Source organism: Strix aluco, chromosome 7, assembly GCF_031877795.1.
Source record: "Strix aluco isolate bStrAlu1 chromosome 7, bStrAlu1.hap1, whole genome shotgun sequence".
Taxonomy (NCBI): Eukaryota; Metazoa; Chordata; class Aves; order Strigiformes; family Strigidae; genus Strix; species Strix aluco.
In genome coordinates, this window is record NC_133937.1 from 34,105,983 (window position 1) to 34,176,929 (window position 70,947).

The window sequence follows — 70,947 nt, forward strand, 5'->3', positions numbered from 1 at the left end:
ATTTATAGGACCGGAGAATTTATGATAGTTCATTTTTAATTCTGTTTAACCAACGTACACCAGGTGCTGAAGGAACGCAAAAGAACTATATATTTTTTCATCTAGAAATTTTTGGAAGGGACCTAATTTGTCGACAATGCAAATTCATAAAATCTGTTTCATGGGTACGTGGTTAATCAGAGTTCGGGGCTCTGCAATGCAGGAAATCGTGTTGATTCTGACTGAGAAAGGGCCTGTTTTTCTAGTGGGTCTTCTTAGAGCTGGAAGGCAAGTTTGACCTCAGACATGTCCACCATGTGCTCCTGCAGGAAGGAGAGAGATGTGAGAGGCCACATGGCTGAACTGTTGGCGAAGGCCAGAGGATGCTTACCTCCTTTTCAGACAACGGGCCAGAATGTGTCACTTATGTCATCCTGTATTTTTTTCCTTTTTTCTTTCTATTTCAGCAGCACAAAAGCTGTGCAGGAGGTATTTGAGAACCTCAGCACAATAACAGCAGGAAGATGCTGAATATCTTTCAGAGGAAAAGAAGAACATGCATTTCCTCTGCTACCCACTGTCCCCCTAGCTTCCCTTACCTGCATCACTCAAATAAGGATTCAAACCATTAGGAGAAAAGTCTTCATATTACAGAAGATTTTTCTGCTTTCTCCTGAAATGGCCTCTGTGTTATTTTTTGTAGCTTCCTTATTTTCCATCAGTGCATTTCCCTTCTTCACTGATTTCTTGCATCAGTCTATTCATTAGATAGGAGGATGTAAAATAGAATTAAAAAATAAAGCAAAAATAAGGATCTGTTCCCAAAGCCAGTGAAAACAATGGGAGTCAAAGAAACTGGCATTGACAAAACATTTTATTTTCCTCAGGAGAGTAAGAATTGTCCTAGCCAAAGTTTTATAGAACAAAGATTTTAGTAATACGTCCAACACAGCAAAACATAAATTGACATCACATTTAGGTTCTTCCTTCCTTGATAATAGTGACACTCACCTCAGATTATATTTGATGAGTACAGTGACAGTCATCATTATTGTATTAACGGCATACAGCATGGTCTTTAATCTTCCTATGGGATTTTAGGCTGACTACTGTACATATAGTTTCTGACTGCTGAAAGCTGAGGGTAACCCCTAAAAAAGATACAATCTCTTTTTTTTTTTAGCTTTGGAAATTACAAACAGAAGAGCCTGTGATGTAGAGACACACACAGAAGGAAATGATCTGAGAGAGGAGACTTTAATAAGCTAAATAGGTTCAGTGTAATGTACATTCATGTCTTCATTAATTTAGGGGATGATTTTCAGAAGAGAAAGCCTCTTTTCCCCTGGTGTAGGCAAAATGCAGCTAAACTCACCCCCTGCTGATTTGCTGTGGGTAAAATCATCTAGAAATCACTTAATCTGAAAGCAAAAATCCTCTTAGGTATTTTCCCAAAGACTTCCTTGAATAGACTAAGCGTAAGCAATCGTATATGGAAGATAACGGTTTAGCTGAAGATTTTCCTACAGCACAGTCCCTGCATTGCCTCTCTTCCCCTCAGCTGCAAACGATGGCTCTCCCTCCTCTAGCTTTGAGGAGGGAGCACTAGGGGTCTGTGTCCCGAGAGGCTTACAGCTGGAATTCAGATATAATAATAACTCAAGTTAGAGGAAATCTCATGAGAGGGAGCCGTCACATGGGGTCACATCAATGAAAAAGCAGCTCTCAAGAACTGGACACATCTCAGGATATTGGTGCCAAAACACCACACATGAGGAGCTGACTAAATGGCAAGAACATCTCTGCCTCCATCCTGTCTTCTCCATGGCGCTCATTCATCAATAGAGAGCCAGCTTCTCCCACGGCCTGCAGAAAGACAGGCAGGGAGTGAACAAGAGCTCCAGCCTAACACATCACCCTCAGCGTCCTGCGTGCAGTGGAAGATGCACTGAAACTACAGAAGGTGATTCGGAGTTGTATAAAGCTCTTAGGTTAAAAAACCCCACATATTCTAGTATGGGAATAATCCACTTTGACTGAGGAAAATTTAATGCAAAGTAACAGTTTGCTCAGATACTTTTATTTTTTTGGAAACTATTGAAATCTGGGGAAATAGCTGCCTCTCCAGTGTATTAGCTTTAGCATAGCTGTTGGTTTTGTCCAGAGGTTGTGGTCAGGAAGATTTCATTTGCAGGTGCTATACCATAGAACTGGAAGGAATCCTCTAGGTAGGGTGCTTCATTCTCCTTATTGTACTTTGAGCACAGAAAATAGACTAAGCCACATGAAATAACTTAAATAAACAGGGCCCTTTATCTCAATGGTAATCTAAGTGCTATGAACTGTATTGCTTAACACCATCCTAACTGTGACCTACTTTCTTATGGGAAGCCTGGTTTCAGAAATGGATTTCAACTTCCCAAGTACCAAATATTGCTCTTGCAATTAAACACTCCTTTTTTTTTTTTTTTTCCCCTCAAGGCTGTTTAAAAGATCCCCTGATTAAAAGGCATCATATTTCAATATTGATTACCCATGCAGCTTGTAACTGATATTACTATTTTGCTTTCTGGTTTTAATAGTATGCTTAACCTCTGCATTTGGAGGCATTTGTTAATGCTTACAACTTTTTATTTGATTGCCATGATCTTTTTTCTGATTTCTTATTCACTGAATGTGACCAAAAATAATTTAACTGTAGTACTGGCCTACAGTGAGATAAAAATATTTTTCTGTGCAATGCATACCCCCGTGATGGTCTTTACTACATGACAATAAGACAAAGACCTTTGGTGGGATGTGATATGGTAATATGAATGAGCTGATTTCTTTTTTGGTCTTGGTTGATCAGGTTAAACCATACTGGGAAAAACTTTTTACCCTTTACTGGCTCATCTGCCTCTGGAAACTCTGCATCTATTGGCAGCAATGTTGGTGCCATGGACTGAGTAGGGAATTAGTATTAGGCTTCAGTAGTGAAAGATGAGACATTCTTTCTCCTCTCCCAGTCTTTAAGTGGTGTTGCTGGTCCAAATCCATTAATGTTTTTGCTACCATCCTCCAGCAATGTGGGAAAACAAAAGACAAAGACTATTCATGTCAACAAGAAATCTGGAAAAAACAAAAACAAAAAAATCAGGCTTTCATAATCAAAGAAATGTCTCTGTCCTTATATAGTATAAAGCAGGAGTGAAAAATGACACATATTTATGATTCCCCAGTAATAAACATTCCTGTAGTCTGAAAAATAACATCAATATACACAGAGATAATTGACATGCCATTTTAACTGTGCATATTTCAACTGAAAAACAAACAGTTTTGAGAACTCACTGAAAAAAACTCCCAATCTGAGGCATACAGAGCACGTGTTCACACTGCCACATGATGGATGCATAATGGTTTCCTCCAGACAGCCAACCTTAAAATATCTTAGACCTTATTGTGTTATTGGTGTTTATAGTTTCTACTGCAGTCAAACCTAAGAGCCCTAGGGCCCCAATTGCGTTGTGGATGGCATAAACAGAGCAAAAAGACCCTGTCCCCCAGATACTGTAATCTAAATGAAACTTTGTCTGTCACCTGCTCTTCCCTCTAGCCTATGGTTTGTGTTTTCTCTAGCCTAAATCTTCAGTGCACAATCTCTCTGAAGTGGAAACAACATGTTTCTAGCCTGTCTGGATGCCACTGGGTTTTGAAGGGTTGTTGAATGAATAAACAACAATACACCAAGTAGAGCTCTATATGTGCTGCTTTTTTTTTTTTTTTTTGCAAATGGACTCCAATGGCTCTTGGAATGTTTACACTGAGATTGTTTTTTTGGAACCCACAGAAATACAAGCCATAATAACCAACAAATTTTATTTTCTGTGCTGTTGTGTAATTCCATTGTAATTCTCTGGAATTCTATTGAAATTCTTCTCGGAGATGCCTCTGTCCTTTGCTGGATCTGGCCAAGGAATTGAATGTGGGCTAGTGAGGAGCCTTAATAAGGTGGTGGAATATGTCCAATGTCCATCCACACTATTGTGATTACAGGCAGCCAGCTTGTTTTTCAATGCTTTTCTTAAAGGCTGTGGCACTGAGTGAACCAGCACTAGAGTCAAGCAGGGCATTAGAAGCCAATACATTTTCTGTTATCTGACTTGAAAAAAATATTTTCTCTGTTTCCTTCTGCCATTGTTTATTTTTAAGGAAATAAAGGTCTAGGTGAGTAGTGATCTTACTACTATGGATCAGTTAGGGTTTAAACTTACCCAATCAATTCTAAAAACTATTTCATTTCCTAGGCAGATCCACCTGAAAACTAAATGATGCCAGCTGTGTTTTAGCACACACTTTAGATCAAAGTTGTATCCTCCCTGCTTTGCACCTTCTCCAGCACTCTGAGGATAGCGGGTGGTTAGAAATCTCCATCATCCATGACCTTCCCTGAGTCCTTTCACTTTTACCTTTGCTCCTTCTCTTCTTCCAGCCTCTCATAGTCTGTATTGTCACCTGTAACTTCTTCCTAGACTCGCCCTGGAAGAAAGCTTCTTCCAGTGGACATCTTCTCTTTGAGAGTATAATTAGTGATCTGTAATAAAGGTACATCTCCTTCCCTGGACAAGCCTGGATGGCATCACTGTGGCATTGCTGCTCATCTAACACCCGTGCAACTCCACCTGCCTCCACAAAGCCTTCCCTGGCCCCTGGAGTTGCTGTACGAGGAGGAGGTTGAGCCTCACCTGGCAGTGGAGGTGTACACCCTGTTCCTACCACCCCGCTTTCACCTAGCTACTCCAGGCAGTGGCTGCTTAACTCAAAACCTCACCGCTCCTCCCTGAGCAGGGCTGGGAACCCCACCGCCACTGCTCTCCTCTTGGTGTGGCTCGAGCACTCAGGCGCTGCAGTGAGGTACACTCCTTTAAAAATGTGACTCAGGCACGTCTTAACCAAGTACCTGAAAAATCAAGGCACTCTTACTAATTCTAACCTGAGGCTAGTGCTTGCAATTGTTACAGACTGTGAACCGGTTGCAAGTTAGTCCCCTTGGCTAACCTCTTGCATGAAGCCCCAGCCCCACTGCTGGCCTGGCCAGCCCCATATCTCAAGCTCTCCCTTGCCCAATTTGTGTGGCAAACTTCAGCCTAAGTAGCACTGCCCTGATTTTTGCTGCCCAGTTCTGCCCCTGCCCAGTCTGTCTTTTAGTAAAACTGCCTACGAGTCGTGCAAACCCACAAAAGTCTGCTGCGTTTCTTCACCCAACCCTGCCATGATCAATTGTTTCAGCCGCTCTGAGATTTCTGCAGAACGTGTGCCAGTTTTATTTCCAAGAATGCAACATCACCAACATTTTTCAATTATTCAGATAGGTTTTAGCCTGTCATCGTCTCCATCTCACTGGAAGGAATTATGCATGCTTGCCCTACCTCTGATCTCACTGACACTAATGTGATGACATTGACTCTGCAGAGGTTACTTCCAATTTCAGCAGGAAGGAGACAGCAGGATCCGTCCTTAGCATGCTGCCTCTCCTGCCATGTGGAGCAACGCTGAGCTTCTCAGTGCATCTGGTTTCAAAATAAACCCTCTACAACAGACAAATATGTTAAACCTTTGAAAGCCTCATTTCCAGGTTTCAACAACATTCTCTTCAGAAACAAGCGCTTAATGGAGTTCATTTAAGGTTGTTTAAGCCACAACTTGCTGTCAGCACTATTTACCACTTCAGTGGCTCGGCTAGAGCCTCAGCTGTTGTAAGCCAGTTCAGCGCTAATAACGGAGTCCTCCTGATTTACATCAGCTGAAAATCTGACCGAGCTTCTGCCAGGCTGACAGCCTTCCTCTGCTGGGTTCCAGTAGCTGTTTATACACTCACTCAGTGCAGACAGTAGTAAAAGCAGTTTTTCTTCTGACACTCCTGTCTGTGCCCTATTTTTAATGTAAGACCAAACAAGCGTGGCAGATGTTCCAGCGTGGTGTCCTCTATTGACTGGGCACTTCGGCCGGGCAGACGCCAGGATTCGCTTTCACAACCCCAGAGCGCAGCTGGATCAGTTCATCAGCGGTTCCTTATACTCTTCTTTCAGGGGCAGGATTCAGGGTATTTTCTCCTCAGTCCTGGTGTCTCCTTTGGGAACTGATAGAAGCAAATCTCTTCATCTCACTGCAGTCCCCCGCTCCGTCTGCACTCCTCTGAACTCAGAGGAGAGACCTTCCTGTTTTCCAACCATGACTTTTTAATTCTCTCTGCTTTTTTCCAGGCAGAACAGCTCAGCTCCTTTACAGCCATTGGGCTTCTTACCTGTTGCTGCTCTAATTCGTACTCCTGCCCCTTTTTGACTCCTCTAAACAAAACTTCCACAAACCCAACTTAAAGTGCCATAAATCTTCCTAAAGCCACGCACTGACCCATTTCCAGTTATGCAGGTTAAGATTATCAACATTTTTTACTTCAAGCCATTTATCGTCTTCCAGGGCTCTGCACTGGTTAATGCTGTATCTGGAGCCCGTGGAAACCATACCATCAACTCACACAGCCAAAGCCCTGCAAAATGGCAGCCATCTGCTTCATGGTAAACTGGCAACACAACAGTAACTTTCAGTTAGCTGAGAAGTGGATGATTTTAACGAATAAAACCACGATGCCTTCTGTCTTTTATTTCAATAGTAAATTTAATTTTATTATCTTTCCCCCAATTTGCCACAGAATTTTGCTGAGAGCTATCATGACTGCATTGCAACAGAGGAGGTTTTGATCCTCCGAGTTATTAAATTGATAAAATTGCAGTTTTTACCTCCTGCAGAAGCCCAGCCTTTTTAACAGCTGGAAACAACCGATTGCAGTCAGATCCAGACATCCTAGTTTGAACTGTCAATGGAATGCCAACTTCCATAGCCCATCCCCATTAGTTACTAGGTGGAGAATGGTGGCATCACCCAATGAGTCACACTGAGGGACTGGGCTAGAGAAGAGGGCACTGGGAGCTTGGGGACATACATCACACCAGTGGCCCTGGGGACATCGGTGGAGCTGTCGTTTGGGAGAGAGAGATAATAACTTGCTTGGGGGCTCACTCAGCTCTTGGGGTGGAGAAACCAGGATGCAAAGGGGTGCAGGGACTTGTCAATCTACCATGTGGCCCCAAAACAAAATGTTGAGAGGCAATTTTCAAGATTGCCAGCACTGAAGTGTTTTAAAGAGAGAAGAGTCAAGTCACCAAACGCATGGGACTAGCTTAATAATAAAAGCACCATGTTTAGGGATCTGTCTTGATTTCCCTTCTGAACTTGAAAGCTTAGTGTTATTTTTACCATATTTTAAAGATACTTTTCTCAAAAAAATGCTCGAAAAACAAAAATCTGGTATTTTTCTCCTTATTACAGGCTTTCAGCAGCTGGACCATTAAAGGAAAGTGTTATATAGGGCATGAAAAAATTGTGAGAGCTGACAACAAGAAATCTTGCTTAAGAGAGAGCTATTCCTACCAGAACATTTGTAATTTCTGAATTTAATCTTAATGTACAGATTTTACATTTTTGTGTCTTTATGAACTAATTTTAAAGGGCATATCAGGATATTATGCTCCAGCACTGTATGTTAATGGTTTCCTGCCTCCCTCCAGGAAAAATGGAATATTTCTTCTCTGAGCTTTTCACACACTCTTCTGCCAAGTCAAAGCAGAAAGGAAAAACTGTGTACAATATTTTATTAGGCCAAATGTCAATTTGTTTTTCTGAAATCTTTACCAATCTTCCTGGCATTTTATATTCAAACAGAGAAAGAAAGAAAAAAAAAAAAAAAGGAGAAAAACAATAAGGCTTTCATTTCATGCAGCACTGCCTGAGACATCCAACAGCCCATGATACATAGAGCCACATTTCTTTCATATGTAGGAAAGGGAGCAGTTAAACACACTAGAGGAGGTGGATAGTATCTGAGTACAAAGGAAAAGGATGGAATCACTTCGTATTTGTGAGCCTTTTAAATCAGTTTTCATTATTCTCTGCTGAGCCTGGCTAAAGACAGCATACCTCCCATTTTGTTGGACCTTGGTCTTGCCCGCAAAAGACAAGTTTTTTCCACATGTAAAAAAGATTTCTGTTTCCACTCCACTCGGAAAACTTCCCACATTTCCAGCTCAGTTCGCTGTTGTTTCACTAGACAACACAGCACTGATGTAAACTGAACTTTTTTGCATATCATCAGCATCGTTTGGTACTTAATATATGAAACACATCAGCGCAGATGCCCTGGTCAGCCAGGAAAGCCCGACTAGGTCAGGTATGATGTCTAACATAAGAGTTTGCAATCTTTGTTTTCATCCAATGCAGGAGCCACTGAGAGATGCTCTTGAATCCCAGCCTCCCACAGCAACTCTCCTGGCCATGTCCTTGCGTTAAATCTGGGCATCCCAAACATGCGCCTCTGCCCCTCATACATCTTTGCCGCACCCCAGTGAACTCCAGTACACACAAAGCAGGGGCAGAGCCCTGCTTGGATGGCTGGAGGTGCAGAGCCGCTCCATGTGTGCCCGTGTGCCTCTGGGATTCAGCCGTTGGCTCCAAGGAAAATACTTCCTGTCTGTCCAGGGAGTCCCTTCCATAAAGGAGAGACAGAAAGAGTTTTGCTTTTCTGCTTCCTGAGGGCTGTGGAGAGACTCCAATAAGCCATACTCCTAAGCATTTGAAGCAAGAACTAGTTTTTAATCCAGATTTGTTTTTGTCAGGGACAGCTCTGTACCCACAATTACCTGCCAACAAGATTTTTGTGACCTTAAGAGTAGGTCCAGCAGGGCTCAGGGGTATCAACTGCACATTTAAATTACTTCTATGAGTTGGAACTCTTTTATATTTTCAATCCCACAATTTTTAAGCACAAAAAGGAGCCTGGGTTTTACTTAAAAGGTCTTTACTCCAACGGCTCAGTGTGCTAGTAGCCTCTGGGATGACTTCTGTCCCCTGACCTTAGCCCATGACAGGGATGTGTCTGGGAAACAGAATTCATCCTGTTTCACCCTGAGCATGACACAGGTTTTTTGCATTAATGCCACGCCCAGAACAGTGGATTCTCCCCAAAGCCACATTGGCAATGGGCTATTAGCATCAGCTGACCTGAAAATATTTTTCTGTTACTACCAAACCCAACTGCCATCTTCCTGTTGGACTGTGAATTGCTGCTGCTGTAGCAGTTGTTGTTTCCTCCGTCCCCGGAAAACGGAGCCTCGCTGCTTTGACTCTTGGTATTGATTTCCCCTGCTGCTGAGAGGACACTGAGGTATGTCAGGGACAGCACAATAAAACAGGACAGCAGCTGGCATATCTATTCACATGCCCATATGTTATTCCTCCAGATGCATAGGAGCATTTCCTCCATTCAGCTCCAGTGAAATGTCTACAGGGCTCTTGCACTGAAATCCCAAAGAAAACTGCCCTCCTGGATCATCTTCTTAATTTTTTTGCAAGGCTGTACAAACAACTCATCAGAGGGAAGTAAGAGGTACTTGAAAGTAAGAGATTCACCCAAGAGTACAGAGAAAGTCAGTAGCAGAGCCCACATGCTGGCTTGAAAACTCCTTTAACTATTTTACTATTTGCATAATATCATATATTAATGATTACTTAGGAAGAAGTTTATAAGTGTTAATATTCATCCAGTTAATACAAAAATAATCATTCCTTCAAGCAATGCAGTTAGCTTGATAATGTTAAGGGCTTCCTAAGACTGACTGTCAGCATCCATAAATCTATAAAACCCCTAAGTTTACCGAGGCTCACATGCCAGGGCTGCTGCATGGTGTTATCATGTCACTGTAGCAGTCCTCATTCTGCCGTAACATCTATTTCTTCATCACTGCTGCCTCCCCCTTCCCCCTGCCCATCTAAAAGTGACAACCCATGCTAGGTCCCTAAAGACCTTGTCTAAAATCAACCTGGAGGGAGGGCAGAGGCAGACACCCCTGTGCAAGTGCATTTTACTCGATAGCACAGAGGACATTTCACCAGCTTGTCAGGAGAATCCACTGACCCAGAGGACCAAATGTCATTGCAGAAGGAAGTTTTTCAAAGTACTAGAAGGAATATACATCAATGACACCTCAAGTAAGAATTCACAACTTTTCCTTTGAAATATCACAAAAACGTGTCCAAAGGGTGAGATGCTCTACCCTTCTTGAAAGATTTCACTTAAAAGTACAACTTTCAACAAAGAGCTTTTTGCTCAGCTCAGATCTTTTCCATCTGGTGTGGTCTGTGCAGGATCTGTTAATATTTCAACCTTCTTGGCTATTAGCCCACTAAAGTGATCTGGCTAGAATAAAAGAAAATGGTGAGATTACATTTTCCCCTTCTGGCATCCTCACACTCTTCTATTTTTTAGTAATAATCCTGTTTACAGCAGAGAGGTTCCTAAGGAGATACTGTATGTTAGACATAGCTAAGAAATTAGCCATAGGCAAAAAATTGCCTTGAAATGTATTTCAGCAGAAACATACGTTTTACTGAACTCAAGAGCTTCTCAAAAAATACCTGCTTTCCTCTACTTGTTGCGGGGGGGGGAATCACTTTGGGGGAAAAAATTTCAGCTAAAATATTTTTTGTTTTTTGCTAAAAAAATCTGGAATTGGCCAAAAGGAAAATATATTTTCAATGGAATGTCATTGAGCTCTCCTGTACATGGATAAGTAATAAAAGGATGGCACATGGCCCAAACAGTGTGCAATCAAAGTGATCTTTAGGCATTTTTAAAGCCTTAGCTACCACAGAAGTCGGTGTTGATTCAAGCTCCCTTTTATCTTTTCTTTTTTCTCTGCCTTCAGCCCCCAGCTAAAGGATTATCATGGATGATTCAGGGTAGAGGAAGGAAAGGTACAGCTCACTGGGTTTTGGCAGTGGCCTCAATCGTTGCCCCAAGAAGAGCTTTTCTGGAATGTCACATTCCTGCAGGAGATTAAGAACAACCAGGCAGGAGATGAGGTCGAGCCCCTGCCTTCTCCTCGAGACTTCAAGGCTCACATAAAGGCTTGCAGTCTTCATTCTGTCTTCTGCAAAGATACCAGCTTTGGGTCTGAGTTCAGATGTGGACCTCTCCGAGATCTGGAAACGTAAGGATCCTGTGTTTTGATTGGGTGTCCCTCTGTTTAAAACCTGTCACTGCCTTTGGTAAATTGTGAGCAACGTATATTTTATAAACTAGAGGGAATCATGAAGCTATTCAGTACCTTTCACCAGAGGCTCTCAAAGTACTTCACAAATAGCCAAGTTTTACAATAACTTCATATTCCAGGTTTTCCAGATAGTAGGAAAGCTGACATCCAAGTGGCTTTCCTGCAGTCACACAACAGAACTGCACCAATTTATGAACAGAACTTGTAAGTCCCAATTCCAGCTCTAGTGTCATCTCTCAAACAAGATCTGTTATTTTTACACTTCTTATTCATCCAAAGTTCCCATCATTGCTATCCAGAGATAGACATGATCATTTACGCAACTGCACTTTTTTTCCTCAAAACTTCTCCCCCTCTTTAACATGAGTAAATAAAATGCATAAATTTGAATCAGAGGAGAAGCTGTGCCAGGGCAACAAGGAGCAACAGGTTCAAACACCAACTGCACATATCAAATCAGCATTAGCTGCTCCTGAGCTGGAGCATTGACTTTCAGAGTTCCCTTGGAGGCCACTCACCTGCAGGCACTCGCCTCCTTCCTATGCAATATAAATATATAGGTATGTATACCTATATGCATTTGGTTATTTTTATCACTAACTGCCTCAGGGTACTTGCTGAGTGATGGCTACTGCCGTGCTGATGGTAAAGCTGAGAAGAAGAAGAGCAGCAGGAACAGTGGAAAGCAATAAGTTGGAAAAACTGGAGACAAATCCACTCCTGGTCAAAGCAGATGTAATTTGGAGTGAGAGGAGCAAAGCTGAGCCCTTTCACAGCAAAGTCATTTTGTTGTTGTTGTTGTTGTTTGGGTGGTGTCCTGAATTCCTGGCCTGCTGTGGCAAAATGAGGCCCAAGGCCAAATACTTATTAATAATACTTATTAATTAATAATAACAATAGTTCTAGTGGAAAATTTCAGGTCCCATACTCACAATTCACTGCCAAGATAGTCACTTCCCAAACTTGCTTCTAAAACTGGAAACAAACAGGCCCCTTCTAAAGGCAATAAACAGCATTTTAATTGGACTAAAACTTATAAATCTGTCAGCAACTAGTTACTCTGGCTCCCTTGTGTGATCAAGACCCTTCTGGTCTTTCCCAGAAGGTAATGATGTGATCTGATGTCATCACAACAAAGGTGTGATCGAACAAGGTGGCTCAGCACTGGGCTGCTGGGACCAAAATGCCCAACTGGGCATGCTGGAGGGAGTGTGGTCCTCCAGCCTGGGGTGGGCATCATCAACGGGGCAGGAGGGAGAGACTTGTGCTGCAGACCTCTGTCTGTGTGTGGCCCGTGAATACATCAACATGAACTAATACCCTAGGTACCTCTCAAATCAGGGCCACGTGAAATGCATATTACAGTGCATTTTCCTTAGCTAAACCAGCACATTTTCATCTCTATTTTTTGTGTGATGGAAGACTTTTAAAGTAGTTCTCACTTGGCTCAAAGAGGTGCCAAGTATTAACGTCATGATGCAGGAGATCCCATCCAGAGAATGGGTAGTGATGCCCTGGTAGCATCTCCCCTGACATGAACCTGCTTGTAGGAAAAAAGACCAAATAAATAGAGGAGCCAGTATTTCAGATACTCTGATTATTTTGGAGGAAAGAGGTGGATAGCAGCCTTGTGGCAAAGGGCAGGACCTGGACCTTCAGGATTTTATCTGCTTCAAGAGGAAATCATGCCCTGATCCCTAACGGGGAATGTGTGATGGACAGAGATGTGTCCCAGGTGACACAGGGCTGCCTCTGAGATCTTGGGCTTAGATGACCTCCTGGGACCCAAATGGCCTTAATGTGTCATCCAGAAGAAACAAAACTACAACAGAGGCAAAATCAGCCCTGTGGTCAGCAAGTGGGGGAATGAGGATAGGACACACAGGTGACCACATTTCTTCCTGACCTCTCATGTAAGGCTAGATTCAGGGTGAAAAATAAAAATATCTCACTTTGAAAAAGGGCTTGAGGAGAGGGAAAGAGCTATTTTTAGTAGCACCTTGAGAAAAAAAAATCATAAAAGCTTGCAGAAGGTTATTATTAAGTGAAAAATACAAGATGCTCACATTGCAAGAACAGGGAGTGCTTCCCTCATGAGGAGGACATGAACCTCTTATGGACAGAGTTTCTGAAACTGTGAGAATAATCCCCTGGTCCCAGAGGACCTGCAGATGGTCTGCAGATGGTCCACATTGTCACATGCGGCACCTTCATTCACCACGATGGCAATAATCTCCTTGGAGATATCTGCCCAGTTCTCCACCGCAATGGTGGGGGCTTACAGGGAGCATGAGCATCATCACTGCCTTGAGTAGGGAAATCCTAATGGATTTTGGAAACAGGTGAGTGGTGACCAGTATCACCCAGTATCATCCACTATCACCCAGAAGCACCTTCTGGACACCCAAAGTACCAAGACTTGAGGCACAGATGCGGTGGGGCTGAACAGGGCAAGCCTTCCTTGTTCCATTCCCTCTCACAGGTGTCTTGGGTAGGACTTCGGAGGTTTCTTGTCCCCAGTAGCAGAGGGTGTGATCACGTCCCAAATAGGGTGAGCATTTCACATAAACAGGGAACGTGACAAATGAGAGTCGACATAGCAATAGCTGTTCAGTGCCACCTAGCCTTCCCCAAATAAATACCAGGAATCAGCAACAAATACATATTAGAAATATATACACACACACAGCCCCCATACATATACACTCACTAAACATATATAATGCTATCTCCCCTAAGAAGAAATTGCTGGCAGCCTTTCAGCAAGCTATCCTTAACTGCTAGCGATAAGCAGGTACTGCCTTTCTTGAGGAGCGTGGCACTTTGTAAGTATGTCCAAGCTGTTCCTGTAGGGTGATTCCTCTTAAAATCCTTCAGATGCCTTTCTACCTGGACAAAATATCACCACAAACTTCATATGCTGATGGTAGAGAAGGGTAGTCAATGCAACCATTGTAACAGCTGTGGTGATTTTAGCTCTAGAAATCCAGAACTGTCTACTTAAAATCAAAAGTCTGGCTTAAACAATCATGAGATTTTAAAAGAAATCATACATTCAAGACTTTCTTCTTTTTTGTTTTGTTCTGGTTTTGGACTTACTTGCACATCTGCAAGTATTTTTTCTATTTTTTCTGCTACTGTGACCATTAGTGCAGTTTCCAAAAGCTGAGTTTCCTAAATACAAAAAAAGAGGAGCGTAATATTGTCATTCCCTCCCATCCCTCTCAGACCTTTATTAAAAAAAATCTAGTATCCAACCTAGGAGACCTGGGATAAAATCCAAAGCCAGCAACATTGCAGTCTTCCTTTGGATGGCAGTGAGCACCCCAAGAAGCCACTCAGTCCACTGTATGATGGATTAGGACGACACTCCCTGTGGAAAACCTAAAGGAAGAGAAATCAGAGCAGGACATGCTGGGAAAGACCTTCGAGAGGAGACTTCCCCTCCCCGCCAATCCATTAAAGAGTCTTTTTTTTTTTCCTATTCCTATCTGAGGAATGGGAGGAGGCAGGGCAGGGGCAGAGCTTGCTCTGTGGCTGCTCCAGGCCCCACCAAGGTGTCAGGGTTTCCAGGACAGCCCCACTGCTGCTTCCCGGGAGAGGGGCTGCTCCAGAGGTGCAAGAGCTCCTCGTGGGCTGCAAGAGCTCAAGTGGGGGATACATGTGAGGGCTGGTGATTCAGGTGATGGGGAGAAGAATAGCCAGGCCATCTCTGTGCCTGGATCTCAGGAAGGGTGGGTGTGTGTCTGTGGGTGGATGAATTGTTCAGCCTTTAAAACACAGACCTGAAGAGAGGAGAGAATAACCCCTTTCTACTAGAGCAAAACTGGGAAAAATCATCGTAGTCTCCAGAACACTAGAAATAATCAGCAGTAGCTACAAATCCCTGCTACTGTTTGCATTTTACTAACTTTTTATTGCTTGAAAGAAAAAAAATCTCTCAAGGTGCAGGAGGAGACAGCCCTTCTCGTGCTTTCCAGCAGGTATGCAGCATAACCAGTCACAACCCCGGGACGAGCTTTGGGGTGACTGGGTAACCTCCACCAACCTGCAAAGCTGATCCCTAGCTGCAGATGTGCTTAATGCCTGGCTCAGAAGAAAAATCAAAACAAATTTCAGCAGCGTGCCTGTGAAAACAACTGATTCTCTGGAGTGTTAAAATACTCTGTATTTATAAACAAAAGAGAGTTTTAGTTTTTCTTGTCCTAGAAAAACACACTGGAACATTTCACCACTGTTTTCTTTCACTTTAATTAGCAAGGAAAGGGGAAACGTCAAAGAGCAATTATACAAAATATCTACTGTGCTGATTAGGGATTTCTTTTCTGTGGCATGGAGGAGGCAGCTTGAAGTTCACATTGAATGTCTCTTCCCCTCTAATGAGATATGCCTTATCCAATCCAGAAAGGTACAATTGACTCAGAAAAAAATACAGCTGCTTTCTCAGGGGAAAAAAAAAAAGAGGGGAGAAAAGAAGAATTTATGTTAAAAGGTGAAGTATGAAGGGCTGATCCTGCAGACCCTGAGTATGAACTTGATTCAAAAGAAACATCCTGGTCAGCTCCAGAACTTTAAACAAGCCCACAGCCTAACAAAGCCCAATCCTGGCCCCAAACACTTGTGGGATCCAGCCTGAAACCAACTCTCCGTCCCCCTGGAAGGGCTGTGCCCATTTGCCTCCCCTTGCCCAGGTGATGGTTTGTTTGGGGACAGGGAAATCAAAGGATGAGGAGCCTGGGGGTCAGGCGGGGGGGCTTAAAAGCACCCCCAAAGGCCACCACCACTGTGGGGTGTGCTCTCTGGGGGCTGTGGAGCTGGGGTTGGTTCTGGCTGATCAGCCAGCCCCAGCCAGACCTTGGCCACCCCACTGCCCATGGGGATGTTTGTGCTCAGGGGCTGCCTGCTTCGCACCACACCCCGGCCTTACAGCTCATTTATGTTACATCGGGGTGTTTTGGGGGTTTTTTCCACGACATTTGTTATTATTTGCGTTTGAAGAGGCAGGGCACCCCCATCCTTCCCTTGCTCCCCCTCCTCTCCGTGCAACCCGGGGGTGGGCAGAGGGTCCCGCCAGGGCTGGCTGGGCCAGAAACGGGCTGGAGCATGCGCTCCCCCAAATCCCTCCTCAACGTATAGCGGGGTCACTGGGAGAAAAAAAAAAAAAAAAAAAAAAAAAAGAAACAACCCAGGAACATAAATTGGACACAGAAGGGCAGATGCAGACTGAACAGGAAGCGCTGGCCCGAGGCGAAATGAAACAGCTGTTGCCATTGTTCTGCCTTTGCAAACTCCGCACGGCCCGGGCTCCGGGAGCAGATGTTCGCAATTACCGCACATGAAAAGAAGGGCACAGGATTAGGCAAGTGACGAAAAAGCGAGGGGACCGCTAGATTTATCACTGGCGGAGTGAGGCAGCCCCTCTCCGGAGGGCTCCGGCAACCAGCACCGGCCCCGGGACCCACCGGCAAAGTCCTGCCCGGCCCCGGCATCCCCGCCACCCCCCCTCGGGAAGGACCTGGGGATGCTTTTCCCAGGCGGGGTGTTGCAAAGGGGAAGGAGGGGAGCGGCTCCAGTCGCAGGGATCCGCCCCCGGGACCCGGCGGGGAGCCCCCGGGATCCGCTCGAGGCAGGGGCAGCCGGCTCGGTCCCCTCCCGAGGGATCCCACCGGGGCGGGGGGAGCCAGGCTGAGCCTACGGGCACATTTCATCCCCTCCTCTCTTTGCACGAGCAAGAAAAAAAAAAATAAGCAAACGAGACACAAGCTTTACATTCCTCGTGACATTTCTTCGGCTCTTCCATATAATCAGTTGTAAAAAAAAAAAAAAAATCCCTCGCAGATTTCTTTTTGCAAGGAGCAATGAGTATAAGAAAGGTTTGTCAGAAGGTAAAGCATGTGTTTGCCATCTTAGCTCCTGATATGGAAACCATATGCTTAAATACACCACCAAACATACTCAATATAACACTCTTTTTTATTAAAGGTGGTTTTATAAAAGCTATCCACCTTCCATCCACTGGTGACTCCCAAAGAGGTCACATATTCTTCATTGCAACTATCAATACATATTTGGGGTAAATTAAACTCCAAATAGACTGTTTCTGATTATTATTGCAAAGGGAGCAAGAGGCCATCTTATTTTCCCTCACTGATAAATTAAAAGAACTGTAATGGGTGATTTCTGCAACCTGTAAAAGGGCAATACCATCTGTGACTCATTTAGTGTCGCTTTAAAGAAAATTTATTTGATTAATTCGGGCAGAGTATAGAATGAATATAGTTGGGGGGTTTTTTTAACTCTGCTGCTACAGAGAAAGAACCACCAGCAGAAGAAAACCCTGACCTAGAATAAACATTTCAGGAATTAAAAATGTCTGGAGTGTGATTAGGAGTGCAGAGACTGCTGCCTTGCTCTTGAGATAGCTGTGTTTTGCCCTGCCTACAAAAAGACCTCAACATGAGATGGCTGTAACGGGGCCCATGACATAGAAGGAGGAATAGGCCAGAAGCAAGACATGAAAAAATGCAGTACTGAGATTTAGACTGCTCCATCACTCCTCTCTTTTGGAGTCAAAAGGAGCCAACCAGCCATCTCACTGGAGTGACACTTTCAAAGATGCACACAAGATTATTTCCTTCAGGTTGCACAGCCAGGAATAGCACCCTTTTGTCAAATGGGCTGTTAGTTAATGCACCACCTGAAGAAAAAAAAAAACAAAAAAAAAAACACCCAACAAAAGAGGAGGGAGAAAAAAGAGGGAGAAAGGATGGCAATTTCCCATCCTTCAAACCAGGGGTGATGGTAGCAACAGCAATGTTACCACCTTTGTCTGGCCTGAGAAGCAGGAATTGGAGAAAAAGATCAAAAGCAAGCGGAAATCAAAAGGATTAAGATATTGAAATTCTTCTGTTTTGCCACAGGCTGTCACCCTAGCTCCACGTATCGTTCAGCCAGACAGGAATACTCTGTGCAAAGCAAAGAGAAATAGCTCTAGAAGTCCAGAAGTTTGCTCCTCCTGAAATTTAATTGGCCCACAGGTTACCCACAACCTCAACTCCACTGCTTGCAATTCAGAGAATAATATTAAACTGTAATGATAATAAATACTAATAGATTAATCTTTATAAGTGATGCCAAATTCTGCAGGGCCTGGGCTTGGCAGGAATAGTCTGCCTCAGATGTGGAGTATCTAATGACATCTTTACTGTTGCAGGGTTTGCACGTGGCAGACGGAGATGTCGTTTGCGCTTTGACACAGGCTAAGTTACTTACAACTGTTGATATAACCAGAGGCTCACTTTGGGCCAGCCTGGGCCCTGGCCAAACCTTGTTTAAATCAAAGGATGAATTTACCTTAACGTCTCTGGACTGCTTTTCACTCACCCTGGGCAGAGGCAGGAGACAGGCAGTGTTCCAGCCCGCTCAGCTGGGGAGTAAAGCACCAGGGCTGATCTACTGAAATAATGAAGGATCTTTTCCTTGACTTCAGTGAGCCATACAGCAGGACCTTGGCAAGCCTGGTGCTCCGTTTGGTTATTTGTACTTGATGACTCCATACCATTCCTTGTTCCTCTCTTCTGGGTTGTCCTAAAGTCACCTATTTTGTTTTACAGAGGTTGGAGTCAGAGATCTCTGCTCAGTTCTCAAATCTGTAGAGAAGGGTGTTAAAGTGCTTAACCCCTCTGCAATCAATGGGCATTATATACCTGTACTGCTCCAGGGATCTGGGACCAATAGAATTAGGTACCTCTGCGGATCTAGATATTCCTTACAAGCTGTGACTCATCCAATGCATTTTTCTCACCACTAACATCAACCCTGGGACAATCCCATGGTAAGTACTCCATCACCCATGTCTAGCATGTGCCACCTCTTCCTCTGCTGAACTCCTCATGAGTCAGTTGGACTGGATCCCTAAATATACTCAAGTGGCTTACTCCCCTTTGAAGATCTTGGGCAAAGCCACCCTTCCATAAGGAAGGAGGATAAGGATAGTGCCAGTTTCGTAATTTGCTGTGGAAAACATAGACGGACCTTCAAGCTGTAAATGAGGAGAGGAAAGTGTGTGAATTTTTTCAGGGTATTTTGGGAACAAAGCAGTAAGGATTTCTAAAACGTGGTAATGCAATGTTTGCTCTTCTGAGAAAAGGGCAGAAACCTGAAAAAAACTCATCGGGGTATTTTATTGTTGAAATTCTATTTTGTTAAAATACTTCTTATCAAATGTGTTGGTTTTCCTGGTTGATAGTAGCTTAATTTGTGCCTAGTTTACTAACAGCTAGAGACATCCTAACTTATCCAAATATCCTTATTTGACTTAATGGTCAAATCTTCAAAAAACTCTGTCCTTTCTGTAATTAATGCAAAGAAAGATTTGATGATGCCATCGTGCCCTTCAGTTCCTTTTGCCACAGGAAAACTTCAGTGTCAGGCCTGAAGCTGCTCAAACCATTCAGCTATGTTTTTCATACACAGACTGTTCAGGTTTGTTCTCACTGGTTCTTTACTCTGAACTAGTCTAGTTTTGTCAGGTGGATGTTGAGGGATAGGGAGGTGGGATTGTTACTGGACATGTTTCTCTAAACCCAATATTAAAAAAGGGGGTCCACTGGTGCAGGAGAAAACAATACTTTTCATAGTACTCAGCTAATTAGGCTTTTCCAAAGTAGCACTGGAGCTACAGAAAAAAAAAAAAAAAAGGGGGGGGGGGATTAAATTTGACTTTATGGTAAATTACTTTCATTTGGGAACTACGTATAGTTAAGTATGTACATGTTACCAGTACAGGCTTCTGACCTGTAAGACAACTATGATGTGTATTTCTTTGTGCTATTGCATCACACCACACACAGGAAAACCTCCTAATTCTAATTCTTGCCCAGTGCAACCGCCTTTCCCGTGGAAGACTATTGATGACCAAATTTGCAGGTGACATAGCGGCTTGGGGAATTAAGTCTTAGTTTTTCCTTCCTCTTCACCTCTCTCTTCCTTCTTCTATTTGCTTTATTTTGTTTTGTGCTATGTGAGCCTTTAGTCAAATATCCCACATACACACTCATCACTTGGACAGCTTTAAGCACAATACATGGGCATGTCTGGGCACTGCATTAATATATCTTGTTGTTGTCTCTCTGAAGATTATCCTCTGTTACTGGAATTCATAACACCAGCCCTTTGTGTATGTTATGCTTCCATTCTGAAAATGTAATATCACTGCTAATTAAACAGTGTTTTAAGTTGGCTGATAGCTCCTCACAGCATCTAGGAATTAACCTCACCTGGGAGCAAGCTGCTGGTTGAGGCTCAAGTGAAGCTTAGACAAAGGCGGGGAAAGGAAAAGACATCAAAGAACTAGTCACCACCAAAACCTCATCCTCCACAAATTCTAGGTGTGGAAGTGTTTTTCAGCCATAGGGATCCTCCCTCTGCTGGATTTCCAAATAACTATAATCCTCAGAATTCCCTCTTTCACCTCCCCCTGGCCTGATTATCTCATCTTTCTCATTTGAACTTGCTTGTTACGAGCAATATATTCATGTCCTCCATGCTTTATTACCTTGATCCCAAAAAGGTTTAATTTGGTTCAGATGGTGCTAATTTAGCAATGCGGGGCTTAGGGACAGCATTGTCCTGATGATCTGCTTTCACCCGTGAACAAGGTTTTGTTCCCAATCTAAAAGGTCTCCTTGGGATTTGTTTCACGTGTCCTTTCCTGGAGCTCCCTCAGAGACCATGGGTCGATACTGGTGTATGCAGAGGACAGAGTTGTCTTGGTAGCTGACAGTGCTTGAAATTCATGTCAGCTTTGGGAATCTAATGTTCAGCAGCCTCCAGTTATTTTTTTTTCCCACAATTAAATATGTTTCTTAGCAGAAGTCATGGGATAAACAAAGAAATCACAACCCAAATAAGGCTCTCTCTGAGGAGCCTCATGTCAAAATCCAGATACCAAAATCACTAATCATTCTGGCTATAACTTTTAGGATGTTGACAGAGCATATATTCTGTGATAAAGAGTACAGTATGGATATACAGCTGAGATAAGGAGATGATTTAATTCTGAAACAGATAAGAAGGGTAAATTTCAAGGGCTACACAGGGAATTCATCCAACTCTGAGGGTGAAACAATATCACTCCTGAGTATTATTAATGCACCTCAATTCTTTGTTCTCTCTCCTTTTTTCTTTTTTTTTTTTTCCCCACAATTCTTAATAATATGTTTGGAAACTTATTAAAATTACAAATCAAGACTTGGGGTTAAAGGCAACCCTGTCTAACTATCTTATTATTTATAAAAAGATTATCATTAAACATCTTGCAGAGAAATTCTGAACCAGTGCAGAATCTGAAAAAAAAAAAAAAAAAAGTGCAGAAAAAATGGCTAATGTGTCTACTTTTTAATTAAATGTAAATATAATTTGTAAGGCTTATGGGTTTTAAACAGAGAAAATTTACTCTGTGTAATTTCCTTTCTGGTTAACCTTATAGACAGAAGTATAAGTAGGGTTATTCCGAAGAATTTTGTAGCTATTAAGCCAGTTACCACCTCCAGATCCATTGTTGCAGATGACTTCAACGCATCCAAGGTTTCACCTGAAGTTCCTAATTTACAATGACAACACAGTGATTTTAAGCATTAGAAAGAACTTTGTTAAACAGCCTAGTTTACAGCTTGTTTGGAATGTCAGCAGATTTTTCATCTTTATTACTGCAGACAGATAGCAAGGCTCTTATCCGTACATAGCTCATCAGAACGGCTCAAACACGCAAAAGTGAATTCTTGGTTATTTTAATGTGACAAGTAAATATAAACCATTTACAAATACAAAGTCAGAATAAATATGCCTGTCAATACAGCAATGCCTAAATTACTGCCAGCTTAGTATTAAAAGTTCTATCGTGGTTTCTGGTTCAAAGAGTCCCATAAAAATCAGAGTTAATTTAAAACTTAGCCATCCATGGGAATATTTCTCATTCACACAATACAGTCTGTCGAGTGCAGGTCTGTTTATATGTTTCAGCTATGGAGCAATTTTCAATCTCAGTTCAAGAAAGTACCCATATTCAGCCCAGAAAAGTAATTAAGTATGTGCTTAGCTGTGTGCTTTAGTTAGGGATGTGCCCATAACTTGTCATGATTTCACCTGTCACAGCTTTTTGAGCCAGTTACTTCATTATTTGCATTTTTTTTAAAGGCAACTAGTTCCTAACAAGATTGTAATACCAGCTTACAGTAGATCAAATGTTGTGAAACACTACTGATTTACATACCAGATCATGATCCAGCCAATATGAAGGGTCCACTAAGCATCGGAGAGACTTTAATGTTCTGACCCACCTATGGAAATCCATAGAAATCTTTCCCTAATTTCATCAGGAGAGTGACCCACCGGTCCTTAACAGGTGAGAGTAAGGCAGGAGGGTATGCTACCAGCAGGCTGATGGTCCCCAACCCTACAGAGGCACTGTAGGAGATCAGATGCAAAGCATTACCAAGTTGATCTACGGTTTTGCAGGCTGGTTGTCTGATGAGCATGGAGACCACCTCCAGCACAGGCAGGTTTCTCTGAACACTGCACAGTTCCAGTAATGGAAGAGATTTTTCCATCAGTGCTGTCAACAATAAAAGATGCTTTCACCAAATGGAGAGAACAAAGTAGCTGTTCCCAACCCATATTCAGTCATACAATTACTACTAAAAGGGACCTCCAGAAATCTCCAGTCTAAGCTCCTGCTCAAAGCAGGGTCAATACTGAGTTCAGACCAGGTTTCTTCATCTGAGTCTTGAGAACCTCCAAGGATGGGGATTTCAAAACCTTTCTGGGCCCTGCTCCACTGCCCAATTAGTCCAACACCTTTGTGCCATGGGTACCAGCTGCTCCTCTGAGAGCAGCAGGACAGATCCTGGCCCAGCTTTCAGACAGTTTGGTCCCAGCTTTCAGTACCTGCTATTCTATAGCTGCCTGCTGTTGACATCTACTTCCCCAGCTTTTCCCCAAAACCCTTCTGCTGCTGCTTACGTGTAGCTCCTAGCTCACCATCCAGAGCCCTGCAGAAGCCAAATAGTTCCCAAGTAGGAACTGCTGGCCCTTCTATTCCCCACACCAGAGAGACCTTTCCTGGCGTACCATCATACGGCTAACACATGCTGTGTCTACAGTGCCAGGAAGCTGTGATCCAGAGCGCTGCTCCCAGCTCGATCCCAGTGGTGGGGAAATGGCTGGAGTATGTCTTGGGTCCCCACAGCCCACCTGATGGGTTTCCTTCCCACCCGCAGTGGCGTGGGAAGGGGCAGAAGTTGCAGGCTTGTGTCTGGGCCCAGCGCAGAGCAGGGTGTGACGGAGGTAGTCAGAAAGAAGAGCAGGAAAACATTCTTACATTGCACATTCTGCTGTGGCCTCTGTGCTCAGAAGCAGGAAAGGGCTGGCACCAGATTAGTCGGAGAAGGAGGAGGGAGGCCTGGCAGAGATTAATGCTTGTGGCCTCCTCTCTTCTTACCAAATATCTTGTGCTGCTCCTTCTCTTAACCTAACAAGCTGAGACTCCAGGCAACAGTTTTGGATACTTTTCCCTGAAACCAGTGCCTTTTGCAGCGGGATGTTTCCTCATCAGCCCGCACCCAGTTGTAAGCCAGGTACTCTGGACTGGGTGCACCCTTGCTCAACTGGATCTTAACTCATGGTGGGAAACCAGGACTCACCAGCCTGGTTGAGCTCTCCAAGGGCTGTGCTCTGGCCCTCCCCATGGAGAAAGGGACTCCATGGTGGGTGCTCTTTCTCTGGACCTCCTTCTGCCAGGGGAGGAAAGGAAAATCTCTGTCCCAGGTTACAGCAAAGTCTTGAAAAAGTCCTTTCCCGTATCTTTCCCTCTGAAGGAGGCAAGCAGGAGCCCACTGTGAGGAGTCATCGATAGCCTCTGTCAGGCTCATGGAAGCTCTGCTGCAAAAGAAAACACCTTTTCTCTGCAAGGAGAAGGGAGCCAGGACACAGAAAGGCATGTTCCCAGCTGCTCGTCTGGAGAGACTGCAGGGCTGTTAGGAGGAGGAGGAGGAGAGTGTGGGAGAGACGGAGGCTAGCCTGTGATCTGGGTGTGAAAGAATCCACAGTTGAGCAGGATCAATAAAACAGTGCCGAGGCTTGCGACGAAGGGAGCAGAGAATAGGATGGTGGAGAGTAAAAGGGAAGGAGCCCCCCTACAGCTCCTGAGAAGAGAGGGGTAGGTAAAAAGGGAGCTCCGATAGCACCAGGCCCACAGGAGACTCAATGGGTTGTCTCATTATTATGGTGAACAGAGAGAGCTCATGAGCTGGGAAAGATAGGAAGCTTTTATTTATTTTTTCTTTTTAAAGAGCGCAGCCTCTAGGAGGGTTTTTGCAGCTCAAACGCTTTTATTTTGTGCCAATTACTTATACAGGGTCTGCATTATTCCCGTAATCAGTCTAAATGAAAGTCAAACATGAAAGATTCCTAACAATGAGCTAATTGGAATGCCATTACCATTTAGATTTAATAAGGTATTTGTAATAATAAACTTGCCTCAGTCTATAGAGTTGTCTTATTCCTGCTCAGATCTTGCAAGAGTGTAAGAGTTGACATTTGTCATTCGTTCCGCAGGACATTGGATATAACCTTCAAAATGTTTTAGTCTTGCAGTGCTTAGTAAATGTCAGGGACGGAAACAAAATCTATAGCCTGCTATTGTTCTGGCTGTGTTGAGCTCAGAGTTAACAGGAATTGTGTTAAAACTCAACAGCAGATTATATCCCGCATATCTTTCTTTATTTGCAGTCCAAACATCTTGTGGTTTAGAATGAGTCACTCAATGTCCTCTTATGTAGCTGCACTCATTATTTGCATTGAGGTCTTGCTGAGGAACTTCAGTCTGGTTCCAGTACTGCTAGGTACTACACAAGCACAGAGGGCCTTTGCCTTGCATACCTTAGAATCTAAGCAATTAAGACAACGCAAGCTCTATCTTGAAGCCAAGATGTCCCATCTACAGAGATAAAAGCCAATTAGAGCTCCATGTGTACCTACTTTCGAGAACAGTTCACCAAAAAAAAATTTCTTGCTTTACCTTTATGGGCAAGTTGTTTTCACATAAAGCATACGTGTACTCAAAGACCTGATCTCACTGTGCAGCCGGGAAGTTTTATTCAACTGTAGTTCATGCCACAAAAGCAAGGCATAATCTTGGTGGGTATTTCTTCTGTTATGAGGGAAAACAGCTTGGTATGAGCACTTTGTGCAGTCTGAGGGAATTCCCCTAGGAATAGACTGAAAAGGCAGAGGTAGAGCAGGTGTGTGTGTACATGTAGGAAGCAGAAAGATAAAGCTAAATCAGCCAAAAAGTCAACAAAGACTCAAGGTAGCATGGACAACACAGAAAACAGGGTGCTGGGGGCATTCTTTAAAATCAATATATTGCTTCTCCCTTTCCCTTCTCAACCCAGAAAGATGCTGCAGAAATTTCTCCTCCTAAAGAGATCCAGTGAGCAACCAAAGGGGCCACAGAATGCTTAATTCCTGTTTTAGCAGAAAAAAAAAACCCACTAAATTTCCCAGTGGCATATCTCGGCATGAAGAAGCATTACCTATCCGATAAACTGTGCTGCCTTTAGCCACAAATGAATTATGTTCTGCTGACACTCTGTGGTCCCAGCAGCTAGTTCTGAATGATCTGACTCAACAGAAAACTTTGCACAATAGCTCAAATAAACGTCAAATCGTTGGAAACTGGCAAAGATCATGGAAATTTGGAATGTTCCTTTTTGAGGACAGTCTTTTAATGCAATCTGACACTGGGGATTCAGCTGAACATTCATAACGTCCAGGAAATTCTAGGCACAGTTGGTAAAATGACCAATGCTCTTATAAACCTACTTTTTTGCTCAAAACTGTATGTACCTCATGCCAAAAGGTTTTTCAGAAACACGGGCCAACAATCAATGGCCTTAAATTAACCATATGCCTGAGCACTGTGCTGAATTGCTGGAGAAGGGCAAGGAAGCATGAAAATCAATAGCTTCCCGGGATGTTTTCATAGAAGACAGTTTGTCTAAGAGTTAAAATGTGAGCCTAAAATTCAGACATTCTTGCTCTTGATGGTCTGGTTAAATTACCTGGTCTTTTCCTGATTCACTTAGCACATTAGAAAGAAACGATGCTTGTTACTTGGATCACAGCAATGTTGTGAAGCTTAATTTTTTGGGAGGTGTTTTGGGATCTTTGTATGAAAAGTGCTATAAATATATACATTCTTAGTAGTATTTAATTTACTTCCTTTACAATTCCTTTGAGCCAACACATGTTGCAAAAAATGCAATATTCTCTAAGATGTCTTTTATTCTTATATCTGTCTGGAGTCCAGGACATATCCCAGCCTTATAAAGCATCCGATATTGATGTATCCGCATGCAGTGTATATATATAGCTAATACGATCAGACGCTTTTTTTTTTTTCCCCCGCAGGAACCCAGACTTGCTCAATGTACAAGATGGACGTGCTTAGCAAATGAGGCAGCTGTTCAGTTTTTATTTTTATGCTCATTGTTTGCTGTGCGGCCACATGTCTCATAGAGTGCATACCATCCAACCTTTGTAGTGAATCAGACAAGGCTCCACCATAACTCACTCGCTTGGAGCATCCAACTCCGCCTCGCTCCCTGTTAAGCATACATATGTGATCACGTAATCAGGGACTGGATCATAAGAAAGCTTTAACTTTGTCATTTCCAAACTTCACTATCCAGCCTCAGATTTTCTTTCCATGGAAGTTTTAACTGAGAATACCTAGGCATGTAAAACTTTTTAATAGCAAAATAATTCCCCGAAGAATCGCATCACATTGGGCAATGAAACAGCACCACTGTCCCCCAGAAACAAGGACATCTGTACCTGAGTGCCAGCCAGTCCCTTTTCTTGCGTTACTGAAAGAACCAACACACCTCCAGGGCTGCTCTTGTTTTTCTCTTTTGCATTGTGTCATCGAGCACATGCCAAATGTACTTTCATTAATTCTCCTAATGACGTTTGCAGCAGATCTGCCTGTGCAATAGGAGATCAACTTTTCAATGTTTGATAATAACAAGGTAAGCCTATTATCACTTGTGCTTCCCCCTGTTTGGGGGAGTTGGGGGGAGATGTATAAAGCATCATCATTTTTTTATTCCCCAGTTTTTGAAGTAATGGATTTTCACCCATTTTGCAAAAGGACTTTTTTCCTTGTTTCTGTCACTTGAGCTAGTATAGACACTTTAAAAGTTCATTAAGTTAGACTGGCTCACAACACATTAGTTGAATCGGCCCTGTAGTCTCTAAATAAAATAATCCCAATAGCTTTTCCTGGCTAACCAAGAAACTTGGGACTAGACTAGAAGACCTGAGAAATTTCAGTTTAAGAGCAGACTGGAGAAGAACAGAGAAAATGCAGCACTGGATGCAGAGCTCCCTACCTTTTGCATCTTCAAAGCCAAACACGTACAAGGAGGTGGCAAGAAAGCAGCAATTTACGTTTAGGCAGAACAAAAGGCCAAGGGCTTAATCTTGCAAAGGCTTACACACACTTATCTTTACATTTATGATTAGGCCCAGTAATTTTGGTAGTACCTGGGCTTCAGAAGGCTTCTGAGTATGCAATATTAGACTATTGCATTAGCATGCACTGTGTTAAACTGCTACAGAGAGCAAACTCCAGGAGTGAACAAAGTGTACTACGCAGGGTCACAGGCTCAGCAATTACTGCAGGCAGTGCCTAGGCAGACAAGACAAACTGTTGTCCCCTGCTTGGCAGAAGTTATGGTATAATGTGATGTAATGAACATTTACACAAGTATGGGTGGTATTGTTACATCTCAAAGTCCCAAGTTTAAATCACGTGGATGATGGGGAGGCAGTGGTGGGGAAGAGGGGGGAGAAGGGAGTAAGTCCGTCACAAGTCAAGGCAGGAAAACACCTAGAGAAGTACATCTACATGAGCTGACTAGGCGAAAATAGCCTGATGAGTTGGAAACCACTGAAGTTAGGCAGTGCTAGTCACAGTACCCCATCTCACCCAAGCACAAGGTTGTCACAAAGTGGAGGACCAGGAGATGCATAGAAGCAGGCTGTTTTTGCAAACACTGCAGCCACAGGTCCCTTCTCTAAGCTGTAACTATCGCTTTGTGTTTTCCCAGTCACTGTCCCATTGCCATTCCCTGGAGTATCATCTGCCTTCTGACACCCCACTCCTGAGAACACTGCACATCCCCATCCACACCCCGCGTGGTGCCCCACCGCAGTGTGCCTATTGCGTGAAGCAAACGCAGTGCTCAGATCTGAAGGATCCGGGTCCTTGACCACAGTCCCCATGTCATTAGGGTGCCCCTAATCATCCGTCCTTACCATATGAAGCACAATGAGGCCCACTATTCTGACTGGGGCCTCTAGGATCTCTTCTAATAGAAATAGTAATGACTATAATTATTAATCATTACTGTGATTATATGATTATAATTAATAATCATAATAATGAATCATTATAATTACTATAGTAAATGACAAGCCCTGCTTCCTCCAGCGAGCTTTGGAAGCACAAAGAATGAGCTGTTGTGTATATTTAGTGAATCTCAAACACTTCTGTACTTAAAAGTCCAAGCATCTCTGTTTATTTTAAGGACTTCCACATTGTATTTCATTTAGAAAACTGCAGCTGCCTTGAATTGTGACCAGTGGAGTGCTGCTACCATATGCAAGGTCCTTTGCTTAAAATCTAGCAGAATCATGAGCAAACAGAGATTGGCAAGGGGAAGGAATGTGCATATGGATATTACTTGAGGGATGGTGAGCCAGATATGCCTAATATTGCATTTTTCCATCTTAGATTTACAACTGAAAGTAATTCAGTTCATTGAAGATCATTTTCAGAAAGTCCAAATAAAACAGCAAATGTAGAGACTGCAGACACTTGGAAAGGAGATGGTTCATCATGCCCCTTCAGTTGACCCTCAGAGTCATTGGGCATGACTGCTTTGGTGCTGTTACCTCAGAACAAGGGAGGGGAGTGTTTAAAAAAGCATTAATCTAATTTTTAAATTGCACTTAAGGTGCAGGAATTTTCTCCCTCGATGATGTGCGTGCCCCAAGCCCAGGTGGCTAAGACATGCTAACTGTGAGTCTCAGTCTTTTATATGAAATATCTGAAATCTGGTCAGCAGCACATGGCTGCTTTGAGACTCGTGGCAGAGGGTGTGGAACAAGTGCCCTTGGGGAATCTGCTGGAGTCACTGTATATATTGCATAGTTACCTCTGGTTACTGGGCTGGTGTGAGTCACCAAACTCCTTCTCAGGCGTAAAGAAACTGATCTTGCAGAATGTAAAATCCACCCAGGAGATGTCATTGGTTAGGATTAACATTTCATTCTGTCATGCTCAGAAGGGGGACCACACAGGCATAACGACAAAGTAGAGGAACCCTGTCAGGTTTTTAAGACAAAATGTTTGCTAAGAGTTAGTTGGTATGATTAGATTCAGTACTGGTGTCTTTAAAATCTTATTATCTATTGTTATAGCCAGGCATGTGTATTTGAGATGGTATATTTCTGAGTTATTGTAGCAATTACTATAATAAGAAGGGTGCAGTTGCCAAAAAAGCTGCTGTTACCATTTCCACATTACTAAGTACAATGATAGTACAGGAAAACTTTTGCATTGCCTTCTAAGTTCTTGACCTCTTCATATTTTTGATATTTTTAGAAAGAAAGGAGTAGGAAAAGGGCCTATCTCTGTTTCTGTGTCAGGACTGATTCTGCATACAGCTGTCCATATTTATTCCACTAACAGAAAGTGAGAACATCCATGTATCAGCTCCTCTGTAAGTAAAGTAAAGAAAGAAAATTAAGCTGATATAGTTAAGAACATTGAAGAGTGATTATCTGGGCCACTCATAATCAATGAAGTCTACTTTAGGTGTGTACTGTTTTAAACTTAATATGCGGGTCTAGAATGAGGTAAGCGGAAAGATAAAGGATTGATTTTATTTAAAATATCTTTGCTATGTAAATATTGGCAGGTTAGACTTTCCAGAAAGTGTATGTGCAGGATACCACCATGCTGCTGAGCAATCTGATGCTTGCTGTAATGTCCTTCCAGTGATAACCTGTCCAGTGGCAGGGGGACACTTGAGGGGCAGAGTGCAAGTGCATCCTCAGCCACTTTGTGCAGTGGTACCAGCCGTTACCCCATGTGAGGCAGGGCCATTCCTGCTGTTTTTCATGCCTCTTTTAAGAGAAGATAAAAACTTGTGAGCTCAGAAAAAGAAACTAAAAAGATAAGTAACTAATATGGCTTAATTATAATGACTGCTTTCAGGTCTGAACTTGGAGCAGAATTTAGCCATTACGTACCATATTCCTATTTGCAATGAATGATAGGCACTAGATACTGTATGTGAGGAATAAAAAGATGAAGGCATAAATTCTGACTGTTTTTTAGTGTCTAATTCCATCAGCTGCTGGCTAGAGTTGGGCACCAAAATAACTGCGTGGGTCTGGGCTCAGGAGTCTCCACTGAGAAAGCAGTATTCCTTCAGGGAGAGGTCCTGAGAAATCCCAAATGAACAGCTGATAGCAGGACTGACACCCAGTGTCTTCAGGCAGGACTGTTTTTTTCTATCTCATACTCTGAGGTGGTGGGAGCACAGAGGAGATGGGGCCTAGGGCAGTCAGAGCTTCTTCAACCAAATATGTGGATGGATAGATGATTTAATTACCAGACTGTTTAGGAGAATTTCTAATCTCTCTTCAACCACTCATACTGACATCTCTGATGTGTGATACTATTTAGATTGAAAAGAGAATCCATTTAAAGCCTAAATACTCCAATTACTTTTTTAGATGCCTGGGAGCAGCTCAGAGTTCAAGCACATGATGCTCTTAAAACCCTACTAAATTAGAGGCCATGGGGCAGGGGGGAGCGAAAGAATGTTAAAGTACATTATGTTTTGAAGGATGTGGTTTTCAAACTGACATGAACGATTTTTTAACTAGAAGTGTAACCTAATATGGGTCAAGGTTTCCAAACTGAGGTGCGCATTGTGCCAGATACACGCAAGCAAAAAAAAAAATTTAAAAATGGGGCAGTTCAGCTCCTACCCCGACCATGTGACAACCTCCTGTGAACATCTGGCAGTCCCTTGCAGGAACCAGGAGCTCCCAAATGCTGCTCCCAGCCTCCCTTCAAAAATCAGGCTTGCAGAGCTCTGTGTGGGCTGCTAATCAACGCAAAGTGACTTAGCCTGCAATTGCAGCTTGAATAGATTGGGGAGGAGGGGAAAGACTTTCAAACTGATTCTTCCAAATCACTTGAGGCTGCCAGTTAGGTTTTGTGATTCACAAATTTGCTCTCTTGTTATAAATAAACATTTCTTTTCATGATAGTGTCACAGGGACTGGGCTTGAGAGCCTTGCTAATTTTTTTTCTTTATTCTTGGCATATCAGTACACTTGAAAGACACACACTCTTGCCTCCTTATAATTTTTGCCAAGCCACAACCACAAACCATCCTTACAACCCCAAAGCGCTTTTGGCAGTTGTGACACAGAACGTATGGCTCATGTGGTAAAATGTGCTGGCAAGTTCCCTATAGGCCCCATCCAGCCATCGCTTACACGAAGAATTTGATGCCAGATAACAGCTGTTGTGTTGAGGCCGCTCAGTATCACACTAATCAGTCCTGTCTCATCCTTTCTTTTCCCTTCCCTGTCTCCACCTGCTGTTTTCTTTCCCTTTTTATTTTTTTTTCCCCCTCTCTTTTTTACATCTTAGATTAAGACTGGAAGTGCTCTGGGGCAGGGACCATCCTTTTGTTTTGTGTTTCTGTCTCCTGCTGCAGAGTCTGCTTGCCTGGCACAACAGTAATGCAAACAGTAATGCCAAGTAATACAGCTGGCGCCCAACAATCTCTGGCAGGTTGCGTGGCGAGTGACCTGAAAACTGACTGCTGTGGGTAAAAAACACAGCTCCAGGGGACCTTTTAATGAACTTTTTGAAGGTAATGTAGCACTGCTTTACCTAACTGAAAGTATTTGCATAGCAGAGGCCTGACCAGTTATTTATTCTATTTTGGCTGTCTGCGTGTGTTTTATGTTTTTGTTTGGTAGTTGCTAATGTTTCTGATCTAAATTGCAGAACATGTTTATGGCTCAGGAAAGTTGCTCGACAGACAGCCTTAAGGGAATAGTTTGCTCAGAAACAATGACAGTCTGCATCTTCTCTAGAACATGTCTGACAGCAAGAAACGTGCTTGGAGCTGAAGGTGGAGTTCATCGTTGGTTAAGGTGCAGTCTCCAGTCTGATGCGGCTGAAGAGGAAGGATAGGTCTGAGTGGATATGTATCTGCAAGCATTTTACCTTTCCCATTCGTTTCAGTGAGCTTCCCTGGCTACTGGCAAGTTTTGATTAAGGTGAAGTAGGAGGCTGTGGCTGGAGCTATAGTTCCTTAGCCCTTGTCTGAGACTTAATTGAAGAATAACAGATGAGGATTCAGAGTCTGTTGAAAAAGTTGGGAAAATCAGGAAAAATACAAAACTAAATAAATCTGATGTGATTGATTCCCTCTGAGGCCTCAGTTTTCTTCCTTTGTTTTGACCACAAGTATGGGTTATACAGCATCATTTTCAGAAAGGGAATTTGGTAGTAAGCTCCCTCCTCTGAGCTCACATGGCCATTTTTTGATGACTTGCTAACTATTTCATTGTTCTAAGTATGAAAGGAGATTTTCTATAGGAAGTATTAACGAAGCATTGTTCATAGTGACGCAGTAGCTCAGAGAGTAAGTGTTGCAATGTAAGTCTTAAATTGTGTACGCAAGACACCTTCACCATGGCTGCATGTCCTGCTTCTACAGCTTGTCCTGTGATTTGCTTTTTGGCATCCCTGATGGTTCTGTCTCTGTACCAAATAATGTATAAGACTGTAGAGAAAAGCAAGATGAGAAACACTATTTGAGAGCTAAATGTGATCATTAAATCATCGTGCAATAAGGTTTCATCTTGTGCTCTGAGAATCAAGAGACATTTTTACCACTGACTTTAGCAGAGCAGAAAAGAGTTCATAATCAGTACGCTGGAGTTAGGAGTGTGCTTTTGTCCTCAGCTTCACCGTTTCTCATCTGTTGCTTACTGTACTTTTGACACGTTCCCTTCTTGCTTTGTTCAAGACACAGACACTTACTTTGCCCTCTTAGACCCCTGTGCCAGGAACTGTCATCTATGCATTTAAGAGGAGCCTGTCATAATGGAGTCCTATTGCAAGGCAAACAAATAATCCATAACCAAACGCTCCTCCAGGAAGGCTTTTAGATGCCAGAGTATCAAAGTGCCATTGAGCTGTACATGACTCCAGTGAACAGTGCGGCCATGGGATTCATGAGCACTGGGGCTCCTGCGGGATCCTTCACATGCAGGTCTAATGCAGAGTGGATACGCAGATGCCTGTAATTCCCTTCTTCCTCCCTCGCTCTCCATTTTGGGGTGTCCAAAGCAAGCAAGAATCAGCTTTGGACAAGCCAAGCACTGCATTTTCCAAGAGTCTTCTGGCTGACCTCTCCCTGCAGGGCCTTTTTTGCATCTTCTGCTTCAAACAAGGTCAGCCACAAGTGGGCACTGTCCAACTGCGGCATCCCCGCAGGCCCGGGGTGAGCACAGCCGGGAGCAGGCCAGGGAACTCGGGCCTGAGGGATTTGCTCCCAGCCTCAGGAGCAGAGCTCTCCACAAGAACTAAGCCAAGGCTCTGGGGGCCATTCGAGGGTGGTCAGCTCTGCTCATGCTTGACGAAGCGTATTTTTATATGAAATGTTCTGCCCACGGTGGCGGCGACAACGAAAAGGTATTTAAACATAAATGACGCTCATTTCTTTGTCAGCGTCAATTTGAAAAGCAGCTGTTTGTGGATGTGCTTCTCTCAAGCACACACCCTGCGTGCGGCGCTGGACGGCTCTGCTTTTATCCTGACTCCCTTCCAAGTGCTCATTCCTCTGCGCTTCCAAGTGTGCCACTTGAAGCTAATGCTTCTCTTGGTTTCTGTCCATACAGGCTATACCATTTACCATTCATGGGAAGTCTCCCATTTACCAAAACCGTAGTATTTTAGCCATTACTAACATTTCTAGCAATTAAAGCTGCCACATAGTTCAGTCAAAGACAGGATTGTGCTGTTTGCTGCTGTCTCCCATTAGGAATTTAGTTGCCTAAAACTTTCCGTGCTGCCCAGCAGAGCGGAATGGGCTGTTGACGGCTATGTGCTATTTTTTCAACTGTACTGGGATAGAAATGGGTTTGGTAGAATATTTTCACACTGAATTGCAAATGATCCCATGCAGCTATTCTTTTCTTCTCGGCAAATATTTTCCATCTCTGGTCTCCAAACAGTTAAATGAAAGACAGCCAGTAAAATGGAGATCTCTTTAATCCTGGGATAGGCAATTGCAAACAGAATAGAGGACACCAACCTCTTTTTATTTCCCATTTAGGACCTGGAGGTGAAAAGCCAATATTCCTCTGTGAGATGCATCTAGCTAAACAGATGCTGAACCACATGTGTTCATTTTAGTCCACTCTGCCAGTTTATGGAGAGCAGAAATATTTACACACCAGAATAAGTCTCTCACCCGCTCCAAACCCACAAACTTGACTTCCAAACCAGGCAGCTCCGGTGCAAAGTGTCTGTAGCACTGGTTTTAAAGCGGGTTTACCTGTCCTGCCAGAGGTCCCTGTGCCTCTCCATAAAGCAGAGTGTGACCCACTGCAAGGGACCTCGGCCCCCGCTCTGTGGCTCTAGGGGCTGCATGGGGGAGCAGTGGCCCAGTCCTGGGGGATGCTGAGGCCGGAGGGGGTACAAATCCTACTGCTCGGGGAAAAGGGGGGAAAGACAGCGGGGTGCAGAGAGGGGAGATGGGGAGGGCTGGGGGCGGCGGGGTGGGGGGAAAGAAGGCTCCATTTTGCAGAATGGCCTCCTCAGATGGGGGAAGACTGCTGGGAGGGGGGGGGGGCGCAAAACCTCCGTTTGAAGTTTTTACAAACAGGCTCGGCCGAAAAGAAAGCAGCAGTGGTGTTTCTATATAAGGAGCAGAGCTGAGGGTGCTGGGGGGGGCTGGATCAGCCCCTTGCACAGAGCACCCTCGGACCCGAGCCGAAGGGGGACACCCCCCCCTCCACATGTGCAGTAAATCACGGCCGGGGCGCGCCCCCCCCCCACCCCAGCCCCGCAGCCGGGGCTGAGCTCCGAGCTCGGCCGCCCACGAAGCCCCTCAAGGGCCGGAGGCGCCTGCAGCGACCCTGCCACCAGATCCCTGTCGCGGGGGGACGGGAGGTGCGGTTGGCCGCGGGGACCTCGTGGGGCAGCTCGTCCATCCCCGTGGGGCTGGCGGCTACGTTTAGTACCGAAGGGTTTATTCATCATCACTAGTCCTCGTTCCCGAGTTTCTTCGCTCTCTGGCTTTTCCTCTCCTGCTCCCACCCGTGCTCCGCGGCTGAGTTTCGTCTCAGCCGCCCCCCCTCCACACACACCCCGCGCAGCCCCGGCGCGGAGCGGTGCGGGTTCAGAGCCGGGCTCACCGCGGGCGCCCTCTCCGCGCCCGCGGGGCGTGTGAAGCCCCGGGCCCGACGGGGCTCGGCGGCCTCGGTGAGGGGCACGGAGGACAATGGTGAACACGTCAAGCGCCGTCTGCTAAAGAAACATAGCTGGGCGCTCGTACAATGGGCTATTTTCCATCAGTCGTGGAAAGAACAGTTAGACGATGGCTCGAAAATTCAGTTGAATACCTGCACGCACCGAAGTATAAATATTATTTTTAAAAAGAACAATATGTAATTAAAAACTAATATTTAACAACTTAAACGCCTATCCGCTAGGAAATAACAGCCTTTCTTCGCAAAACCTCCGAGATTGACTTCGCTTCCTCCTGTAAAATGAGGCCAGATTTAATTCTCCAAAGATCAGTGAGATCAAGTATTTCAGCGCTCACTTTACAGCTCCGGGGTATGTGGGACCCTTTCCCAGCTATCTGGGTAGGCTAGGAAATAACTCCGGGACGGAGGAGGGGGGAGAAGGAAGGAGAATTAATTCCCAAACACCGCAGTAACACCTGTAGTATTTCCTCAACTCAGCGTCACTGCGGCGGTCGCCGGGAGCGGACTTGCCTGCAGCAGCGCGCAGTGAGAGCGCAAGCGGGCAAACGGCACAACTCTTGCAAACAAACAAATAAACAGACAAATGAACACATCGGGTTTGCTCGTTTGTAAGGAACCTCCCTAAATCTGGAAGATCACTTCGTGGAGCAGTTGGGTCCCGTCGTGATACGAGTGGGGAACTAGGCGAGGTACCATCTGCCACCTCCGTAAAACATCCTCGCCTCTTGGTGCGTGGACTTGTTCGCTGGGCTGGAAAGAGCGAACTGCAAATAAATCTGTTAGTTTCACTGATACCTTAAAAAAATGAAAAATACATTATATCGACTGCGGGGGTCCCCCCGGAGGGTCACGTACTGCGCCCCGCTCCGCTGCCCGCGCAGCGGCTCCGCTCCTCTCCGCCATGTCACACCGCGGCCCGGCTGGAGCCTTCCCCAAACCCTCCGCACGCTTCTCCTCTTCCTCCCCCCTCTCTCTTCTTCTGAAATAACAGCAAAAGGGGGGAAAAACTCTCCCGCGCTCACCTCCCGGGGAGGTGGGACGGGGAGACCGGGTGGTCCTTCTCCCTGTTGCCGGTCTCCCCCTCGGCGGCCCGGGGCGCGCTGCCTGCCTGCCTGTCTGCCTGCCTGCCTGCCTGCCACGGTGCCTCCGTTGCCCGTTTTTTGCTCTACCCATGCGGGGAGCTGCGGGCAGCGCTACCCGGGGCTTGGCTGCGCTGCCCTGGGCGCGGGGAGGCTGCGGAGCAGATTTTCGGCAGCGAAGCTCCGCTGCGGCGCTGCGTGCGGAGCAGACCCCTCGCAGCCTCACGCAGTCCTTCCTACAAGGAGGTCCAGGCTCCTGCTCTGCCTTGCCGATCCCTTGCCTTCGTCTGTGGGGAGCAATCCCTCCCCGGGACCCCCGCGGCCCCTGGCCGGAGCCCTCGGCGCGGCGCGGAGCGCGGTGCGGCTCTCCCGCTCCGCCCGCAGCTCCGGCTGCCTTCCGCGACCTGCGATTAAAAAAAACCCAACCACTTTCTTTACCCTATCATCTTTTTGTTATCATTATTATTTTTTGTCCTCCCCCTGTAACTGTCTGTGGAAAGTGAAAAGCAATTGGAGGTGGGCGATTTCGGGAGATAGCCGCCGTGTGCGCGCTCGCTTGCCCCATATGGAGAAAATTACCCCTCGAGTTCAGACTCTCGCTGGATCGCAGCACCAAACGGCCCGGCCCTGGCAGGAGTGGGGAGAGGGGGGGGTCACTGTCCATTCCCGGCTGCTATTCCGCCGCCTGAACGGCCGGAGAGGGGAGGTAGGAGGAGCCGCGGCAGCCCCCGAGGCGCCCTGCCTGCCGCCGGCAGCCCCGCACCGAGCCCGGCCGAGCTCACCGGTCCCGGGGGCAAAGCGCGGCCCGGGCAGGCGCGGCCGGGGCCCGGGGCCGCCGTCCTGCTGACTGCCCGCAGCCCTGCTCCCCGGCACCGGCTGCTGGGCCTCGGTGCTCCGGAGAGAGGGGCTGGCGGCTGCCAACGGCTCCGCCGAGCACCGCGGTCCATGTCCGCTCGCAGCCCGGTGCGCGCCCGCGGAGCAGTGTGCGCGGAGACGGGCGCCGCACGTCTGCGGTGACTCCCCGCAGCGGCCTGACCTTCCGCGTTGTTCCCGCGGCGAAAAGAGCCGGACGAGGGGCGGGCGAGCTGCGGCCCCCCGAGGGGAACGGCCCCCGAAGTGAGCCGGGGAAAGGCCGGCACCCCTGCCCCAGGTATCCCCTCCTTTCCGCGCTGCACCCAGCTGAAGTTTTCTAAGACTCCGAAACGAGCTTTTCCTTATTTTTTTTTCCCCTTCCAGGAAAGAAAAAAAAAATAATTAGACTGTAAAAGCGCCTTTAGTTCGGAACTACTCTAAGGCTGAACGCAGTTGTTGGATGGGAGCATCCAACACAACGTAACGGAGCGGTAGCCCGATGGAATCACACACACAGTTTAAGCAAAAGCCCCCACGTATCTGTTTGACATACATTAAGCGCGTAGAAAAAGCCACCTCGGGCCTCGGGGGCCTGAAACATCCACGGAAGCCGCCGCTTTTGCTTTAGGAGCTCTGTTTTATTACACTCTGTATGATTTCCACAGCGCGCACATCCCTGCGAGCTGGAATATTTGGGAACACACATCAGCTAGGGAAGGCATTCCGCGGGGTTATGCGTGTCAGAGAGGGATACTAATGTTTCTATTCCAAGATGCCACTGCAAGCAATTACGTACTTCAAGTCCTCGAAAAAAATGCATGATTTAAAATGAAATACTTATTAATTGGTATCCTAAATGTCACTTAATGTGCTAATAATGAATCGCTATACTGTAGAAGCTTGGAGAATTATTTGAGAGTGGTTCCGTCTCTTTCACTGCAAACTCCTTCTGCCTCATGCAGAGATAGATGTCTGGGGTGGATGGAGGGGCTGGTGGGGGGTGCAGAGCGAATCGCCCCGGAAAACTCTCTGCTCTTTGCAAGCTCGAATTTCCCCAAACGATGGGCGAGAGTGAACACAAAAAACCCCCAACGATCCGACCGCTGAGCAGAGGGAGGAGAGGGAGCTGACTCCCAGCAGAGCTAACTTTCCTGCAGACTGGCCCCAAGCTGCCAGGTGAGGCGGCACCGGTCGCCCCGTTTGCGGTTTCCCGGGGACTCCCCCCGGCGGGGCCAGGCAGGGGCGTCCCGCTGCGGGAGGCCAGCACGGGAATTCTGCACATGGCACCGCCGGTTGCATTAAAAAGTCCTCGATCCGATAGAAAATAGCGGCGACCCTCCCTGTTGCCCAGCAAAACGCTTCGTGAAATGGAAAGCAAACGTGCGTCGGCGGGACCGCAGGATCGGGCCCTCTAGGAGCACGTTAAAAAAGAATAATTAACAAAATGTAATGTCTGAATGAGAAACTAAAAGTACTGCAGTAACGACAAAAACTGCCAAACGGAACTAGAGCTAAATAATAGTGTGATTTTCTATTTTTCCTTAGAAAGAAAGCTTTTGAAGAAATGTTTTAGTTTGCTTTTTTTTACCCCCCTCCCTGTACCGACAGCGGTGCGCTCAGTCCGGAGGAAAGTTTAGGAAAGTTTGTAACTACAGCCCCCTCTTGGGGGTGAACCTCCCCTCCCGGGAGTCCCCCCGCCACCTCGGGCCGCTCCGGCCCCGGCCGCTGCCGGGGGCTCCGGTGTGGGAACTGCGGGGGCTCCGGTGTGGGACCTGTGGGGGCACCCGGACAGGGCGGCAGCTCCGCGCCCTCTTGCCGGCTGCAGAAGAAAAACCCAGCTGCGCTGCACAGGAGCGGCACTGATGGGGAACACTAACTGGGGAGTCGAGGAGCCGGGGGAAAGAGCGAGGAGACCAGAGGCGGTGAGATCAGGCAGCTCGGCGCCTCACCGCGCAGGGCAGCGGATGCTGCGCACCCCCGGGGTCCACCCGTGTCCCCCCTCCGCCCCGCTCGGGGCAATTAACGTCCCGCCCAGGTGGAGAGCGGGGTTTTATGTGACGGACGGTGAGTTTCGGGTTCGGGATGCATCGTCTTCCACCAAGAAAAATAAACACCAGGTGCAAGAGCTTCCCCCCCACGCTCTTCCCACGCAAACGCAACCTCGGCCCCATCGGTGGAGGCTCGGGCACCTTTTCGCTCCCATACGAGACGACCAGCGCTTTCCCGTGGGATGTCCGGAGACCGGACACCTGCAGCCTCTGCCTGGCCTGCAGCTCTGCCTCTGTTTTAGTTTATTTTTTTGGGTCTGGCGAGTTTTCATCCAGGGAGAGCCCTCGTGGCAGACACGGGTTTTTACAGAGGAGGTATGGTCAGAACCCCGCAATTTCAGGGGCTCCCCGGGTAGCTGGTACTGGGCAAAGCCTGTTTTATCTGCAAGTTCAGCACCCGGGTGCGGGAAACGGGCAGTAACACCCCGGTGTGCGGTACCGCCGACACCCCGAGCTTTTCCCAAGCCAGGGGAGCCCCAACGGGACGGTCCCTTTCGGGATGGAGCCGGCAGGTCAACCCGCCAGCCGCGCAGGGAAGGCAGGCGCGGTTCAAAATCGCCTCTCGTCTATAGCGCACCGCGCACGACGGCGAGAAGTTGACACACGTGGCGTGGAGCAAGCCACGGTTTTGAATGAGGTGTGAAAATAAACGGCAGGGGCTGGAGCCATCGTTTGGCAGCTGTCGCGGCGGCTTCCCGGCAGTTGCAGTTTTGAGAGGTGCAACTGGTCTGTTTGGGGGGTATTTAAATCCCGGGGCTTAGAATGAGCGCTGTGCCAACGGGTATCGCACCGGGGAGGATTTAAAGTGCGTGGACGCGTGTGCATACACACGTGGAGGTGCGTGTAGGTGTGTGCGTGCACTCTGTGTCCTTCAAAAAAAACCCCAAAAAACAACAAAGAAAGAAAAAACAAACCCGAAAACCCTTATGTGCTTAATAAATATATCTATATGAAGCGTCCCAAAGGCGCCCCGTGGCTTTTTTTCCCCGCGGTGGGCCAGCGCAGGCCTCCCACGGGCCGCTTGCCCGCACCCCGGGGCCACCGCCGGGCCCTGCCCGACCCCGTTGCCGACGGGGGCCGGGGGGGGGGGGCGGGGGCTGCCCGGCGGCCGGCAGGGGGCGCTGCCGCCCCGCGGATGCGCAGCGGGACCCGCGCCCGCGGCTGCCGCCACCGCGCCCCGCGCAGCGGGCGGGGACCGGGCAAGGACAGGCAGGGACCGGGCAGGGAGAGATGCGTGCAGGGATGAGCGTCGGGGCCGATGGGTCCGTCCCGGCGGGACGCGCTGCCGTTCCCGCACGCAGCTCCGGTATTTTCTCCCGCTCCCTCCTCACATGTTGACGTTTCAGATGAGCCGGAGTCTGGCACTGATGGGTGCGGATTACGGCGTCGTGTGTAAACCCGGGGATTCGCCCTTTTTCTTGGTGTCCCGCGTTACTAACGTCATTTGGGAACCGCAAATCCGACCTCCCCGAGACGAAAACAGACGTGCGAAACAAAGCGGCTGGCGAGGACCGGGCCGGGCTTGTGCAGCGCCGAGCGCAGACAGGCAGCCCCCGGCCGCCGGCTGGGGGTGCGCGGCCAGGTGGGGGGTGGGGGGGACGAGGGGGGGTCAGGAGCCAGAGGAGAGGATGCTCTGAATTAGAGTCGAAAATTAAAAACTAAAGCGGCGGTCCCGGATTGCTGTTCCCCGGGGCCGGCGGGAGGGAACCGGGGCAGCGAGGCCGTTTCCCAGTTCCCCGCAGCCCTCTCCCGCCGGCGAGATGGGCCCCCCCGGTGGCACCAGCGCAGGGCCGAAATAGGGGCGTGAGGATTTCAGGGCTGGTCTCCTCCGTGGTGAGGCCCGTGGAAATCACCCCGTGTGCGCACCCCACTCGGGGAGCCTTGGCTGCGTGGAGAGCCAGGCCCTGTTCATGAGGGGCTCTGGGGGCTCGGGGGGAGCCGGGCCGGGCAGCGACACCCCCTCGGACGAAATCCACCTGCTTGGCGGAGGCCCCAGGGGTGCCCCGGCGGGGCAGGAGCCCGGGGCTCTCCCGGAGCCCCGCAGCCCAGCCCGGCTCCGGGCTGCGCTTGGTGGCCCCGGCTCCCGTCTCTCCCGCCACGTATTGCGCTTTTGTGGAGGGCTCGCAGCACGCTTAGACATACTGACTGGGATTTAGGACGTCCAGAAACGGATTAAATTAGGCATTTCACCCTCTCCTTTAACTCACGCAGCCCCCCCGTCCGGACACAACCTGCCTGGGCCACCTCTCCTCCCCGCTGTGGGCACGGGTCCCTGGCACCGGCGAGAGAAGGGGGAGACGGGTACCCCCTGGAAAAAAGAAAGTTAAGGGGAGGCTGAAACTTCCCTCACCGCCACCCCCCGCCCCCCCCCACCCGCGGAAGTTCAGCTTGGATTAGCCCGTAAACAACCGTCTTACCCCGAGGTCTCCCGCATCTGAGGCCTTCCTCGCATTTTCTTCTTGGCTCGGCTTTTAAAAGATGAGTATTAGTTTGGAAATCCGAAGCTAGTGCCTTTGAGGCCAGCCATGTAATTTGACTGCGAATGTAGCGCACCCCTCCCTCCGAAAGAGGCTGCCGCTAAGTGCGCTTGGAGCAGATCGGGGATTGCTGGGAAGGGAGCCCCTGCCAGATTTTCTCCTTGTAGACGCCAAGAGGACAGCGAGAGCAGCCTGTCAAGTCGCTGGGTAGGAAAAGTTCAAGAGAGGAGCTTCGGGAGATGCTCCCGGGGCAGCCCGGGCCGGAGCGCAGCGGCCCCGGCCACCGGGTCCGCACGGGCCGGGGGCTGCGTGGGAGGCGCCCACGAGAAACGGCCGCGGCGAGGAGTGGGAGAGTGATACAGAAATTTAGGGGGAAGCGGAAAATCCTGGGAAATCTCATCCCGAGTCCCCTATGGTTTTTGTTCTGACTGTCCCCGGCCTGTTTTCTCTCTGACAAAACCCAGAGCGAGCTGGTGCTCCCCAGGCTCTACTTGCGGTTTCTCTGCCTGTATGTATCCAGACACACACACACACACACATATATATATACACAGAGATATGTACATGTATACATGTAGGCACGGAGAGCGAGCAGGGCTCGGAGCGGCGCGGGGACCTCCAGGTTGCTGTGGCCGGGATCATCCGGGCGAAATCGGACATGGCCGGGGAGAGCTCCCGCTGCAGCTGCAGCCTCCTCCGCCGGGCTCCAGAGCGACGGGACCCCCCCTTCGGGAAGGGGTTTTAGGCTAAAGGATATTTCCCCGACTGTAAAGAGGGTAGAGGGAAATCTATCGAGCGTTTTGGAAGGTTATCCTCGTTCTGCGCGTGTGAGGGTTTGTTTGTTTGTTTGTTTGTTTCACACGGTTATAATTCCTCCCTCCCCGACTGCTGAATTACTTGATGCAGTTTTCAAAGGAGCCCCGTGATTATGTCAGGATGTCTGGAAACACACACACAAAAAAAAAAAAAAAAAAAAAGAAAAAAAAAAAGAGTTGAAGTTTTTCCAATTCAGATTCATTCTACAGTCCCGGAGAAGTGTAAATACGCAGATGCAGAACACGGCTCTTCCTAGGAGAAGTTTCTCTTTTTTTCCTCTTCAGTGCTCAGGAACCAAGACCCCAGTGGAAAGCAGCACATCGAACACCCGTCGTATTCAGGGCACTTTCCCAGCCTCGCTCATGTCAGTACCCCCAGATCTCTGCGAGAAGAGCGTTACCGCCGGTTGAGGGGGAAAAAAGTTACACGGAAAAGGGGCGAGGTGACTTCAAAAGTGGAAATACTAGCGATTCACGAGGGGCACGAGTGGGGCTGGAGGCGAACCCCTCTCTCCCCTCCGCAGCAAGCTCAGCCCAGCGGGGCCGCAGCCCTGCGCCCGTGTCTGCCCGGGTGTCTGCGGGCGGGAGAGGTTTTCCCGAACGTGTGAGACCTGGGAGAACGGCACCTCGCTGCAAAATCTGTCAGAGGACTTGAGTTACGCCGTACAAACATCTCTCTCACTTTGTCTCTGCAATCGTATGCACGTGTGGGTATAGATGTCTATACGTACAGCCGCCCAACGCCTGGAGAACAGATTTACATCTCATACGGAAAGTGAACTTCTCCCTCCACAAAGTGCACACAGCGCGGGGTACACAAAGGAAAACCCGTCCCCTAACAAAGGCGCACAGACCCCGGCATCCCTGCGTGCCCAACACTGCTTTGTCACTTATATTTAGTCCGTCGTCTCGGTATTGTGTTAAAAATATCGGCTAGCTGCAAACAGGCGCTTTTAGGGGAGAGGGGGGAAGGCGAAGAGAGTTCAGCTCGCCCATCGCTGGAAAGAAGCGAGGACCGTTTAGACAGCGATTTTTTAGCACATTTTAATGCAGCGGAGTAACGGATTCTTTGTGTATAAAGTGGAAAGAAAATAGAAAACAAAGTCCGGGAACGAAGGCAAGAAACGCTAGACTGGTTTTAAGACTCCCCCCATCCCTTGGTTCAACAGAAACATTAATTTACATTAGCAATTCCGCATCTTCAAGATAAATTACACAGAGGCGTAATAGATTTAAAGTACGCCAGATTTTTTATCATTAATTGTAAATGTGCAAAATACCTGCTGGTACTTCACTTTAGAAGAATGTAATTGGCAAAAATGGGAGGCTGATGAATAGATAATAGATCCTTAACTACCAATAAACAGTAAGCACCAGCCAAGAGTATTAGGATGTGATCATAATTATTCTGCAGCCCCAGCCAATGGGAGGAGGAGAACTCAGCCCTAAAATCATCCCCGGACCCAAAGGTAATCGCGAAAATACGGACAAGGCTGGAACCGGAGACCTGCTCCCCTGTCCCGTCTGCGAGAGCCCGGCGTGTCTCAGCTTTGCATAATGCGACTGCCCTCCGCTTTGTTTTCCGCACCGCGCGGTGCGGAGAGTGCGGAGAGGCGAAGGGGGGAATAAATAAGTTCGGAGGAGGAGGAGGAGGGCGACCCGCTCTCTCACCGGGCCGAAACCTTTCCCGAGCGGGGCATCTCTCCGGGACGCCCCGGGGCTGATCAAGGTAACCCCGCCGGGCTGAGAGCACCCGAGAGGTGGCAGGGAGAGGGGTGTCACGCTGGCGGAGCAGCCCTAAACCCCCCCCCCCGCCCCCCCCAGAGGAGATGCGGCGCCCTCCGCCCCGCGCACCCTCGCTGCGCCCCCCCCCCCCCCCGCCGTCCCGTCCCCCCCCCCCGCCGTCCCCCTACCTTAGTCGCCGGGCGGCGGCAGGGGAGGGAGGGAGGAGGGAAGGAGGGAGGGCATCGCGGCGGCGGAACGGCGCGGAGCGGGGCCGGGCGCGGCGCTGCGCTGCGCGGGGGCGAGGCTGCGCGGGGCGGTGCGCTCCCCCCGCGCTGGCGGGCGCGCTCCCGCCGCACTCCGATCCGCGCCGCGCCGCGGCTCCATCCCTCCCGATGGCGCTGCCCGGCGCTCGCCTCCCCTCTGACGCACTTTAAAGAGTCTCCCCCTTCAACCTCAAGGCGAGTAATAGCGACCAATCATCAAGCCATTTACCAGGCTTCAGAGGAAGCTGTTTATGTGATCCCAGCACTAATTAGGCTCATGAACTAACAAATCGTTTGCACAACTTGTGAAGGGGCCGATCACATCCATGGATTGTCTTTGGACTTAGGGAGGGAGGGCGGGGGGGGGCGACCGCCTTTTCCTTGCAGGAGGGAAACTTCTCCCAGCAACTTTTGTGTGTGTGTGTGTGTGTGTGTGTGTGTGTGGTGCGTGTGTGTGTGTGTGTCTCCCTTTTGGGTACCGCTGGCTGCCGCTGCCTCCTTTTCCTCCAGCCCCTGTCTATTTATGTGTGTATCTATCCCTCCTCAAGTCACTCCCTGCTGCAAACTTCCCCGGATCGTCTCCCGCGCACCAGAGAGAGCCAGGCAGAGATTTGGTCGGGGACTCTCGCCGCGGCAGCATGTTTCAGCCCACACCCAAGCGGTGTTTCACCATCGAGTCGCTGGTGGCCAAAGACAGCCCCTTGCCCGCGTCTCGCTCCGAGGATCCTATCCGGCCGGCGGCGCTCAGCTATGCCAATTCCAGTCCGATGAACCCTTTTCTCAACGGCTTCCACTCCACTGGCAGGGGGGTCTACTCCAACCCGGACTTGGTCTTTGCAGAGGCCGTCTCCCACCCGCCTAACCCGGCCGTGCCGGTCCATCCCGTGCCCCCTCCCCACGCCCTGGCCGCCCACCCGCTGCCCGCTTCGCACTCCACGCACCCGCTCTTCGCCTCGCAGCAAAGGGATCCCTCCACCTTCTACCCCTGGCTAATACACCGCTACCGGTATCTGGGCCACAGGTTCCAAGGTACGTGCAACTTTTCTTCTCCCTCCGATCCACCCCTCCATCCCCCGGCTGCTCCCGGCCGGTCCCCGCGGCGCGGGTGCGGGGGGACGGCGGGCGGGCGCTGCCCGGAGCCGCGGGCTCGGCTTGGCCGGGCCGAGGGTCTTTTGTGCCTGCCCGCCCCCCCCGCCTCCAGACTCGAGGAGCTGTCAGAGCCGAGGGGCTTGGGCTTGGCTTGGCTTTGCTTCTTTTCCCGGTTTGTTTTGGTTTCCCCGGGAGGAAGGGGGCAGGCGGGAAGGCAAGGCCGGCTGGGACTTCGGCGGCTTTCCTGTCCCGATTAAAAACAGGGAGGCAGGGAGGGAAAAAGTGGGATATTTTTTTTTTTTGTTCCGGTGGGTTTAAAGCTACGGAGGAGCCCCCGAAGGAAGCCGCCCTGCCAAGGGAGAACGGAGGGGTCGCCAGGTTTCGGTTCCCCCGGGAAGGCGGCGGTGCCCGCCGGGCGGCCGGGGCCGGGCTGCCGGGGCCGCGGGGAGCAGCCGCCTCCCCAAACCCGGCCGCTCCCCTTGTTTGCGGGGACGGGGGAAACATGAAACGAACCCCAGAGAAAGGAGAAGGGGGAAAAAACAACCAACCAACAAAAAAAAAAAAAAAAAAAAAAAGAAACCCAGGGCCGGAGCAGCGCGGGGAGATGGGGCTGAGCCGGGGCAGAGGGAGCGATTCCCTCCGTGCGGGCAGGCAAGGACTCCCAGCTGCCAAGCGATTAATAACCGGCTGAAGGAAAATAACCAAATCCAATGGCGCACAATCAATAAAATCCCCCTTGTTTAACCCTTTGCAGCCGGCAGCGTCTCCTCCGAAGGGTGAGCCGATTTCTCCCGTAATGGGTCCAGCTCCTGCTTCTTTCGTTATACACACACACACACACACAAATCAACCTCCGCTCGGAGGGATCCATCTGCTTTTTTGGGTGGGGTTTTTTGTATTTTTATTTGTTATTTCCGAACGAAAACAAACCACCTGCAATATCCAGTTCCCCGGCCTTCTGCAGCCGAGCCGTTGCACTCGGGTTGGAAAAGGAGCCACTCTCTCCGAAGCCAGGCGGACAGAGATACAAAATGGATTATTACCCTCTCAGAATAAAATTACAGGTTTCGCTCACCAAATTATTTGTCGCAGTCATCAGGCGATTGGTAAAGAGCGGTAGATGAAAGGCGGAAATGTCCTGGTGTTGAGCCACAGCCTGATTTCAAACACACCCTCCTCCTGCAACGATTTTTAAAGCACTTACGGTGGCTTTCCCACCTTGGAAGGACCGACCCGGAGAAGCGGCACAGGGCCAACCCGGAGGGAGAGACCCACCAAAAAGCCCCGGCTGAGACCCCCCCGCCCCCCCGCCCCGCAGCAGGCCGCCTGCGATGGCTGCCCCGGGGCCTGCCCGAAGTTTGTTTCTTTATTTCCCCGCTGGTTCCCGCAGCGGGCAGCGGGCAGGGGCACGGCGGAGGCGGGAACCCCCGCTCCGGGGAGCAGACCGGCAAAACGAAGGGGAAGGGGGGCGGAGAAAGGCCTCAGCCGGAGTTTTGGGCGAAGGAAGCGGGGAGAGGCCCGGGGAGCGGGCTGGCGGCTCCCGGAGCGCGGCAGCCGGCCGGGACCGGGGAAGGGACGGGGGGTGGCTCGGCCGGGGCCGCACCGACCGCCGGGAGGATGTAAATAACAAACAAACAAGGAAAGATGTGAGGCTGCCGGTGGGCGAGGGGAAGGGGGGCAGCTGCGGGGTGAAGCCGCAGACACCGCAGCCGGGCTCTGGCCAATTCTTTTGCTTTTTTTTTTTTTTTTTTCCTTCCGTAGTGCTCTCCTAGTTGTGTTTTAGCATTTGAATTTCACCCAGTCCTCTCCTTCCCCTGCTCATTCCCTCCACATATTTATCTAAGGAAATTTTAACACAAAAAGGCGCTGAAAATGAAAAAGAAACTATAGCCAGGTTTCTCCTGCGGATAATAGTGGGAGACAAAAATTCTTGCCCTAAAAAGTCCTCTCGAGTGCGTTTGGGGAAGGTGTTTTGCTAATCTCTATTCTACCCTGTTGCCCAGGGAATGAAACCAGCCCGGAGAGCTTCCTATTGCACAATGCACTGGCCAGGAAACCCAAACGGATCCGTACAGCTTTCTCCCCATCCCAATTACTGAGACTGGAACATGCCTTTGAGAAGAACCATTATGTAGTAGGAGCAGAGAGAAAACAGCTGGCACACAGCCTCAGCCTCACGGAAACTCAGGTAAGGGGGAAGCAGGGAGCGGGCAGCTGGGAAAGAGAAAGTACTGGGATTTCCTTGGGAAAACACACCCGGCCGGCCCGGAGATGCGGGCAAAAATACAGGCAAATTCTGGGGGTGTTTAGGCCTCCAGCCCCGAGCCGGTGGAGCGGAGTGAGGCGTCCCCCCCTCGACTGGGTGTTCTAAAACCCTCTCCCGTTCGTGAGAGCCTTCCACCGCCTGTGCCGGGGGTGGCGGGGCCTCGGCCGGGCGCGGGCGGCGGCGGGGCTGGGGCAGGGTCGGGGTGTCCCCGGGGGGAGACGGCCGGAGCCCCGGCCCGAGCCAGGAGGGGAGCGGCGAGATCTGCGATCGGCAAATGAAAGGCGGTTCCTGGTCATTTATTTCTCCGTGCGACTAGTGTGACCCTCAAATAGTGGTTGAATGTTAGGGAAAAGGCCTCCAAAAAACCCAGAAGGCGGAGGGGAGAACCCCCACTTTGGACCCTATGGCAGAAATACAGTTTCTCGGATGATTTTTTCAGTCGTTTCTTGTCCCGAGTCCGACAGCGGGGCTGTGAGGGGCCGGTTCAGGAGGACATAAAGATGAAAAATAAAAGCAAAGAAATTATTAACTACAAGGAATTCCCCCCCCCCCCGCCCCCCCCGCTGGCTGGCTGCGGGCCAGAACCGCATCGGAGACCATTTCGGTCAGTCTATCTGAAGGGACGATTAGCGGCGTTTCTGCTCCGGTTATCCCGGGGCGAGGGTCTCGGCGGCGGGTACCGAGGCCGGACACGCGTGGGACGGCGGGGAGCGGGGCTGGGCGCGGGGTCCCCCCCGACGGCGGGGACCCACGGCTGGTGGGCCCGCTGCGAGGGCGTTTTTCACGCGGTTTTCTCCTCGCTGGAAGAAAGGCTGGGGTTTGGGGGGCTCGTTGTTGTTGTTGTTGTTGTTGTGTCGGGCTTTTGTTTTGTGCCCTTCCAGGAGACTCGTGGAGAGAGGGCTCCAGATGGGGATTGTCTCTGCTACAGTATGTGGCACTGTACTTTAAAAAAAAAAAAAAAAAAAAAAGCCAAAATACCCAGCCGCAGCCTAGTTCAAAGTTCCCAGTAAACACAGCGTTCTCTGGGCGGATTAAGTTGTAACACTTTTTTTCTTTTTTTTTTTTTTTTAACTCCTTTTCGTGGGGGAAGCAATAAAGAGGTTGGAGCTTTTGTTTTAAAATGTCTCCCTAACAAAACAATAAAAAGGGATCGCCACTTTTATGAGGTTCTCCGAACAAGGGACCGGTCACAGGCTTATTTCCACTGGAAAGCTGTATTTAAGGTGGTCTTTGTGCTGCTTGATTCCGAAGCTGGTTGGGGTCTTTTGTCCGGATGTCAAACCCCCAGTCCCCTACAAATGAGCTCCCTTTTGGGAGATCAGCGTGCAGAAATGAACCGTCCTCCCCTTCAATTAGCAAACTAAAAGCAAATTAAACTCACCCCTTGTTCCCCGCTCAGCTTTTTAATGGGGGACTTTTGGAGAATATGAAAATGCGGCAGAGATGTGTGTCCGGCCAGGCAGGTCTCTGTTCTGAAGAGGCAGCGAAGCGGGTTAAACCAGCTTATTAAAATGCTCCAGTTCCCTTTCCCCCCCTTGCTGGGGCCTTTATCAGGCACTTTCAGACAGAACCAGAGTTTAAACTGCTTTAAAAAAAAAAAAAAAAAATGTTTACCTTTGGCCGCTACAAGGAGTGTGGCCAGCCCTGGAGATAGCTCCCAGATCAATACTATCTGTAATTAAAGCACTGAAGTCAGCTGCCGGATGGTTAAGTCTGATTTATTCGGCGCAGAACAAATTCAGAGGGATATTTACGACGGCACTTACAGGTTTCGCCTCACTATGATCGCTCCTGGACGGCGCGTCCCGGGGAGACGCTGCGGGGAGCGCCAGGCGTTTTTCTTTTCGGGGCTTTTTCTTTAATTTTATCCGCTTTTCCAAGAGGAAAAGCTCTCCTCCCGCCGCCCCCCTGACCCCCTCCCGCCGCCCCGATAGGAGGGACGAGGCCCTCGCTCTGCTTTCCCCCCCGGCCGGGCCGGGCCGGGCCCTAGGGTGCCGCTCGGGGGGGGTGGTGTGTGTGTGTGTCCCCCTCTCCCCGCCGCCGCCCCGGCTCGGTTTCCCGCTGTCGGCGGCCGCGGGACACCCCGGCGGGCGCGGGTAACAAGAGCCGCCCCGGCGGCTGCCCCGACGGCGGGGCCGGCGTGCTGACCGCCCACCGCCGCGCAGCCACGCTTTGTTTCCCCCGCGTGGGGTGTCAGGCGCCACGCGCGGGCATTGCGCGAGGCCATACTCGTGCGCGGAAGGTCCGCGCCCCCACGCCAGATGCGCCCGCGGTGCCTCCCGCCCGCCTGCGGCGCTGCCCGCTCCGCGGCTGCGGGGAGTGGAGCCGCGCACACTCAGCGGTGCGGCTGCACGCGTGGGTCCTCTGGAGGGGCCCGGTGGGCGTGGGTCAGCGTGACTGCGCCTTTTCCGGAGAGGTTTAGGCGGCACACGGGCCGCGGCTCCGCTCGCCCCGCTCCCGGCTGGGCAGCGGTGCAGGCAGGGCACGGAGCAGGCAGGACATGGTTTGGGCAATGCACGGGGCAGGCAGAGCCCCTGGCAGGGCAGCGGGCGGCGGACAGCCCCGGCGTCCGGGCAGGCGTCGGACTAACGCCCGGTGCCTTTCCTCCCGCAGGTAAAAGTATGGTTTCAGAACAGACGGACAAAGTTCAAGCGGCAAAAGTTGGAAGAGGAAGGTTCAGACTCACAGCAGAAGAAAAAAGGGACTCATCACATTAACCGGTGGAGAATCGCCACCAAACAAGCCAGTCCAGAAGAAATCGACGTCACGTCGGACGATTAAAAACTGGCACTTTGGGACTTTTCAAAGCCAGGCACCCCACCAACAGAAAGTGTTAAAGGCTCACCCCACCCCCCCCACCCCGGCGTGGCGGTGCGGGGAAGGGACACGAAGGGGGATCTCCATCAAAATCGCGATTCCCGCCTGGGAGGGCAGCTGGGAGCGAGCGAGGGCGAGACCGCGAGGGGCCCGAACTGTGGCACTGCCGGCACCGCTCTGGCAAGGGGGCATCTGTCAATCAAAGCCAAAACACCGGGACGAGGTGATTGACAGGTATTCCGTTTCTCGCAGTCCACTTTTAAAAGCATAACGTCAAAAAATTAAAAAAAAAAAAATCGAAAAAAATTCTAAAAAGAAAAAAAAAGAAACAACACCCCCCCGTCCCCAACCAAACCAGAAAAATTACCATCTTACAGGACATTTTGCACTTCACAGTTTTTTCCGTCTTTGAAAGAGAAATTTCCATAAGCAGCCAAAACCCACACCTGTTTCAGAAACTTGAATTGCATGTGTAAAGCCGTCTGGGCAAAAAAAAAAAAAAAAAAAGGAAAAAAAAAAGAAAAAAACAGAAAAAAAATTACCCCGGTTCCTAAAGACAGAAATGAATTGTGATTTTTTTCCCTTTAAGACAGGTTCTGTGTGCTTTTTAATTTTATTTTACGAGAAATGTGCAGTCTGTAAACATTTTATGATAACTTCTGGCGTCAAAGTGTTTGTGAAAGCTAAATGAAGTAGCAGTAACAAAGCATAGTGTTCCTTCCGGATGGACAAACACGGTGGGGCAGGGGAGGGACGGGAGGGAAAGGGTGGGGGGGGAGGTTGGGGCTGGTCATAACTGTTGCTGCCAAAAAAAAAAAAAAATTAAATCAAATTATTCCCCCCCCCCCCCCCCCCCCCGCAATTGTATCCGCATTGCAAAACCGGATGCTGATTATTTTTTAAGATTAATAAGGTGCAAACCCAGCGACCAGGTTTGGCGGTGGGTACACCTCCCAAGCTGGGAGGATCCAGAGAAAAGGGACTTAAAATCGCGGATTGATTTTTTTTTTCTATTATTTTTTTTTCTAATGGCCATTTTCATTGGGGCAATTTTCAAGCACTGACCTTATAATATTCCGAGATCATAGAGCTACTAAAAAAAAAGTGACAAATGTTTCCTTCATGTCTTCTATACCAGAATGTAAATATTTTTGTGTTTTGTGTTTAATTTGTTAGAATTCTAACACACTATATACTTCCAAGAAGTATGTCATTGTCAATATTTTGTCAATAAAGATTTATCAATATGCCCTAAATTTTTAAGCAATATATTTTCCCCTTCCCCCCAAATTTCTCGGAAACCGGTAGGTTTCCCCCCCCCCCCGCCTCTTGTTTTTAGCTGCTGAACCCCTGCGGTCGGAGCCTGCGCTCCCGCGGCCGCGCCGCGCATTCCTGCGGCCATAGGCGCGTTTTCTTAATGAATTCACTGGCTGGTATATAGACCTCTAAAAATAAGCCGCAGAGACCCACTTGCTGTAAATAAATACCTTTTTAAAAAAAAAAAAAAAGGCAACTAACAACAAACCCAACCCCTTCCATGGTTAGAAACTGAAGTGCGAACCGGCTCGTAACGGGAGGGTGAAACTGCTCCGCAGCAGCCCCGCTCCGCTGAGAGAGGCTTGTCTTGGCAAAAATATGTATTTTATTTAGCGGGACGGGATTTTTTTTCTTTTTTTTTTTTTTTTTCCCCCCCGTCTTTTAAATTCCCTCGCCAGGTCGTTGCGGTGAGGAGCAGGTCCTGGGAGGCAGGGACTGCGCCCCAGCTGCTGCTGTCCCCGCCGCTCTAAGGGAGCGATCCTGGGCACACGGTAAAACTCTGATATTAAAGACGTGGAGGGAAAAAAAAAAAAAAAAAAAAAAGTTGCTCTGGGTCCTTGAGGAAAGTAGCTGGTTTTCTGGGGGTACACAGTTGTTTTTGCATGCTTCATTTGCTCCTTAGCCTGATAGACTGCATTAATCAGTTTTATTTCCATTGATAGAGAAACCTCGTCTGCTCTGTTCGAGCTACAAAGAATCCTGCAAGCTTTTGTGAAAGTGCAAATCAGTTTAGGCAATTATCATACCAGGAATATGAAGGGGAAAGAGGAGGCATTGCCCAGTGGTCTCCTTTAATCTCTTAATCCGTGGATCCAGGGGGGCTAGTTGGACATAATTTAGGACAATCTGACTACCCTTTACACTGTGATAAGGCGAAGTTACAATGCATCGCGAAAATACGAGCTTTGTTAAACATCCTGCCTTGAAAAGTTAAGATTAGACATTCTGTGCACGTGTTGGCTCTATCGGGTACTATGTAAATTTTTTTTTTTTAAAAAAAATCCGATTTTATTTTTATTTAACATTGCTCCTTATACAATCTCGGTGACTTTCCATTCAGTAGTGCTACAAATATGAGAGAGGCCCAGGCAGGGTTAGGACGCATGTCGCAATGCAGTCCCTTCCATTTAAACCTAGGCTAATTATTTAGTAGAGCTATTCCCAAGGTAAACTTCTCGTTGCGTTTCCCCCCTCCTCGAACAGCTGATGGTGCAGATCTTGAAACCAAGCAGGGCACAGATTTCACCTTAACTCGCCCAAGTTGGCTTGTGCTCCACTTCAAACCCATGCAAATGGGCAAACATTAAATGGATCGCGGCTGAACAGCAGACTTGGGCCTTTCTAGAAATTGTTTCCCATCTTGATAAAAGGCTTGTTTCTGCAGGAACCATATACTTTTTTTTTTTTTTAAAAAAAAAAAAAAGTGAGGGAAGAGAGGGAGAAAGGGAAAAAAATTAAGCGTCCTATGTAGCGTAACAGCAATAAAATCTTCAGAGAATGCCATTAGCTTTGAAAAAAAACCCTAAAAGCTTTATTACAAACCAAGCTTTGAAAATAGGGGGGATTAGGAGTCTGAAAGGGTCCCACAATGGTTAGAAGAAAAGGTTTCATGCTAATGAGGTTAATGCCCTTTGTATCTCAGGACTCCACAACTTCATTACTCCCTATCTCCGGCTGCACCAAGCGGCTCAGAACACTGCAATCCACTCCAGCTCTCCCCTGCCTTGCCTAGAGAAGGATTTGATAGCAGCTCTGTTCAAACTAGATAATTATATCTTTTCAAGTCGGAATTAAGATAAAGAAAGTGAAGCAAAGGCGGCTAGCCTTGATCCACTGCAAACAAATTTGGCGCACTTTCTAGTCTCTCTCCCCCTGCCTCAATAGGCAGGACAGTCAGCTTATTAGACCCTCATTTGCTTTATTAATTCATCTATTTAAAGTGGCAGGATTAGAGAGAGGGAGAGAGAGGCAGAGTCTAATGTGGGACAGTGGATGCCAGGCAACGTGGAAATATAAATATTGGCGAGATGCTATCCGAGCGGGTGTTTAAAAATACATTTTATATTAAATAACTGAGAGGGGTGGGGGAGGGAGGGTGTATTTCGGGTGGCGAATTGCAGACCCGGGTGGATTTTTACCGCTCTTTCGAAGGAAGTCTCGGGGCCAGCTGCCGGAGGACTGCTGCACACCCCCCCCCCCCCGCGGAGGGCGGACGGGCCCCGCGGAAAATCCGCTGCTCTCCGCCCCTCGCCGGGGATTTGGCTAGGCGGACCCCCGGGCTGGGCAGGGGCCTGCGGGCCGAGCGGAGACCCCCACACCCCGCCCCTCTCCGTCCGGGGCCGCCCCCCGGCTCTGCCCGCCGGCAGCGCTGCGCGGGGGCAGCCCGCGGGCGCGGAGCGGTGCGCGCTGCCCCGCGCACGGGCGCTGGCAGGTGACCGCAAATCGGAGCGGCTGGTTTTGCGCCGTCTCCCGTCTCCATCCCTTTACTCTGTCTATCGACCAAGGGCGGCGCAACCCGCCCCACCCCTCCCCGGCCCCCCTCGCCCCCCCCGGCCCCCCTCAGGCGTGTCACCGCCAAGCAGCGGGGCCGGGGGGCTCCCCGCGGTGTCGCCCCCTCCCCGGCCCGGCCCGGTCCCCACCGACGGCGAGGTCAGAGGCGGAGGGGCCGGATCCTGACCTCGCCGCAGCTCTGCCGGCTCCGAGCAGCGTCTTCCCGGCTCGGCTCCGCGTCCAGGATCTGGCCCCTCCGGCCTTGGATTTTTAACCCCTTCCCTTCGGACAGAGCCGGCGGCTCCCGGCTCCTCCGTGGCCGTTTCCCACCGATCGCCACGCCGTGTGATTTGCACCCCCACGCCGGCGCACCCGCCAACCCCTCTCTTTGCCGCTCGACCAGGGTGAGGCCAGAGGCCTTTGGAGTCCTCGCTTTGTTGTGTTTGGAAACGCTGTTTATTTACCTCCCCCCCCCTTTGATGGATCGCGCTGTTACTTATGAGGGCTCAGCGGAAATTAACGGTCCCCCCTAATTAACGCCCAGCCTATCTGCCTGCCTCGTCGGAAACAGGCAAAGAGCGGATTCCTGGATAACCAGGATTGTCCCAGCCTCTGCTCCCGTGTCCATCAGCGGTTGGTAACTGCTCGGAGCTAATACAGCAACTGATTTACTCCTCCAAAGGGTCCCGCTGCGGGGGGGACGCGGGAGTTTAGAGGACCTCCTGACCCCGAGCCCTAACCTCTCTCCTCCCATCCCTTCTCCTGGGGGGACACTCTGGGCCGGGGAAGCCCAGGCCGCGGTCCACGCTTGAAAGCGAAAGGGCCATTAATCACCTTCCCTAGCTCGCTTTTAATTGGCCCTTTGCAATTAGCGCCTGTTGCAGGGAAGGCGACCCGCCAGCTGTGAGCGAACCCCGCCGGTTGCCCCCTCGGTTTCCTTTTCCCCGTGGGGGTGGGGGGAACGGGACACCCGTGGCCGCCCCATCTCCGTGGGTCCCCCCGGGGTTCAGCCCGTCTCCCAGGTGGCATCCCCGGCCCGGGAGCGGGCAACGCGGGCTCTGCCTCCCTCTTTCTCCTCCTTTTCTTCTTCCTCCTCCTCCCCGTCGTGGGGCCGCTCGGCCCTGCTGCCTCGGGAGCCCCCCGCTCCCCTACACGGCCCGGCTGGAGCCCTGGATGCTTCGGGGGCTCTGGGCGAGCATTTATAGACCCGCTCTCCGTCGCCCACGGCTGGACCTGACGTCAGGAGGAACTTGATCTCGCCCGCTTTGCTCCTGCTGCTGAAACTGATCCCTGAAATGAGAGAACAGACTCTACACAATTCCCATGGCCTTGACATAAGGTACAGCGATAAATATACACCACTAATGAGCAATTACCATATAATCACCTTCCAATTAGCTCGCATAATGATGAATTAAACATTCTAGCCTGCTGGATTAGGTTTCTTACTTTGTATATTATTTACGAAGGCTAGCTTCTGCTGAGCACCAAATATCAAATTAGATAGGGAATTTTCAGTTGGGGGTAATTATGCATTCAGTGCATGCCCGGAGTTTTTGTCACCAGCTAACTAAAGTGTATTGGAAGGTAGTGTCCATCCTTTTCTGTCTTTCCTTTTCGATGTCTTAAAACAAAGTCCACGCTTTTCCACCAATGCTCTACACGTCGCCTCCCCTGTATTAATCTTTCTTCCTTCCCTAAGGCTGGACAGACAGAAAAACTGAGCGATTTTTTCCCTGGGACAGTTAATTAATGAGAAGCAGGCAGAGGTAGGAGCTGGGGGAAGCCAAGGAGGCGCACGGTCCTCTCGCTCGTGGTTGCACCATCCCTGGGAGATGGGAAGAAACTCGGCCCGTTAACCCGGACAGGTAGAAACGCCTGGTCCTCCGCTCGGGTGGGGGGGGAACGGCCGGGCAGAGGCGAGGACACCCCCCACGCCCCCCTCGGCGATGCTCTCCACACCGCTCCGGTGACACCCTCCCGCGGGGTGCCTGTTTCCTTTGCCATTCTGGGGTGGGTGCTCTAAAAAAAAGTCGAGTCCCGGCTGAGTTTGAGCCGGGAGGGGGGTGAGGGGCAGAGCGGGGAAGGATTTGGACACCGGGTGCCGATTCCTCTTGGAAGGAGAGGAGAAGCAGTAGCTCCCTAAGAGGAGGGGAGGGCACTCTGCCGGTCCCGGCTGCAGGCGGAGATGGAGGGACGGCGGCTCCGAGCGGGGAGCGGGGCTCGCAATCGCCGGGTGGCAAGTAGTCACCCGGCTCGGAGCTGCCTGGCTTTTGTTGGTTTAAGCTGGACCCTTAATGTTTTCTTAATTAGCCGTCGGAGTGTGAGTGAACCTCACACTCGAGGCGTTTACAACCTGGCTATAAAGTGGGAGCGGAGGATCTCCCTGCCTCCTGCATTGCCTGAAAATATTCGTTGGGGGCTTGAAAGGGGGCAGAAAGCCGCCCCACAGCCCCGCCAGGAAACTACGATCTTAGCCAGCCTCTTGTCTGGTCTTAAATAACCTTTTTACAAATAGAGGTCTTTCCCTGGAAAGGAGAGGATACACTGGTGGCCCCATCTTTCCCAGCTCCGCTCTCCCCCGCCTGACACACGGAGCTCTGGAAAGTCTCAGCGATTCCCAGGCAGGAAAGCAACAGCCCAAGAGAGCAGCGATGCTCGGCTTCACTGGCTTTTTTTTTTTTTTTTTTTTTTTTTCCCTATATAATCGTGGTTTTTATTTTAAAAGTAAAAAACAAAAAACAACAACCACAAAACCAGGAGGAATTCAAAACAATTTCACTCCCCGAGTGAAAGTGTTGACTGAATGAGTGTTGGTGACCTGGCCCCAAACAAACTCAGATAAGATGTGGAAACTCATCTGTCAAGTCCCGAACGTCTGGAAGCAGCAGCTGATCCAAGCCTCTGCGTAGTAAGAAGTTGCTGAATTCCCGTGTTTCTGCGGGTTTCACTCAGGGCTCTATCAGTATTTGAACAACCTTTTTGTGGTTTTGCTGTGCTCACAGAAAGCGTGAAGTCCCGACTTTCTCCATCAGGCCGGAGAATACAGCCACGGCTGTTATTTTATCTTTAGATCAGCAAGTTGGTATCAGAGGCAGGGAAGAAAGTGCATTCTTGTGGGTTGTGAGAGTGAGATCTTCCCAGATAAACTCTTCTGTGAACTCATTTATAATCCACACGATCACTGCTATTTTATTTGGCATATGTATGTCGAGAGGAGACGTCGTTTGCCGTGATGGGATGTTTAGGATCCAAATATGATGATACAGCCTCTTTCAGAGAGTTATCTCCTGTGTCACCCTCCTTGTCCCGGCAAACGTTGCCTTTGGGGTCTGTAAGCCCGAACCGTACCTGCTTCCCCGTGGGCTGCCAAATATCACGGCTCAGAGTCGTGAAAAGGGAGGAAAAAAGAAGACGGGATTTGGAAGAGTAACGACTGTTCAAATAAAACGCGAAAAGGTCTTTTCATAAGAATAGCGTTATTTTATTTTAATTCCCGGAGAATGAAAAATAATAGGAAATCAGATCCTCGCTAAAGCACGGACTAAGATCTGTAAGGAGGAAAGGGAGAGAAAAAGAAACAGAAAAAAATATGAAGAAAGAATGAGAAAGCGAGAAGGGAAAAATAGAGGAAAAAAGCGAAAGAGAGAAAGAAAGAGAAAGAAAGAAAGAGAAAGAAAGCAAGAAGGACAGAAAGGAATAAAGAAGGAAAAAGAGAAGTAGAATAGAGAAAAAGAAGAAAGAAAGAAAAAGATGAAAAACGGAAGGAGGGAAGGAAGGAAGGAAGGAAGGAAGGAAGGAAGGAAGGAAGGAAGGAAGGAAGGAAGGAAGGAAGGAAGGAAGGAAGGAAAATGTCATGTGTGGAAGGAGAAGTCAAGGTCGCAGTGTGGGACTGAATGAAAGTGTCGCAGGGACATTGTCGGAGTGTGGGGAAGGGTCGTGAGTTCAGCGTCGGACCGGCTGGGAAATTCACGCCGATTTGCCTTTGGGAGAGTCAAGGGCTTTCGGAAATCCGCTTTCATTCCACCATTGTGGCAAAGTCCTGAGAGGTTGGGGTCGGTCTGTTCTGTCGGTTTGACCCGGCAAGTCAAGGCGAGCCCCCAAGACCCCCGTCCGGCAAAGCGGAGAGTCCGGGCCGGGCGGCAGGAGCGGTTCCGCCTGTGCAGCGCCGAGCACCGGCGGCGGTCAGGGCGGTCAGGGCAGGCAGCATGGGCAGCACGGGCAAGGCGGGCAGGGCAGCCCCACGGCGGGGGGGCCTCTTTCCTCTCCTACCCAGGGGCCCGATCCTGGGCTCGGGAGGGCAGGCGGGAAGGAGAGGGGCTGCCCGGGCTGGGCAGCCCTGTCCTCCGTGGCGGGGCCCACCTCCCCGCTGCCACCCCGCGCATTGCCATGGAAACCGCTGCAGCTGCAGATCAAAGTTTCCCGGCGGTTCAGCCCCGGGTGCCCCGCCAGGGACCCGCCAACCGCCCCGCAGCTGCCGGGAGAAGGGCGCAGCCCTCCCGAAACGACCTTCCCCGGCTTCGGCCGTCGGTGGGCAGGAGCGCAGCTTGGGGGCAGTTCTGCCGGGAGGAGCCATTCCGGTGCCTTTTCAGCCTTGGGCACGGGGGTAAAAGATGGGCAGGGGGTTGCCCCGGGCTGGGCGGCAGCAAACGGGGAGGGACGCCGGCCTCCAGCCCTCCTGTCTCGTCCCCCCACCTTGCTGGGGGGACCGTGGGGAAAGGATGGAGATGCGCGGCGGCAGGACGCGGGGCCGGCAGATGCCGGGGTAGAGCTGGTCCCTGCCCTCCTCTGCCCTCCCGGGAGCTTCGCCCGTCCCGGCCCCAGGCCCCCGCGTCCCCCCGGGCTCCCTGTCCCCGCGCCCAGCCCCGCGGGTGCGGCCAGAGCTGTGGGACCCGCAGCCCGGCTGGTCCCCCCTCCCGTGGGACGGGGCCGCTTCTTCTTTTTCGGGTATAAGAGCAAAACTCGGGCAGTCTCCCCGCTCGTCCCCGTGACTTAAATGAAAAAGGAGTAAAAGGCAACGTTTACACCCGTTTAATTAAGGAGGGCTCTTGTACCTTCGGGGCGGGGGGGGGGGGGGGGGATATCGCATCATTTCACATGAAATATTCATACAGGAGGTTTCCCGAGCTGCTCCGTTTAATCATTCCTGCTGCCAGGGAAGGTCTCTGTCTTTATAGATGTATATAATTTGATTTTAATGTCCCCGCTTTTCCATCTGCACATGTCCGGAAGGTAAGTCCCCGTGAGGAAGCCGGGGCTAGGAAACACTGCCCATCCCGGCCGCAACCGGACCCGGGACCCCACCGCCCCCCCCGGCCCTCCCGCGGCCAGCCTTCGCCCGGGGGATGTGTCCCGGTGGAGGCCGGCACCATCCGCACCTGCGGAGCCCTCCGCAGCCTCCCGCGGAAGGTGGGGAGCGCTGGGCTCCGGCTCGCCCGCGGGTGCACACCTCCCTCGCTCGGCCCCTCCAGCCCTGCCCTCGGCTCTTTTCTCTCCCCCCGCTCCCCCACTGGGCTGTTTCGCATTCAGCTGGGTGAATTACTGCAATTATATATTCCTATTTAAAAGAAAGAAAGAAAAAAAAAAGGCAGAAAACAAAACACACAGGAGGAAAAGAATGTGGCGTCGACTAATTTAAACCAGTTCAAGTGGAAGGGCTGTCAATTCTTTAAGTAAATGATGCTGTGTTGATTCAGATGTTTCTCGCCGTAATTGCTGTCTGAGGGGGAAGAGCAGCGGCTCAAACTCCGCGGCTGGCAGCCGGTGCGGGAGGGAGGCGCCGGGTCGGGGCCGGTTTCCCCGGGCGGGCTCGGCCCCGCTTGTCCCCATGTCCCCGGCCAGCCGGCTGAGCAGGCTGGATGGCCCGAGGGCTTGGCCCCCCCCGCAGCAGAGTCTTTGCAGGCTCCTGGACACGCTGTCTGGATGGGGAAGAAGCTGAAAGGAAGGGGAAAGGGCATTTGCCCCTGAAATGATGAGCCCCGGTCCCCCCCTGGGTATACGCAGGCAGACTTATCTATCAATCACACTTTTTATTGGGTGTCACCAGCTGGGGTGTTGGGAGAGAAGCGCATGTTAAATGATGCCATTAGACTGTAGTGCAACAAGCAGAGACGAGGTAATTGGCAGCAATTCTCAGACCCAGTCCGGTGACCTGTTAATCTGTTGCCACCAGCACTCAGCCAGGAGAGAAAAAAAAAAAAAAAGCTGCAGAATGGAGAAAAAGTCTTTGACTTATCTCAGACCTGGTCAGCTTGTTAATGTTCAGCTCGTCAAGAAAGAAGAGTTTCTGGGGGAACCCTATCTCCGTTCAGTCAGACTCTTAGTCCATTTGCCGAGTGTAATATATCGTCCGTGGTTTAATTTGTTCTACCAGGTTTCTTGGATTTTTTCCTTCCCTTCCTTCATTTGGATCACACAAGGTTTGGCACCAGACTGTTGGAAGGACGAACCAGAGGGGCTCTGCAGAGCAGGGAGCACCGTTCAGCAGCTCTGCCTTTGCACTTCCCAGCCAGAAAGCAGCTGTGTGATCAGAAAGTTTGGGAGGTACATGCAGGCCTTCGCCCCTCCAGAAACTTGGCTCGCATAAACCTCCCTCCTTCATTCATAATAAATGTGGAAGGAGTTGCTGTCCTGCTCTTGCAGGCGGGACTGTTTGGGTGGAAGGTTTTGTACAACCCTTGGATCCCCGACCAAACATCCACAGTGGCTGGAGGTGTAAAAAAGAAACTTAAACAGGCTGAAACCAACTGTTTAAAAACAATTCCTTCACAAGGTTACTTTGCGTCTGAAAGAAGAGATAGGCCTTTGGGTAGTTTAAAGGAAAACAGATTTTTAACAGGTCACCTGGAACCTGGTGTTTTGAAGAGCTCAGGGTAGAAACCATGACTCCCCCAGATTAAAATTGTTTTATAGAAAGTGGCAATCAGATGGGACCCATGGAACTACCAGCACGATGTATTTTTTCGGCGCTAAGCAGGACACATAAAGTGTTTGAGTTTACTTTATTTTATTGCAGCTTTCCAGCCTTCCTTGATTTTTTTTTTTTTTTTTTTAAAGTGAACGGATTATCAGGAGACCTCCCTAAAAAATGATCTTGTGATCTTACCACAAATATAGGGCTGAGACCAGTGGCCCTTACTCAACAGTAAACCATTTCTGAAATGGCTGCTGGGTCACACACAAGGAGATTCAGGTTTTTTTTCATTATTCATAAATATTTCAAGCAGGTAAGTTTAAGACTTTTTCATTGCTGATGAGCTTGTCTCTCTCTCTCTTACACACATGCACACAGACAAGAGCTACCTAGAACACACTTGGATTCGAGTTCAAATGAATGAATAAATTACACAAATGGGTTTAATTGCGTCTGTATTTGCTACATATAACAAATCAGCAAAAATGTTCAGCTCAGTAGGAACAATACAATGTTGGAGGGGTCAAAGAAAGAGAATGAAAGAAGTGTTCATTTTTTCCTGCAATGTGACTGATGGCTGGCTGAATAACTGTGATTTATATTAGATGTTTCCCTTAATATAACATACTTCTGTGAATCTTGTGAGAAGATTAATACATGACAGAATTAAAAATAACTTCCTTAAAAAACCTAAATAACATGTTTTGGAAAGTTCCATCTATGTGCATCTCATGACACTATTTTAATGCTGAAGAACTGTCTTTTTTTACAAGAAATAACTTCAATCAAGTAGCAGCAAAACCATTTGGGTGGGTTTATGTAGCATATTTGGGCTGTACATTAAGGACCAGTAAATCTACATGCTCTAAAATAAAGGTTTTACATTTTACCTTACAAATGAAGATCAGTAATTGTGAGAGCTGTGCACATATTTATAGCCCTTGTTCCACACTGGCACTTTTTCTTAGGGTGTCACAAAACACCTGCCTATCCATTGTCACCACAGAGTTATTAATTCAAGATAAGATTTCTCTTCTGAATGGAGCCATCAGGTCAAATGCTGGAAACCTTTCCGCTTCTGGCCCATGGATGAGGTATGATTGAAAGGCAGTGAGTGAGCTTTGCTTGGGAAAGGATGCAGAAATTTGTGCAGAGCTTTTAGCTGTCATGCTGACACTAGTGGAAGAAGTTGCCTTTTTTTTTTAATTTTTCAATGAACAGGCCTTACACATTGTGATAAATGAGTCACGACTGGTGCCAGAAGCCTTTACATTCACTGCTGGGGTGCCATGCAGGTGACCATGCAGTGAGGACCCTTTCAGATAATGGCACAGCAGACATGCCACTGGTGAGTTTGAGGTGCTCAGGGTACAAGTATGTCCTCCTGATTCCACATTCCTATGGCTATTTGAGTCTAGATTGCTTTATTTTTATGCTGCTGACTGATACAGACTCTGTGATCCATACATGTCCCAGAGAATCTTCTGTATACCACAAAGACCGTTACCAATTATGCATCTCTTGGACCATTTCCATTTAAAGAGAACCTCTTCCAGAGTTACTGATCCACCGCTGATTTGTACAGCTAGTGATCTGTACGTGACCGTTCCTAAAACTTGCCGCTGTCTCAGGGACACAGGCTCACTCATGTGCACTGCTTTTGCAGAACACAGCCTGATATTAAACTAATTTCTTCGGCTCATGCAAAGCTCCTTTCAGAACCTGAAATTTCTGATCTTTTCCCTACTTAAACTCTATTTAGCATCTAAGTGAGGTGTAGATAGCAAGTTGGCAGGCTGGAACTAAAATGACCTTTCTTCCAATGAGTAACAACTATGTGTAAATGGGAAAGGCAAGTGTTTTTCATAGGAACCTGAGTCACAGCGCGCTCAAGAAAACATGAAAATATTTTACCAGGTTCTGGATCAAGCCAGAGTATTGCAAGGAGAAGAACACGAGCACTGACTCCCATGTGTACAGTGTGTTTTGACATGGCCTGTGATACAGATCTGAGCTGAAGTCCCACCACGACACTGAGCCTTGCTGGGGGTGATGCTTTCAGGGACTGCTACTGAGCTGGCCAAATCCCCAACTGCCAGCCTCAGTCTGGTTGGGAAATTTGGTTTATGTCTGTTGAAAATTTGGTGCCAGAGTATAAAAACTGGGAATATGAGCTTCAGAGTTAGAATCCCTCTTAATGAAAAGAGCCCCTTTAGTGTCTGAGAAGAGGGGACCAAGTAGACCATGCTGCTAATGCCTGCCCTCTGGTACCCTCTGGCAGAGAGTGTTGCTCTCATTAAGGTAAGATAAGTAGTGGAGATGAATATTTGCTCACAGGTATTTTCAAGCTAGTTTGGTAAACCAGAAAGACATCCTTTTGCTCTGTATTTGTATAGCAGCTAGCACAGCAAAGTCCTGGTCCATTACTGGAGCTGCCAGGGACTTCTACAGTACAAATAACAAGTACATAATGCATCTGCTAGAGAGCTCACAAACCTTTCATGTTATTTATGTACTAATCTGAACAGTGTGGGCCAGATTTTGATCTTAGTTATTCTGGAGTAAATGAGATATGGGTTTGGCCTTACATCCGTAAGATCTATAGTCAATCAGTGTTTCTAATGTGCTCATCATGGAAATATCTTGGCATTGTGCGGCTGGCCCACTTCAGTGTGACTAGAATAGCAAAGCATTATATTAAGCAAACAGAACAGTTTGATTTATAGATTTGTGGTAAGAATAGTTCAGTTTTCCAGGGTGTTCAATTTAATTAACATTCTCCAGGGAAAAAACTGCTATTGTTTCCCTAACCACACGCCTTCCAATACAAAATAAACTCTTGCTGGTGTGTATGTGCTGCTTAATTATCCTAAATGGTTCCTTTTGAAAGTTGTCTATTGACCTGCTTCTACACTTCACAAGTGGAGCATATCCTATTCACTCAAGAGTGTGTATCTACCTGCACTTAGCAAGAAAGAGATAGCAGATGAATTTTAACACTGCTAAAACAAGAATACAACCTGCTGCATGCAGCATTCCCAAGTAGTGTGTGTGAATAAGGCTGCAAGGAGAATTTAAAAAGCCAAGTAAATTGCAACAATACCTGTAAATCCTAATTCCAGCTACTGTTAGATGTTTGTAGATGTCTGGGGATAAATCTACAGTGAGGGGCTGTGCCTGGATGCTCCTGGAGCACAAAGCAGGTCTTATCTGTTTGGCCCACTAGAGACCAAATCCTGCTGCCAATATTCACTTTGAGCTACTCGATGATTTTGATGTGCTGGTTTTCAGAAGGGCGAGCTGCAGTAAAAGCAGATCCCAGGCACTCAGGTCACCCCTTGCTGACGGGGCTGTGTAAATCACGCTGCCTGTCGCACCAATGCAGCGCCTGACCCGCCACCTCCATCTTCCCGGCGCTCTCGTTGCTTTTCAAGAGTGTCGGGATTCAGAAGAAGGAGATGGTGGAGCTGTCTTGACTCCATTTATTCCAGCACTTAAGTGGAAACAGAACTGGGCCCAGTGAACATTGCAGTGTGGGATGACAGGAGGGTGAGTTTTCATGTAGTTGAGTCAGTAGTGAGAGCTGGCTGTAGCCGGCTCTGACTGAACACAATAAACAATTCCACTTGCAACATACTGTACTATTTAAGGGCTCATAGATGCCAGTGGGAGTTTTGCCTGAATAGCAGGCAAATAACAGGTCCTTATTCTCTATCATGTCTCATGAAATATCACAGCCCCACACGTGTTGCAGAGGCAGATAATGAAGGGGCGGTGATAAGGGGGAGTTGAGGAGAGGCGAGCAGTGTGGCGGGGCAGTACCACTGCCCTCCACTGCCGGGGGGACGCTCTGCCTCCGGCTGGCGAGTTCCCATCCATGCCGGAGCCGTCCGGAAGATGGTCTACGGACGGCATTGCGTGGGCCAGGGAAACTACGCAATTAGGCCCTAGAAAATGTGGATTAACTCTGTAAAGTAAATGACATGATTGCAACGTTTCCCTTTAGATTTAACATCTATTCATCTCTGCCACTGCCTCTCCATTAGTTTTGCTTTCCGATGACACCATCCCATCCCAAAAAAAAGGAATCCAATTTTTAGGGAAAGATTAGGAATGTTTTTCTCTGATGTTCAATGTGCAAGCAATTTGTTGAACGGTGTCAGAAGACAAGCTGTGTTACCCTCTTCCTGCAGTACCGCCGATTCAAACATAAAGCAACAGGTTAAAATATATTCATATGCTCATTCATAAGATATTAAAAAATAAAACTTGTCAAAACAAGCAGCAGATTTCTTCCTAATATTGTATATAGTTTTCATAAATGTGGAGGCAGCTTTTTTGAGAAACATTTTAAACACATCTAAATTATATTAAGAGTCAAGGCCCAATTTGGTAACAAGCTGTGAGACATCAAGGGTTCTTTTAATGAAGAATTCACGCTGGAAAAATGTATGTCACTAGACATATGAATAGATGCCTCCATGATTACTAACCCTTTGCTCCTCATGCATTGATTTATGGTTAAATGCAAATCCGCAGAAAGTGATTCAGATGAGGTCCTTGACTCCAAATAGCCATTTGGGTCTCTTCGCTCGTACACAGCACTCCGAAACAAAGCGGCATCAGCAAAGATGCCTGAGGTTTGATTTGAATTTTGCTCCAGTTGACTGATACTATTTATACCCTGGGCTAATCAGAACCAGGGCTGTTTCATCATACTAAATGTCAGGAAAAATATATCATGTGCATCAAGGGAGAAATCTTGGCCCCACTGAAGTCAATGGCAAAACTCCCATTGATTTCTTTGGGGCCAGGATTTCACCCTGAATAAAAACTCATGTTTTATACACAGTTTTAATGGCAATGGGTTTATCTGTGAGTGTTTTTCAGAATTGTTTTGGAGAAAAATACGTTACTGAAACGCAATTTTGTATTTGTTTAGCCTTTACAGAGCAACTGATGCTTTCACGAGCAGTGCAAAAGCATTTAAGTGGAGTACCTCAAGACTGAAGTTGTATGATATGCAATTGGGCAACTGTTAGAAGACGTAACTGAATGTGATTCAACGTCTTCAATCACAATTTCACTAATAAGCTCCTGGGTTTACATCTGGATGATCCAAATGTGAATATTTTTCCTTCTGGATGACGTAGTAGCTCACCAGGACTCCAGTGCAACGGATGTAACATATTTGATTTGATGAGCCTGTTGGACATGAGAAGGAGCTTGCATTTGTCTCTCTGTCTTGCTCTCACACTAATTAAACACAGCCCTGTGGCCTACCAAGGCTCCTTGGGCTTGAGCAGCCATGGAGAAGACCTGCTGTCTTTGGTACTGTCCCTGGCACAGGAGGTGGACAGAGTGTCATTGGGGACTTTGAGCATCATCAGAAAGGTTTGGAAAAGCCCTCAGCCCCAGGCTTATTCTTCTTTTAAATCAAAGGATTCTTGTCTTTCCTTGTTAGCACAGTAAATGAGCAAAGTGTTAGGATTTGTAAGCTTCTGTATTTGTAGAAGTCACATTCTGCTGAGACAGTTCACAAGCAGAAAAATAGGCTTGTTTTCACTGGCTAATTAGTTCATGGTGCATATTTCTTCAGCTGTGTACTTAATACTTTGAAAAGTATCATGGGATCAAGAAACTAGCTTTGCATTTCAGTCAAAAGAGCCAGTGGAAAAAAAACCCCATACATGAACAACATTTAGTGATTGGAAAGCACCACATCCCCACTTAAAAGTGCTTTGAAAAGATATGTTGCAGTCAATAAATCTCACTTCTTCTAACAAAACCCATAAATCTGGCGTACAAAATGTTCCCTCATTTTGACCGGATCTATTCAAACTGATTAATTTTTCACAATTTTGTCTGAAAACCACACTGTGGCATCGCTTCAGCACTAACTGCCCATCTTGCACAGACACCATAGGTTCCTGAAATACTTAGGTTTCCTGTGAGTTTAGAATGGGTCCCTTCCAAGTATTCACTTAGTCTGATCTTGTTTAAATTATGTGAATGGACAAAATTATAGCCTTTGATGCTATGTTGCGAAAACATTTAATCTATTTTGTTTTTAGCTTTTCTTTGACTGGTACAAGAAACAAAGCATGGGAAAATAGGCAAATCATGACTTATGGGTGAGTGGCTAGTCACATTTGGAGCTAATTTGTTTTCCAAACATTTATACTTCCTAAGAAACAGTTTCACCAAAAGAATAGCTCCTGGAAGTGGGTACATTACTGGTCAGAGAAGAGGAAAACATGACATTTGATGTAGTCACCTCGATTAAGGTCCTGTCCAATTAGGTTTAACAAGACAGGGTTAGAGAACTGTCCTAAAATATACTGAGGAGAGGAAAATATTAAAGAACAAAGAAGCCTCTGGTCTCAGAGGACCCAGAAAAAGAATTTCAAACCATCTTGATGAATCAGTATAACCACAGCTTGATGGAGAGACAAAAATAGTGTAACTCTGGCTCTGAGGATTGGTGTTGAGATTAAAAAAAGCAAACAAAAAAATAAATCCTTTCACTTCTAGACAACTAACTTGACTGCATAAACCAGTTAGTCATGATCATCTGATAGTTATTGAACATGTCCTCTCTGGAACAAACTGGTGGTCTCAATACCAGCTTTAGGAGATATATGACAGTATTCAAATAAACAATAATTTTCTGCTTTGCGTTATTGTTGGCCATCTCCAGATGAAGGCCGAAAGACTGATCGAGCATGCAACTAATAACGGTAAAAAGCCCCAACTATAGTTAATGTTATTTATTATTATTATTATTATTATTATTATTATTATTATTAATTCACAAGAGGAAATTATACAATTGTCTGAGGATGGCAGCAATTATACAGACAAATGGGATTCCTGTAAAGCAGGGCTGAGATGCAGGACGCAAGCTGTGGTTGGATTAGGAAAGCATCTGTGGCTGCTGCTAACTTGGCTAGCAGAGCAGGGATTGAACCAGGGTTGTCAGTGCTTTAGAGCTAAAAGCACCAGCTACTACTGCACAAACCAGAAGAGTCCTACCTTTGTAGTCAGGGGCTGCGGCAGCTCCCACCCTGCCTGGAGGTGCACTGTGGTGGGGAGGACCAGCAACACGCGCAGTGGCACGCGCTCACCCTTGGGTTGCATCTGTCCTCCTGGTTTGCCCACAGCAGTTCAAATCCCTTTTGCATGATGACTCCTCCAGAGGCTGACACACCAGCTAGGAAACTGATATCTTTCCCAGGCAAAAGCGTGAGCTACACTAAGGCTGAGCAAACACCATGAAGCAGTCACAGCTCCCCTCCTTGGCCCTGGCTCTCGCAGGGACTGATAACACACCCTCACCAGTGAGCTGCTTTTGCTTTCCTGTCTTCTCTGGCGGAGCAGAATGAAACCATCACAAAGTCCATCACTCCTAACTCCCTCGTGATCACTTCACCAATGTTTAAAAAGAGGATTGTCACCAAATCCATGCTAAGGGTTGGAACATAACACTTCATCATTCCTATGTTGGCCCTAAGGTGGTAATTTAAATGAGTTTTGTATTCTGTGCTGATTTATGGTGGATAAATTAATGTAATAAAACTTCCCAGGCCCTTTTCATGTGTATTATTGATAAAAACACTCACTAAAAGAAATGTGAAAATCCATCTTTGTGAGCTTTAACACTTGATGCTGGCATCTGTTTTTCATTTAACAAGATGACTGAAATGAATGTAACTACAAAAAACTCAAACAGCCAAATGTGTACATATCATTGTGCAAAACCAGCTATTTCATCACTCACTGATAATCAACCCTGATTTATTTGAACAGACTTCGAGGGTCTGACTTCCCTTCTCACCCAGGGCTTGAGTTCATCAGGAGTTTTCCTTAGGCAGGGTCTTCAAGATCTGACCCAGACATATCCATTTGCAACAACATCCACTGGAAAGGGCTTTGTACATTGTAATAGTAGAGTGAATCACAGGAATTTAAGTTTCCATTCAGTCACAGTCTTCTGTGCTTTGACATAACTTTAGGACATTTACTAAGTGAGTACGAATATCTTTTGCACTATCTTATGGCAAAATTGCCTGTTTATGGAATGACACCGTTTATGGATTATGGAAAACCTACCTTTTATCATACATCATGTGTAAAGATTGCATAGAAGATTAAAGAATGAAGATATCTGAAAACAAGACAGTGTGCAGTGCATTATTCAGCACCATAGAAATACAGTGTGCAGGAAAAGAGGAGAGTATCTGGAGATTGGTTTAACTGTTAGTATCACTAAGAACAATTGAGACGTGATGTTGAAGCTGGCTGGACTGGTGTTTGTGGTCCGGAAGCACTTACGAGCGATGCTGCACTTACTAGGTATTGCACATAGCTTTGTATGTGAATTCACCACTGACACACAAATAGGACTGCACAAGTGTAAGGTAGATAATCTCTCTCTGTACATGCTGATGGAACACTTACAGTTCAATAAAGAGCAAATCCAGCTAGTTACCTCCCCAGATACAGAGATTCCCAGGAAAAGTACAGGTTCAGCTCTGCTGTTCCAGGTAGGGATCAGATTTAAAACGGGCAGGTAAGGGTAAGGCAAATATAACTGCTATCTCTTTTTGTCTGGCACAGCACTCCAGGTATACTATAGCTTGAGCTGAGACTTTGCTATTGCATTGATTTCCCTTTGCTCTCCTGTATGGTCACTGAAACTTCCTGTAGAGCAATGGGAGACATCAGCAGCTTTCCAGCATAAACCCCAACAACATGGGCTGAACGCTTTCTTGGAACAAATTCTTGGTGTAATTTGCACAGAATTGTGCTACCTTTGTACTCATGAATAAAGGGACAACCATAATTGTGCAACCAGGACAAACTTCATGCCAAATTCATCAGTCAGACAATGACAGTAACATCATCTCTGGGTGCCGCAGTGACAGCAGTTCATCATCTCAAAACAGGGCGAGGAAGCCTGGGCCAATGACTAAGGCATTTGGATAGGTTGTGCCCCTCAGTG

The 70,947-nt window shown here is 48.2% G+C and overlaps 1 protein-coding gene and 1 long non-coding RNA gene across 3 annotated transcripts; one reads left to right on the forward strand and one right to left on the reverse strand.

Moving 5' to 3' along the window:
• Window positions 1–1,220: 1,220 nt before the first annotated feature.
• Window positions 1,221–43,604, reverse strand: LOC141925674 (uncharacterized). The gene is made up of 3 exons (XR_012623903.1): window positions 42,189–43,604; window positions 14,385–14,510; window positions 1,221–3,090 (listed from the first exon to the last, which is right to left on the reverse strand). It is a non-coding gene; the product is annotated as an uncharacterized LOC141925674 (long non-coding RNA).
• A 1,825-nt stretch (window positions 43,605–45,429) lies between these two features.
• Window positions 45,430–52,479, forward strand: EMX2 (empty spiracles homeobox 2). Of its 2 annotated transcripts, XM_074831375.1 has the most exons (3): window positions 45,436–46,080; window positions 48,144–48,328; window positions 51,020–52,479. In XM_074831375.1, exons 1-3 carry the CDS (start codon window positions 45,690–45,692, stop codon window positions 51,185–51,187), a joined length of 744 nt encoding a protein of 247 aa, XP_074687476.1. In that variant the 5' UTR covers window positions 45,436–45,689; the 3' UTR covers window positions 51,188–52,479. The 2 variants fall into 2 exon arrangements, with proteins under 2 accessions (XP_074687477.1, XP_074687476.1); XM_074831376.1 differs by lacking the exon at window positions 48,144–48,328 and having other exon boundaries at window positions 45,430–46,080.
• The last annotated feature ends 18,468 nt before the right edge of the window (window positions 52,480–70,947 follow it).

Excerpts from the sequence above, each read along its gene's own strand:
- EMX2 (XM_074831375.1), top strand. The coding sequence starts at position 45,690 with ATGTTTCAGCCCACACCCAAGCGGTGTTTCACCATCGAGTCGCTGGTG. Across the intron at positions 46,081-48,143 it reads TCTGGGCCACAGGTTCCAAG|GGAATGAAACCAGCCCGGAG; the intron begins GTACGTGCAACT and ends CCTGTTGCCCAG. Across the intron at positions 48,329-51,019 it reads TCAGCCTCACGGAAACTCAG|GTAAAAGTATGGTTTCAGAA; the intron begins GTAAGGGGGAAG and ends TTCCTCCCGCAG.